General features: G+C 36.1%; 1 protein-coding gene across 1 annotated transcript; it reads left to right on the top strand.

The window, feature by feature from the left end:
- The first annotated feature begins 46,189 nt into the window (after positions 1-46,189).
- LOC131146308 (uncharacterized) lies at positions 46,190-68,184 on the top strand. Its single transcript, XM_058095826.1, has 10 exons — positions 46,190-46,746; positions 47,451-47,637; positions 47,772-47,905; positions 47,997-48,109; positions 48,265-48,388; positions 53,731-53,880; positions 54,012-54,167; positions 66,814-66,893; positions 66,982-67,031; positions 67,725-68,184. The coding sequence occupies exons 1-10, from the start codon at positions 46,342-46,344 to the stop codon at positions 67,862-67,864; spliced, it is 1,539 nt and encodes a 512-aa protein (XP_057951809.1). The 5' UTR covers positions 46,190-46,341; the 3' UTR covers positions 67,865-68,184.
- The last annotated feature ends 3,905 nt before the right edge of the window (positions 68,185-72,089 follow it).

The following is a 72,089-nucleotide window of genomic DNA, read 5'->3' as shown; positions in this document are numbered from 1 at the left end:
GCAATTCGTCGATGAACGTTACTTCTCATCGATGAAATTCATAGCTGCAATATATATCCCCTCGGTATCTTCTCGTTGACGAGCCCAAAATGCAACGTCGTCGACAAAGTCTGTTGTCGCCCTCTTTTTACAAATTCCATTTTCCTCTCTATTTTTTATTTAAATACCATTATTCTTTGAGTCATTACATTGGCCCTCAGGTGGGGTGGTCCAATATGACCAGGATCATTGACGTGGCACAATCATGGTCGTCACAAAGAAGCACAAATCAGACAACTAGGGGGAAGTCGCATGGCACTTACATTAAACGCATAGAGGTTATGGTGCCACATGTGTAGTAACCCGGGAAAAAAATTATTATTGATCAATTAATTAATTAAAAATTATTAAATTTAATTAATTAAATTAAGTAATATGATGGTTATATATATGCATATATATATATGTATATATATCTAAAGCTTCTGGAAGAAGCTTTCTTCAATTCCAAATTGAATTTAGAAATTCAGTGAGGACCTGTGCCTCTCTTCAACTCTCACTTCTCGTCTCTCTCCTTTGCCTTCTCTCTCTCTCTCTCCTTGATTTCCTCGGTCAAACGTGCGCTGATTGAAGAACAAAAAATATCCCTAGGTTCCATTCTACGCCACCGACATTTTAGCTTGAGTGGATTCTTCATAGGAGCATCCTAGGCACCACTCCTGCGATAAGGTAAACCCTCTCTCTCTCTCCCTCTCTCTCTCTCTCTCTCTCTCTCTCTCTCTCTCTTCAATTTCTCCCCAATCTTTAGCCAAACTAACGATCAGAAACCACCATGATGATCTTGGAGCGTTTCTCTACAAGTCTAACGGAGTAGATTTTTGAACTAGGCTTTCCAGGCACCACTCCAAGACTAGGGTAAGATTTATAGAATTAAGCAAGTTTGATGTTTTTGGGAGTTTAATCATTTATTTGGAATTTGTGGGCCTAGGGAATGTTAAAAAAGTATTTTACCTGGGATTGAGTTCGTTAAACTAGGATTTATGAATTTAGGGTTTGTGTGAGCGCCGCAGGCGCAGTTTTGGGATCCCTGCAGGCCTAACTTTAGGAAAATAGGTAAGGGGATTAATTTAAGTTAGGTTTTATTAAGTTTGCACTGATTAAACTGCTTTATATATATACTTGATCTTAAGGGTTATTTCGAAAACCGACTGTTCAAAGTGGACTTTATAAATTTAGGATATATGATATGATATTTTGAATAAAACGAAGGGTGGAAAATTGGGATTTATCTTATGAACTTCATACTATGTTTTCTTGGTTATTTAAATGGCTATGCTCAAATATTGAAATTGTGTGGTAGGTGAATAATCGATATGGGTTATGGTGTAACTGAATCTGGGTATGGTTGTGAAAAATACTGAATTGTTTATGAAATATACTAGAATTGCCTTTGTAAAATACTGGGTTTCATTTAACGACTGTAGGCCAAGTTTTACTTGACGGCCTGGGGCCGGGTTATATTTAACGGTTGAGGGCCAGGTTTTATTTAACAGCTATGTGTAGAGATCCGAACCCGTAAACAAGGAAAATAAATAAGAAAAAGGTAAAAAGGGCGTATCATAGTAGGGTTCGTTGACGAAGGTAGTATGTTCGTCGACGAAGTATTTTAGTGCTTCATCGAGGAAATTCAGAGCATCATCGATGAAAGAATACCTAGCGAGCCAAAGAAATATCCGGGTAGGGCTCGTCGATGAGGGTAGGGCTTTGTTGACGAACTGCGTGGCTAGCTCGTTAACGAAGGTGCCGCCTCGTCGACGAGTTTGACTCAATCAAAGGCCCTATAAATATTCTTTTTACTTGCTTAAGGGTTAAGAAAACCCAAAAGCTCTCTCTTTCTCTCTAGAACCAGCTCTCTCTCTCTCTCTCTCTCTCTCTCTCTCTCTCTCTCTCTCTCTCTCTCTCTATGATCCTTTGTTGTTCATCATCTGTTTCTATGATCGAAAGTTCCTGCGTGGATCAAGAGAGGAAACTCTACAGTTATAGTGGATTGGATCGTCATTTTGAAGATTTTTGGGATTTTCCCAAAAATTGAGGTAAGGATCTGATTTCATTTCCGATTAGGTAGTCATATAGTAGTCAAGATTGTAGTGAAGTAATGTTTTGTGGTTTTTAGATTTCGAGGATTCCGGGTTGTTGTTTTGGACTGATCCGTACGAGTTTCTATTTCCGGGTTTAAGATAAGGGGAAGTTGTTTACAACAGTCTTTTTGTAAAACTAAACCGCTAAAAAGATAGTTTATGTTTATATGTATGATTTGACTACTTATTTACTAAATTTCATTGGGTAAAAATGTCGGTTTTGCAATTTTACAGTTTTGGTAAAAATACGGGTTTTGTCTTATGATCTTCTAACTTTTCAAAACTTCCTTATTGGAATTATTATTATTATTATTATTATAGGAGATGCGTGAAACCCTTATTTCTCATTTAAATGATGTTTATTGTATTATATATTATATAGCGGACTTTTGATTAAACTAGTGTGACACATATATTGAAATGGAACGTGAGAATCTTTTATAGTATTTGTATGAACTATGGGAATTGGAATTCTATTTTTTTTATGCGAAAAATGTGAAAAATAGGTTGATTACGCGTCAAAACTGCGTAATTGGACGCTTAACCCGGACTTTACCGTTTATATTTTTAATTAAATGTCCAAAATTGTCCAGTATTTTAATAAAGTGCCAAAATCATCATTATTAAACTTTATTGCACAATTTATGAAGTTTTGGTAATTTTTTTTGTCGTAGGAAAATTCCCGGGAACCAAAACCGATACCTGTTCGTATTTTGTACATAACTTTTATGTCCGAGCTCCGATCAAGACGATTCAAATTTTTGGAGAAAGAGGAAACAATTATCTACAACTTTTGTGTTTTGAGTTTTGTGAGATACGGGCTCCAGAAGAGCAGAATTTGCAATGAATAGAGAACAAAATAATATAATAATTCGGGTCCTCTAAATGGGTCAAGTTGGTTGGATCCGGGTCCTAGGGCAGCTTCTTTCCTCCATCCTACTTAATTCCCTTTTATCCCCTGTGCAGGGTGTGCCTTCGGTACCCTTATCTCTCCCTCAAACTCTCTTCTTTCTCCCCCTATCTTTTCTCTTTATCCCTTGTGCTTTCTCTTTGGCATCTCTTCCTCTCTTGTTCTCTTCTCTCCCTCTCTTCCCCTGTTTTTCTTTCTCTCTTACAGCTCTCTGTATTTTCTATTTTCCATCTACCCTCTGCAACCTCCCCAAGCCACAGCAGTCCCGAAGCCACAGCAGCTGCAGCAGAGCCACCCATAGCAGCCGTCTGCTGCACAGCACAGCAGCTTCTCTGTAGCCTCTGCAACCTTCTCCGGCAGCAGTAGCTTCTTCCAGCCACCGAGCACTCTGCTGCTGCCATAGCAGCAGCCCCATACCAGTAACACAGCAGCTGTTGAAGCTCCCCTTTGATCCAGCACTGCCATAGCAACAGCCCCATACCAGCAACACTGCAACACCAGCTGAGCCACACATGCTGCCAGCACCCTGCTGCCACGGCCTAAAGCTTTCATGGCTTTTCTTTTTCTCTTTCTCTCATCTTTTCTTTCTTTTCATATAATTTTTGGTTAGTTGAATAAGTGTTAAATGTTATCTTTTGAAGATTATTTAAAGTTTTGAATTTGAATATTGTGTTAGTCGGATAATTGTTAAGTTTTCTTTGGGTTATTTGAAATTTTGAATTGCGAATGTTTTTAATTTTTGGTTTTTTTGAAGCTCAGCTTAATTAGGGTCAGATTTATCAAAGTTTGCATTTTTATTGTGTTTTGATAGCATTTAAATTTAGGTTTTTATTTGTGTTTTTTTATTTTGGTTCGAGTTCTTGATTTTTGTTAAAGTTTCGATTTTTAATGTGTGTGTGTGTGTGTGATTGAGTTTCCATTATGTGCTTTAATTCCATGATTAATGTTACCATTTTTAATTAGTGCGTGTTTCGATGTTTCCTTAGGTAGATTAGAGTTTCCATTATTGCATGTTTTAGTTCCATGTTTTAGGTTTCCAGTTTTTATTAACACGTGTCCCAATGTTTCTTTAAGTAGACGTAGGGTTTTTATTCTTGTTTTCTTTTATTTAGTGCATGTTAATTTTAGGGTTTAAATTGCGTGTCATTTAATTTTTCAAAAGTGAAATTGAATCATCTTGAAAAATCCGAATCTAAGCTGAGTTTAGTACAATTTTGTTTTCGATTGGACGAACGTAAATTTTGAGATTATACGCATTCCCTGAGGAGACGATCTAGCCCTTGGGATAGCTTCCGAGCTGCTCATTTTTCGAGTGAGTCAAGTTTTTGGCGCCGTTGCCAGGGAATGTCGTTCTTAGTCTCAAATTTATATTTTTCCCGTCATTTTTATTAGTTTTAAGAAAAAGGAAAAAAAAGCAGAAAACAAGAAAAACAAAAAAAAAAAAAAAAATTTGAGTTTTGAAAAATGGCTGCACCTACACCGCGCACGATAATGGATTTTTTGTAGCTTGAATATGCCACTGCATCCTCTTCCACTGTTTTGCCTTATGACGAGCTTAATTTCATGATGCAGCGCGGGAGGACATCATTGCTACCCGAGTTTTACGGGTTGGAATCTGAGTGCCCTTATCTGCACCTAGCAGAGTTTGAATTAACCTGCAACATGTTTTTCTCTCGTGCTAAAAATGATGAATCTATTCGACTGAATTTATTTCTTACTACTTTGCAGGATAGGGCACTAATCTAGTTTCATTCCTTGAGACCTCACTCTATCACTAATTGGACTGATATGGAGCGTGAATTCCTGCATGCATTTTGTCCCTCATAGAAAACTCAATTTTTGTAGGAACAGATTCTTAATTTTGTGCAGCAGGATGACGAGACATTTAGGGCTTACTGGGAGCGATTCAAGGATCTACTAAGCACTTGTCCACATCACGGGTTCGACTCATGGAGGTTAGTTGATTATTTTTATACTGCTCTTACCCCTGATTGCAAGTGTTTTTTCCAGACTATGTCTAATGGAGAGCCCGTCAGCGAGGATCCAGATCAAGTATTATCATTCTTTGATTACTTAGCTGACAATGTCCCACAGTGCAACACACAATACACTCAGGCACCCATGACTACACATCCTATCAGCACAATTAGTGGTGGTGATGCATATGAACCACCAAACTGCCCAGATATTCCTCCGCCTCAATACCAGCCACCACAGATCCCTCAGAGCTGTGCGCCGTCGGAATTTCTAGAGGATAGCATAACACAGATGGCGAACATGCTCCAGCAGTTCATGCAAACTCAAGTCGATCATAATAATGAATTGCGGGACACTATTAATGCGATAAGCACGCAGTTGAACATCTTAGAAAATGAAGAATTGCCTGTGGAACCTCAGCCTAGTCCTCAAGAGTACCAGCAGCCACACCAACAAATACATGATGTTTCTCTTGAGACAGCAGAGACCACCACTACTTCAAGAAGCGAGAAAGAATTTCCCCAACCTGAGATGCTCATCGCCCGGCAAATAGTTGTCCCAACACCGAAAGTTACGGCTAAAATAGATGAATTCAAAGAAAAATCAGAGGAAACGAGCCCAAAAGTGGAACAGTTAGTTGATGAGGAGACTGATACCCATACAGAGTACCACCCTATGGTACCTCATACTCCGAGCTCAGAAATCATGAAACCGTCACCCCCACCTGAATCAGATGCTAAGGAGCCTAATGAGGAGGCAGACTCTTGCAGTGGTATGATGATATGTACACTCGATAAAGAGGGTGACCAGTCTGGTGAGCATGTAATTTTCAAAGAACCAGTTAAAACCTTTAATGTTAATGCTTCTGAAGAACTGCAGGTAATTATTCCAATCACTTTCTCTCAACCGTTAGTTCATAAAGAAGCACATTTCCTGGACACAATGTTGAATAAAGACCCTTTCTTGTGCACACACGAGGGTCAACCTGCACACGTATTGTTTGGTATTTTGACACACATTTATTCATTTGAGGCTGATTTTCGTGCAGGTATAACGACTGATCGATTGTGGCGGCTCAAATTTGGAGAACCGCCGATGCAATTTATAGACCTGCGGCCACTAGACGAAATTCCTCCAGAGCCTCCGCCAAGACAATTGTGATGTTTTTCTTTTCATTCTTGTCCTTTTATTTTATCTTATTTTATTTTTAATTAGTTTTCAAGTTTATTTTCTCGTAGTTCGATCTTTATTTCCATTATTTCGCCACTCAGGTACGCTTACTTTTCTCATGCACAGTATTTTCTATTTCCCCTATGCTTTCACATTGAGGACAATGTTCCACTTTAGTTGGGGGGGATAAGCATTCGCATGTGACACTGTGCACGTACACGTACTGGGTTTTAAAAACAAAAAACAAAAAAAAAATCAAAAAATAAAAAAAATCAAAAAGAGAGAGAAAGAAAGGAGGAGCACTGAGGAATTACATTGCACTATGTGCTTAACACTTTGTATAACCTTCACATACTTGCGTATAACTTAAGAATGACACACTTGAGTCAATCATGCATAGTTTCTCTTGATATGATTTTATGACTCCATGAAGAATTGATTGGTAGTATATTCGTGTTAATTTGACTATATAATTTCCTGTATTTACACGGCATCTCACGAGGCTGAATAAACACATTCACGTGATTCATTGCACTTAGGGTTCCTTGTGAGCACTGAGAGAGCACCCGTGGAGACTATGACACCTTGTGAGATATCCTTGAGCTATTTATCGTCCTTTTGAGCGTTAACATCAAATCAGAGTTCATGGAACTCAATTCTCTTTTTCTGGATGATTCCTTATACACTAGTCTATGTTTTGATTTGCTAGCCTAGAGGTGACACCTAGTGGGGAGATAGAAACCTAGGTCTTGTAGCCTACTCAAGATGTGAAGGCTGAGCCACCCCTAGAGATAGACTTAATTCATGAACTCCTATTCGAGCTCAATTCCCATTGATGGTATGAAGATTACAAAAGAAGTGTTATGATTGTCCTTATTGCTCAAGAAAAGACAAAAAATAAAGAATGAGCAGGAAAAAAAAGAATAAGCAATACACATGCGCACGAAATGAAATGTCAATGTTGGCCCAAATACATATCACAAAAAGTCAAGGACAACACATATTTTTCCACGTATGAAGATGCCTCAACCGGTTAATGCCTCAGATGTATTCACGATAAGTTTGTGAATAAGTTGATCTAGGGTGGTCTTGGTTGGATATGGCGAGTAGGTGAGAAGATGCTAGGGTGAAGGACCCGACACCTCATAGATAGGCTAGATCCTTTCAAGACTAGTTCACTCCATATACCTAACATTTGTTCCTTTTTAATATGTGGGATGTTTGATCGCGACATTCTTCCTCACATATGATGAGTGAAACCATTCCTTTTGAGTGTTTTTGAGGGTATACCAGTTAGGCCGAGTCAAAGCGACCGTTCTGTAGGTGTCCACTGGTATCCTAGGTGTACTGAGTCACACACATCACACACACCTCGAGAGTTTACCTGTTTATACTCAAACTTATATGATTGCATTAACTCTGAATGTGCCACTAATTAACTTCATGTGAGTATACTGCTCTCAAATCACATATAAACAATGAAACTTGCATGAGTGACGTGCTTTGGAGTTGTGTATACTGAATATGAACGAGCTTGTGTGAAATTCGGTTATGTTTGTATGTGAAGGGGTATAATATTGTCGCATGTGCATTGATTTCATGATTATTGGAGTTTATAGTTGTAGGCACCGCCCTGAAATTCATTCGCGTCATTTGCTAGAGATTAGCAAAATGTTAGTTGGGGGGGGTGTGATTACGCGTCAAAACTGCGTAATTGGACGCTTAACCCGGGCTTTACTGTTTATATTTTTAATTAAATGTCCAAAATTATCCAATATTTTAATAAAGTGCCAAAATCATCATTATTGAACTTTATTGCACAATTTATGAAGTTTTGGTAATTTTTTTTGTTGTAGGAAAATTCCCGGGAACCAAAACCGATACTTGTTCGTATTTTGTGCATAACTTTTCCGTTCAAGCTCTGATCGAGATGATTCAAATTTTTAGAGAAAGAGGAAAGGATTATCTACAAATTTTGTGTTTTGAGTTTTGTGAGATACAGGCTTCAGAAGAGCAGAATTTTCAATGAACAGAGAACAAAAAAATATAATAATTCGGGTCCTCTAAATGGGTCAAGTTGGTTGGATCCGGGTCCTAGGGCAGCTTCTTTCCTCCATCCTATTTAATTCCCTTTTATCCCCTGTGCAGGGTGTGCCTTCGGCACCCTTATCTCTCCCTCAAACTCTCTTCTTTCTCCCCCTATCCCTTCTCTTTATCCCTTGTGCTTTCTCTTTGGCATCTCTTCCTCTCTTGTTCTCTTCTCTCCCTTTCTTCCCCTGTTTTTCTTTCTCTCTTACAGCTCTCTGTATTTTCTATTTTCCATCTACCCTCTGCAACCTCCCCAAGCCACAGCAGTCCCGAAGCCACAGCAGCTGCAGCAGAGCCACCCATAGCAGCCGTCTGCTGCACAGCACAGCAGCTTCTCTATAGCCTCTGCAACCTTCTCCGGCAGCAGTAGCTTCTTCCAGCCACCGAGCACTCTGCTGCTGCCATAGCAGCAGCCCCATACCAGTAACACAGCAGCTGTTGAAGCTCCCCTTTGATCCAGCACTGCCATAGCAACAGCCCCATACCAGCAGCACAGCAACACCAGCCGAGCCACATGCTGCCAGCACCCTGCTGCCACGGCCTAAAGCTTTCATGGCTTTTCTTTTTCTCTTTCTCTCATCTTTTCTTTCTTTTTATATAATTTTTGGTTAGTTGAATAAGTGTTAAATGTTATCTTTTGAAGATTATTTAAAGTTTTGAATTTGAATATTGTGTTAGTCGGATAATTGTTAAGTATTAATTTTCTTTGGGTTATTTGAAATTTTGAATTGCAAATGTTTTTAATTTTTGGTTCTTTTTGAAGCTCAGCTTAATTAGGGTCAGATTTATCAAAGTTTGCATTTTTATTGTGTTTCGATAGCATTTAAATTTAGGTTTTTATTTGTGTTTTTTTATTTTGGTTCGAGTTCTTGATTTTTGTTAAAGTTTCGATTTTTAATGCGTGTGTGTGTGATTGAGTTTCCATTATGTACTTTAATTCCATGATTAATGTTACCATTTTTAATTAGTGCGTGTTTCGATGTTTCCTTAGGTAGATTAGAGTTTCCATTCTTGCATGTTTTAGTTTCATGTTTTAGGTTTCCAGTTTTTATTAACACGTGTCCCAATGTTTCTTTAAGTAGACGTAGGGTTTTTATTCTTGTTTTCTTTTATTTAGTGCATGTTAATTTTAGGGTTTAAATTGCGTGTCATTTAATTTTTCAAAAGTGAAATTGAATCATCTTGAAAAATCCGAATCTGAACTGAGTTCAGTACAATTTTGTTTTCGATTGGACGAACGTAAATTTTGAGATTAAACGCATTCCCTGAGGAAACGATCTAGCCCTTGGGCTTAATATTACACGACGTAACTCCTATACTTGGGATAGCTTCCGAGCTGCTCATTTTTTGAATGAGTCAAGTTTTTGGTGTTGGTGATATATCAAGCTATATACATAAAAAAGGTCAACCAAGAGGGTGTGTGCCGGTTTATACCCGATGTGATTGTATGAGTTTGTGAAAATACTGAAATTGCACAGGTTATTATGTTTATTGTAAATTGTATGTATAATAAATGGAACCACAACTTGCTACTAAAGGAGTTGAAAGATACTTCAATTTAAAGGAGTTGAAAAATACTTCAGTTTAAAGGAGTTGAAAGATATTTTCGTTACTAAAGGCTCGGTTCCGTAGTTAGTAAAGTACAGTGCAACCACACATGTGAATCAGTGTGGGTACAGAGATAGTCGGCTTGTAGGAGTAATGAAACCACTGGCAAAAAAATGGACCAGGTCGGGCAGTCGGAATGTATAATAGATACTTGACAGTGCCTGCACGAACAGGGCATTGTTAGAGTTATCAGTGCAGAACTTGTGTAACGACTAGGAAAATAATTATATTTAAATATTAAGAGAGAGAGAAATGAAAACAAAAACAGAAGGAGGCAGTAGGCTTTGTCGACGACATCACATTTTGGAAATAATAATAATTGGGGATAATAATAATTTCAAGGAATTTTCAGAACTCATCGACGAATAAAGGGCTTTGTCGACGAGTACATAAGGAAATTCGTCGACGAATACAAGGATTCGTCTACGAGAAAACATCGAGAAAGGTTCTGGGGCAACTTGAATTTTGTCAACGAATTTACTGAAGGACTCGTCGACGAAGTGACGTGTCTCGTCAACGAATCTGACAGTATAAATAGTGGAAAACCGGGATATTTTTTCATTTTCAGCTCCCCTCTCTCTCTCCTCTCTCTCTCCTACGACTTTCTCTCTCTCTTTGATTCTGGGCCAATTTTACGCCGGATCAACAAACTGAAGTCACCACGACGCTCGTGGGGAAGTTCTCTCCAAATTTACCGAAGCGGATCATTGGTGAAAGCGAGTTGGAAATCATCCCTGAGTTGAGGTAAAGTTTTTTAAGCCATATTCGGTCTTGCGATAGTTATAGGAATCAATGTACACATGAAAATACTAAAGTTTAATATTGGGAGTTTCGTATTCAAGGTATTGGTCAGGAAATCCTACAGGAGTTAGACTAGAATATTTTGGGGGCTTTCTTAGTGGTCAGGTAAGGGGATAAACTAAGCTAGTTCTTTTTGAAAAAATGTATGTATATATATATATATAGCGTTTGGTTCCTGGAAAATAAATATATTTATATATGATATATGATTTATATTTGGGAAATATTGTTGAATATGATCGTATGTTGAATATGGAAAACTTGTTTAGTGTGGCATGAGTAGAAATGGCTATGAGATACTATTTTCTGGAAATATGATTATGATACAGATTTTTATGATGGAAAACCAGTGTATGGACTGAGATTTTATTTTATGTTTGACGGCGTACGGGCCATGCTATGACATGATTTTCTAGCATACGGGCTGTGCTATGATATATTTGCCGTTGTACGGGTCATGCTATGATGTGATTTGCCAAAGTATGAGCTGTGCTATGATTTGTCGGAGTACAGGCCGAGCTATGATAAAATGTGTAATGCTGGCGTACGGGGCCGATGATTTTCATGATACACATTTATATGCAAAATGATATGATTAATGTGAAAATAAATGATATGAGATATCTATGTATCACAGTTTTAGTATATGTTATATGATATCAGAACATGGTTGGCTTGGTTTAGGCTAGCACTTGCACGGTACCATTGCTATGTGTCCATGGTCTTCGTGATCATGATATTTGTGTTAACACCGCCGTACAGAGTGCTGTGAGATTGGATGGTCGATGTGGTCATTAAGAAGTGTGTGTGATTGCCCCTGGTGTATGGACCAAGTCAGGCAGACCCATCGGACTTACAGACTGTATGTTTGACTTGGCAGTGGTTGGCCAACCATTGTCAGGTCCTGCCTTCAGGCCATGCAACCCAGTCATATGGGGGAAATACATGACAACAGCCAGCTAACCTACCAGGAATATTTTTATGTTATTATTATTATATGAGATGAAATATGCTTATGAAAATGCTATATGTTATGTCATGATTTGATATGTATATTTTTTCCCAAATTTGACAAAACAGTTACTGGATATGTTCTGTATGGGATATGTATAACACAGTTTACTCATGTTGCCACACACTAGTATTAGTTTATTTTCCTTACTGAGAGGTGTCTCACCCCTAAATTTTATAAACTTTTTAGGAGCCCAAGATAGGAGAGTGGGAAAAGCCCCACTGATCTAGAGTTGTACCCGCCCTTTCTGAAGGGTAAGTTTTGTAGGGACAGTTAGGTTTTTGTGGGAAATGTCCCCAGATTTTATTTTTGGGATGTATATACTGGATTACAGTGAAAGTAGTGACTCTGGTATTTGTGTAATGAGATGGATGTTTTGTGTTTATAATACCATGATTATATGTTTCATGCCGCTTAGGCTTTGTGTTCTGATTTATCCCTGGTACCCACGAGTCCAGGTGTATTATGATCTGCTGAGCTGGGAATTATGATATTGATTATATAAAAAAAAATGTGGAAATTAAGCAGGTTGTCACAACCTGGGCCACGAGGTAAATAGGCGTAATATGTCATACCAAGCTGGTGGTCATTCTAAATATTCATATACATGATTTAAAAGCTAGTATGGGGAAAATTTATAGTATTTATGTCAATATATCTCTTGCATTACAGTATTGAAAATTTTCGTTGTGCGTATCAATTTTAAATTGAAATAAATGCATGTGGTCACACACTGATTGTAATATATTCCGCCTTACTGAGAAGTGTCTCACCCCATTATACAACCTTTGTTTTCAGGTCCTTCAAGACGTCGGTCCTAGTTGCTAGAGGGACTGGGAAGGTGGTTTTGAGTTTAGCTTATGTAAGTGTTTTATTGTGTAATAAATGTAGTTGGAGTATTTTTATTTGGAGATTATAGGAGCTGGTTATGTTGTAGATATGAATGTCTGTAATTAAGAATACGGTGAGTAAACTTTGGTATATGTCTAATAGAAATCCCAATGAATGTTTATGTTTTTTCCGCAACATTTGCATTACAGTTATGTATGAGTTACACATTTATGTCCCTGTTTAGGGCGGGTTGTTTATGCATGTTTATCAGATATAGGTATCCTATATATTGAGTAGCAGTCTAGGTTCATAAAAAGGGCGGAGTTGTTACACTATGTGTAACGACCTGAAGAATAATGGTATTAAATAATAAAGAAGAGGGAGGGAAATGGAAATAGTAACAGAAGGAGGCAACCAACTTCGTCGACGAGGGTACAAGAGGGTAGGGTCTCATCGACGAAGACAAGTTTCGTCAACAAGAAGATACCGAGAGAGGATTATTGGAAGTCTAAAATTCGTTGACGACAGTGTAGGTTCATCGACAAACTTTCTATAGGACTCGTCGACGAGGTGGCGTGTCTCGTCAATGAATCCGGCTCTATAAATAGCTGAAACTCGGATTTTTACGCATATAATTCACAGAAACTCTCTCTCTCTCTCTCTCTCTCTCTCTCTCTCTCTCTCTCTCTCCCTCCCTCTCTCTCCCTCTCTCTCTCCTCTCTTTACGGTCTCTCCCTCCTCTCTTTTCGATTTTGGCCCTGTTAGTCGCCAGATCGACGATCTGAGGCCACCACGACGCTCTTGGGGAAGTTCTCTCCAAGTCTGCTGGAGCGAATTGTCGGTGGGATGAAGTTGGATTTCATCCCAGATTCAGGGTAAGACCTTTTAGTTGAAATTTGACTTTCCAGCAGTTGTAGGAAATGCTATAGATGTAGAAATAGTAATATTTTGTTCTGGGATATATGATTTTCAAGGTGTTAAGTGGAGAACCCTGCGGGTATAGGAACCATCATAGTAGGGGATTTATAGCAGGAATCAGGTAAGGAAAATATGGTATGATAGGCAGTTCTAGAATGATTTTCAGTATGAAATGTATATTTTTACCAGGTTATTATTCACAACAGAACTTTATACAGTTTATCAATTATGAATAATATATTTTAAATTACTGTGTAGCTTGAGAATAAAGAGATAGTACAAAAACATGTTTTATAGTATTATTCAGAGTTATGTTTTATAGAATATACAGACAGTGGATATATTTTATAATAATTACAGAATACTATGATTATACAGTTTACAGTACCATGACATACAACTTTACAGTTCATTTCAGAAATACGGATTATACAGATACAATTTATCATAGTGTCATGGTTAATACAATTATTACAGAATCATGGTAAAACATATAGTTGTATATAAAGATGTATTATATAGTATTAGACCCTGATGGACCCTTGTAGATACAGTTTACAAAGCACAGTACCGTTGCTATATACAAAATAAAGTGCAACCACCTATTTAGATAATACGTGGTAAGTAGGTCAATCACATGCCCACATGTGGATAGGCTCCCCATTAGATATGGGTTTAGGAGGGCTGATCAGACTAATGGAGTATAGTGGTTTATCCTAGTCGGCCAGCCAGGGTAGATCGCCTACGGGCCGCACAACCTTGTCATGAGAGTTTAAATCATGACATACAGTTATCCATCCAGTGAAGTTTTAAGTTATTATTATGTATGTACAGTTTCACAGAAACAGGGAATATACATGTATATATATATATATATATATATATATATATATATATATATGTATATATATTAAAAGTATTATGTATAGAAACTTAAAATACAGATATGTTAAGCAATATGGAAAAAGGAGGGGTGATTTATATCACTTGTACTGCATTTATAGATTCAATTGTACATAATTATATAGAAACAAATTTTCATAGTGTTGTAACTCATTTGCCACACAATAGCAATAGCATATTTTGTCTTACTAAGCGTCATCTCATCCCATTAAATTAATAATTTTTAGGTGATCCAGCTAAGCGAGCAGATCAGGCTTGCAAATAGAGGAGGTTACAGTTCAGGCCTGTCAGTAGAGTGAGTATTTTAGGAAGGTTACTCAGTTGGAGATATTTTGGGAAACAATCGTATATGTATATTTTGGGAACATTTTAGCACTCTAGTATTATGTATTTACTTGATTATGTTTATATGAATTTCGCTTCTCGTTGTTTAGGTTGATGGTTTTGTTTAATCTCGTAGGTATCAGAGCATTATAAATTTCATAATATAAAAAAAAAAAAAAAAAAAAAAAAGCAGAATTAGAAAATAAATAGCAAGTTGTTACACTATAAGCCAGGTTTCGTTTGACGGTCGGAGGCCAAGTTTTATTAAAAGGAAGATTGTAAATGAAATGGGATTTATACTATAGTTTTTATTACTTATTGCATGATATGGTTTAAGAACCCTAAGGACGAGTTCCATTGTGAGCATAGTACCGTTGCTAGGGAATTATTGAGACCATGTACGCCCACACTATACTGAGAGGTGTAGGGTGGTCTCTGTCGTTTAGCCTACGTAAGGATGAAGTACCTTTCCTGGGGTCTGGATCAGGAAGTGGTAAGGCTAGCGGACCTGCAACTGAGTTGAGGATGCATGCAGACGTACTTGCAGATGATTACTTTGACTGTGTTTGGGCTGATCCCCCAGGACATAAGTCCAACTTTCGGGCCGCACAACTCGTACCATGGGGAAGTAAATTGTGTTTAGTCCCAATGAGTGTCTTTTACGCATACCTATTAATTTATGTAAATGGTGTTATTATTTATTGAACTGGTTTATACTGAGGACTAGAATGCATATTTTTCAATTGAAAATGTATGAGTATTTGTATATGAATTAAAATGCATGAATGTTTATAACGAAGTAAACTCTCTGCCTGAGGGCTTGCTGAAAAAAGCGAGTACCCTGATAAGTATCAATTGTAGCCATACCAGGTTGCATAATGTATTAGAGCAGAGGGGAGCTACATGTATGGGTGTGTAGTCTCCCCTATCCTCGGAAACTTTTGTTGATAAATAATTATGTGTGTGTGTGTGTGTGCGTGCGTGCGTGTGTGTGTGTGTGTGTAAGAGAGAGAGAGAGAGAGAGAGAGAGAGAGAGGGTATTGTAGCGACCCTTAATAAAATATAATATAATAAATAAATAAAAGTCAACCCAAACCCGTGGGTAGCGAGGACACCTGTCAAGCATAGCGGAAAACCTAGTAGCAGTAAACATAAAATCTCAAACATCCAATCATAAAACATAATACCAGAGCTTTCTATAACATTATAAAACTGTACTTCTATACATCCTCATATACATCAAAATATCTCTAGGGTCAAACACAAAATAACTCTAACCCTATTACAAAATCTTACCCTTTTCATAGGGTAATCTCACTAGCTCAACGGCGGCCCTGACCCGTCAATCTCTCAGGGGCTCCTAAAAAATTAATTAAGTTTGGGGGTGAGACACTTCTCCGCAAGAGAAAATAAAATAAATACAGTTGTGTGGCAACATGAATATTTAATGTAATTATATGTATACAGTACATTTCAGATTTCGTAAACGTTCATCATATCATACTGAATAATCACATGCTTTCATATTTTCTAGTAAGTCATATCATACATAAAACATCTGTTATACCGGTAATACTGAAAACAAACCCAGGATGAATAGCTAGATGGTGTCATGTATTACCCCTCGTGACGGGCTGTGCAGCCCGAAGGCGGAACCTGACAATGCCAGGCCGACCATTGCCGAGTCAAATATGTATGTAAGTACGATGGGTCCGCCACACCCTAGTCCGGACTGCCAGGTGGACGTCCACACTCTACTGAAAGCCACATCGACTATCCATCTCCCATCCCCTCGTGGAATGGTTAGCACTAATCTAAGCGTAGATATCTGATCTACATATAGCTACGGTACCGAGCCTTTGAACTGAACTAAACTAACATCCTGGTTGGGTTAACATATAATACATGATCATATATATAACATCATTACGGCCTCGTGCCAAAAATATAGTAATTATAGGGCTCGTGCCAAAATCATGCATAAATACGGCCTCACACCGATATCATAAATACGACCTCCTCTCAATAACATAAATACGGCCTCGTGCCGATAACATAAATACGGCCTCGTTCCGATAACATAAATACGGTCTCGTACCGATAACATGAATACATGGCCTCGCGCCAAAATCGTTTCAGGTATATATCTATTCTGAAAATAAATCATTTATCATATATTCGTCAAATTCATCACAACATAACTCAACTTTTCATAATAACTGAAATCATGCTTTGTTCGTAAAATCTTTCACATCATAGTACATTTCACATAAAATAATATTCATGCCACACATATGTTGTTAAAAGTCATACTTCATATTCTAAAATTGTGATTTTCCGACATCTCATACATACATATATATTTTAATCATCATAACAGTATTTTCCCAATCGCACCTTTCATTCATAATAAACAATATAGCATATGCTTTTCTAAAAATAAATTTACTCATAATTAATAATAATTTGTATGGAAAATAACTACTTTAGTTTATTCCCTTACCTGGCTACTGAAAAAGCCCCCAAAATATCCTAAGCTAACCCCATATGACTTCCTGATCAATACCCTGAAACTTAAACCTCCCAGTATTAAACATCAGTATTTTCATGCGTACATCATTTCTTATAACTATCATAAAGTCTAATTTGACTTATGTAGACACCCTATTTTTACCCCGGCCCAATATTTTTATTATCATTATTATTATTATTAGTATTTTTAATATTATTAGTATTTTTATTATTTTATTTATTCTTATTATTATTATTAATTTTCATTAGTTGTATTATTATTATTATTTTTTTTTTCATTAGTATTATTATTATTACTTTTATTTTTATTTTTACTTCTATTTTATTTATTATTATTATTATTATTTATTATTTTCATTATTATTAATATTATTTTTAATTTTTATTATTATTAGTATTTTTATCTTTATTACTACTATTATTATTATTATTATTTATTTTTGTTATTATTATTATTATTATTATCTTTATTATTAACATTATTTCTATATTCACTTTATTATTATTATTATTATTATTTTTACCTTATTATTATTATTATTTCCTTATTACCATAATAAGTAGTTATACTCATATATATTGTTTCCAAAAAGAAAAAATATCATAAAATACAAAGAACCAAAAAAGGAAAAGAGATGGGTTAGGGTTGCTAAAAGTTTTTATATAAGGGCCTCTTCTTCTCTTCCATAGGCAGCCGGGGGGCAGAAACAAAATAATAAAAAAAAACCTCTCTTTGTTCTTCAACCTGACTGCTGCACCCAGCAGCTCTCCGACAACCCTAGCCTCTCCCATCTCCTTCTCCCCTCTGCTCTTTGTCTCTCCTACACCACCAGGCCAGCCCCTCCATCCTCTCTTCTCCATCTTCACCTCAATCTTTCAACCATCACCGGCAACTGTGGATCTCCTCAGACCACCTCAGTCCCGCGGCACCACCCAACTCCTGCTGGTCTCGGCTCCACGACGCCAGCTTCTGCAACCGACGGAGGTTCTCCACACCAGCACGGGTAGAACCCTCCAAACCCAGTCCCGAAAGTTCCCTCCGGCGAGCACCACTGGTCCAAGACCCCAACATCATCCACACTCCAGCTCCTCTGCAACTCCGGCGACCACCCGAGCAGCCACCAACCGAGACACCAGCAGCGGTTGAATCTCCTCCATCAAACCCCCCGTGAGCCTTGTGATACCACCGCAGCACCACAGCCAGACCAGCAGTCACCCCGGCGGCCTCCTGCTTCCGCACAGCCAGACGACACACCCGTCTCCGGCCCCCTCTGTAAGCCCTACTGCATGCAAACACTGACACACACAATACACATATATATTTATATATTTATTAGTGTTAATATATATATATATATATATATATATATATATATATATATACACACGTATATATTGGTTTTGGTTTGGGATTTTAATACTTAAAGTTTAAACTTTTCATATATTTGCCTCTATATGTATATACTATATTGACCATATTAGCATTATTATACGTATATTATTGATAGTAATATTATTATTATTTATATATTATGTTATTATGTTGTTTTGTATATCATTATTAATAATGTTGTTAGATTGTTCGTATATTACCATTAATAATATTATTATATGATTTGTATAATATTTCTAATATTGTCCTCACATCATAGGTGTATTGTTATTATTAGTATTATATGATTTATATATCATTATTAGTAATATTATTATATAGTTGGTTTATTAATATTAGCATTGTTATTATATTAATTATATTAGTATTAGTATTACGTAGTTTGTATATTATTATTAATTACATGATTGCGTTATTCTTATGTTACTGGTTTGTATATTACTATTAGTAAAATTACGGTATGGTTTGGATGTTATTATTATATTAATTATCATATTGATTTTATTAGTATTAATATTCTATTGTTTGCATATGGTTGGTATTATTATTATGTAGATTGTTTTATTATTGTTATATGCTATTATTGGGTTTATTATGTAGATTGTTTCATTATTATGTTTAGGTTTATATAGTTGATTTGCATATATTATATATTGGTTACGGTTAGCATGTTGATATATCTAGTAATATTGTGTTTAGTATTTTAGTGTATTTGGCATGTTAGTTTTAAGGTATGTTCAATATTATAATGGATATTACATATTATATATTTATTACTATCATATTCGTAGTATTTTAATGTACACAATATCATTTATCTTGGTAACCTTAGTATTTTGGGATTATGTTATTATATTATATATTAGGGTATATTTAAAATTGCTGCATTACTACTATATATTCTTAACATTGTACATCATGTTTTGATTTATTGTATTCTCATATTTTGATTTATTGTATCTTGATGTACTTTTAGGGTTGAAATTGCTTCCATATAAATTATGTACTTAGGGTTTTTGGTCATTATTGTACTCACTTTGTATTTAATATTTGTATAGTTAGGGTTGTGTATTAATTTTGGCAACCACCTTGTATTTATTATTTTCAGCAATGCCTTGTTTCCATAATTTCGTTATTTCTTTACTTGTGCATAGGTTTACATGTTTTAATTTGAAATTTGGTTTATCTCTTTTATCAATTATTTCCATATGGGTGTAAAGGTATTAGGGGTGTGTACCATTAGGAAGATTATTATTATTACCTTTTATCTATAGTGTATTATTATTATTATCATGTGTGAAATTAGTATGTTACCATTATGATATTTAGAATATGTATTTATTGTTAATATGTGCGTATTAATATTATTTATTATTGTCATTATGGGATTACTACTATTAATATTAATAATATTATTATTATTATTATTATCATTAGTACCATTATTATTATTTTTACTATTGTTATTTATTATTATTATTATTATTATTATTATTATTATTATTGTTATTATTATGTTCATTATTATAATGATTATTATTATTTTATTTTATTATATATATATATATATTTTTTAATATTTTTGATTTTTATAATCCCTATGATTTTATTGCGGGGGTATGAGCCTTCGGGCATCACGTACCCTAAGCTCTGAGGGAATATATATATGTATATATTTATTTATTTATTTATTTTTACATGTATTTATAAATTCATAAAAAGGAGTAATTTAAAGAATTATTAGATTAACTTAGGGATAATTTCAAATTAATTAGGTACCGTTTGTAAGAACGGGCGCGTAGGGGGTGCTCGTACCTTCCCCTCGCGTAACCGAACTCCCGGCCCCAACTCTGGTAATGTAGACCGATTCTACCCCTAACGGGGTAGTAATCATGTGTTCTAACCGCACTAAAGGTTTGTGGCCACTCCGATATCCATGTTTTTCCATGAAAATATTAAATTGATTTTTAATTTCGCCGCTCGGGGCACACGCGCTCCCACGACATCGCGACAACTTAAAAAGTCTTACCTCAACTTAAGGATGATTTCCAACTCGCTTTCCCCAACGATCCGCTCCGGCAAACTCGTAGAGAACTACACCAGGAGCATCGTGGTAGCTTCGGATCGTCAATCCGATGACTGGTGGGGCTGAAATCAAAGAGAGAAGGGAGAGGATTCTCAAAGAGAGAGTGGAGTGCTGAAAATGATTAAAAATCCCAACTTTTAGATATTTATACTACCAGATTCGTCGACGAGACACGTCACCTCGTCAACGAGTCTTTCATTAAATTCGTCGATGACTCCCTGTATTCGTCAACAAAATTCAGGCTACTCCATACCCCCCCCCTCTTGGTATTTTCTCATCGACGAAACCCTATGTTCGTCGACGAAGCCCTATGTTCGTCGACGAAATCCTTAAAGCCTTTGTCGACGAAACCCTGTGTTCGTTGACGAAGCTTGGCAGCCTCCCTTCTGGTCTATTTCCATTTTTATTCGGGTCATTACAAGTATGGTTAGGGAATGATTTTATAACTATGGTTAATTAACAAATGATGATATTTTGTATACATTAAAACTCACGTTGGCCACACACTGATCTTTCGAAAACCAACCATTCAAAGTGGGGTTTTATAAACTAGGATATATGATACAATATTTTAAATAAAATGAACGTTGAAAAGCTTGCTTATTAACTAATTATACTATGAGGCACTGGTTGGTTATTTATGGATTATGTTTAAATATTGAAATCGTGTGGTGGGTGAATAATCGGTATGGTTATTATGTAACCGGATTTGGGTATGGATGTGAAAATACTGAACTGTTTGTGAAACATACTGGAACTGCCTTTACAAAATACTGGGATTTGATATGACGACTGGGGGCCGGGTTTTATTTAACAACTAGGGGCCGGATTTTATTTAATGGCAGATTATATATGAAATGAGTTTGTACTACAGCTTTATTATCGAAATGGCATGATATGGTTTAAGAACCCTAAGGACTAGTTGTACTGTGAGCATGGTACTGTTGCTAGGGAATTATTGCGAGACCATGTGCACCCACACTGTGCTGAGAAGTGTAGGATGGTCTTAGCTAACTAGCCTGCGTAAGGATGAAGTACCTTTCCTAGGGACCTGGGCCAAGAAGTGGTAAGGCTATTGAACCTGCAATTGAGTTGTTGGATGCCTGCAGATGCACTTGCAGATGGATATTTTAACTGTGTATGGGTTGATCCCCCAGGGCAAAAGTCTAGCCTTTGGGCTGCATAACCCGTACCATGGGGCAAGTAAATGGTGTGTTAGTCTCAGGGAGTGTCTTCTATGCATATATATTAATTTATGTAAATAGTATTATTATTTATTGAACTAGTTTATACTGAGAAAGTAAATGCATATTTTTCAACTGTAAAGGTGTGAATATTTGTATATGAATTAAAATGCATGAATGTTTATAGCGAAGTAAACTCTCTGCTCGAGGGCTCGTTGAGAAAGGTGAGTACCTTGATAAGTATCAGTTGTAGCCATACTAGGTTGCATAACGTATTAGAGTAAAAGGGAGTTACATATATGGGCGTTTAATCTCCCCTATCCACGAAAAATTTTGCTTATAAATAATTTTGCGTGTGTGTGTGTGTGGTTTGAGAATGATTTTACAGTTGTGGTTAATTAACAACTAATGATATTTGTGTATACATTAAAACTCACGTTGGACACACTAATATTAACTTAATCTATCTTACTGAGAAGTGTCTCACCCCAATATACAAATCATCTTTTCAGGATAGACCAGGGATCGTGCTTAGTAGGCTAGAGGGGCTAAGTTAGACGTGTAGTGTATGTATATGGTGTGTATAGACTGAATTGGTTTTGTATGATATTATGGGTTGTAATATGGATATTTGGAGACCTTGGTGTATAAAGGTAGTTTAGAACTCTGGTAATGTTTTGGAGAATGTATCATTTGTTTCTGTTGCTTTTATATGATGAATACAGTATCAGGTATACAGACGTCACTAAAGTAGCACCTCAGGCCCCACGTGGCGGGTCAGGGCGTTACATGACCTTTCTTCCATGAACACACTAAGCATATCGAGATTGATTGTCACTTCATCTGTGAGGCGTTTGAAGCTCAAACTATATCTCTTCCTTATGTGTCTATCAATCTTCAAGTGGCAGATATTTTCACCAAGACTCTCACACGCCAACGACATAATTTTCACACAAAAAAAAATGATGCTTATGGATAACCCACATCAATTTGAGTTGGGATGTCAATAGAAGGCCATAGATTATGTCTTGTTTATAAATAGGAGAGGAGATATAGCTTACCATGTATAGCTTCCTAAAATCACTTTACGTAACTTAGCTGGCTTGCCATATATAGCTTCCTAAGATCATTCTGTGTAATTAACATGTATAGATTTAAGTTTCCTTGTATAATTGGTAGTCTTGCCTATATATTGAAAGACCTTCTCAAAAGAGAGGAAAATTCGAACCTTACCGTTAAATATAACACATGAAAACAAACTTAAATGAGACACAAAAGGGATGCTAGCACTACAAACAAAAATCCTATGTTGTATATTTTGACATTGTATTTCAAATTATGACGTACATCCAAAATTAAAATATAAAAGGCAAGATGAAATAATATTAGAAGAAAAAAATATAAAACTAAAGACTAAACTGTCAATCTTAGATCATGCCAAGACCTATGATTCTTAATTCATCAGACACGTCTTGATGTGCATATATATATGCTCATCTGATACTACCGAGAAGTAACAAGTTCAACATAAATACGCAAAAGTATAAAGAAAATGTAATTGACAAAAGATAGTACAATATCAAAAGACAATAACACACACACACACACACACACACACACACACAAGGACGAGGAGGAGGGGGAGGAGGAGGAGGAGACACTCCTTCTTGCAGTGGGTAGAGGCGGTGCCGCAACTGACGATGGTGCAATGGTGGTGGGCTTCGATTATGGAAGGAGGACAAGGAGGAGGGAGGGTTCAATCGTGCAGGGAGGTTTGGTATTTCAGTGTGAAATGGAAATAATGGTTATGGGTAAGGGTTTTAGTGACTATTTCAAACACCGTCATTAATCGTAGACTATTAGTGACGGTTTAAAATAACTGTCACTATATCTAAAAAATTGTTGCTAATATTTTCTAGCAATAATTTGAGTAGGAAATCTCCTTTTAGTGACGAAAGTATTAGTGATGATTTCATTTTCGTCACTAAAAATGCATTATTAGTGACGGTTTTAAAACCCATCACTAATACGTTATGTAGGACGGGGATGGATGACCTAGTCCTACGGGTTTCAACCCTCAATCACATACATGAGAAACACTTTAAAACGAGAATTCTGTTGGAATTGGTGTATTCCCAAAAGGGGGGTGAATTGGGTATTTAAAAATTTCTCCTCCTAGGTTTATCCAAATCAGATTCCACAAGCAGTATTACACAAACCTAGGGTCTTTCTATGTAATCACAAACCCAATCAAATATTTAAACAAAAAACATAAACATACAGGTGTAGAAAGTAAATTACGAAAAATAAAACTAACACCAAATATGTTATTAGGGTTCGGCCAATACTGCCCATGTCCCTCCTCAAGCTAACAAGCAAGAGGATTCCACTAATTTGCTTACTTTTAGATGGAGCGACACCGTTTATAATACCTTACAGGTTGATCCACCTAGTTCTCCTAATTGGGTCTGAACCAATCCAGTGCCCTCCAAACTGGGTCTAAGCAAGTTCGAGACTTTTCATAAGGCAAGTCTCCCTCTTCCGATCACACGTCGGGAGTACAACAGATATAATAATTTGAGCACAATCAACAAGTACAAATACAGTGCTTCTATGCCAAGCAGATATGTACCAATGCGCTCAAACAATAACTAATGCACTCACAGATAATAGTATTTATGCTCGGGTGAGATTGGTCAAGTGAAGCTACTCTCAAGATAATGTCAATATGCAATAAACGTGTGAGAATGTGTCTAGCAAGCTTTCTTTGAAACAATATATATAAATATATCAACCACAAATATAGTTCCAATGATTTTGAAATCACAAATAAATATCTCAAAAATTAATTTTCAAAGCTCAAGCACACGAGATTTTTACAAACCAAGCTTGTCAAAAATATTTTATACGAAGTACAAGACAAGCTCTAGAGTCTTGCAATACAAATGTAAAGACGCACAAGCTAAAAAGTTTCCCCCAACCAAAAGATTTATTAATTAAATTGGGGAAAATTTTTTGACTAAAACTCTCAATCAAAATCAATCAAACAATCAAAGACAATGTGAGTTATAGCTTTAGTAAGCAATGTAGGATGATTTTGAATACTCTCACTCAAATAGATTTTGCAAAGAAATGATAAAAGGATGAGTATTTAGCTTTGGGTATGAAGAGAAACTCTCAAAAAATTCATAGAAAATATTTGCTAATTAAATCACAAATCTTATTTTAATCTTGCAAATGAGCTCATATTAATAGACATACCCAAAAAAAATAATCGTTGGGAACATAAGAGTAATTATTAAAATTATTTTAAATGTGTTTAATAAAATTAACCATGTTTTACCTCAATTAACATCGATAAAAATTAGGCCAACTCGAGAGTTTCGGTCGATCGAGCCCTAGGTTCGGTCGCCCGAACAAACACATGAGAAAAAGTGAATCTTCCATGTTCACGTGCCCAAGGACTGGTTCAAGTTGCTGAATTAGGCGATTTTCAAAATATCCGAGGTTCGGTCGCCTGAACCTAAGTTTGGTCGCTTGTAGATATTTTGAAAGTGAAGTTCATGCGCCTGGGGAAGGTGAAAAGTGAACACTCTAAGGTTCAGTCGACCTAGGACACTAAGTTCATTTCAGTTCGGTCGCTTGAAGTCAGGTCAACATTTTGACTTTCCTATGTTCGGTCAACTAAGGCGTTTTCAACGCCAAGGTTCGGTCACCCGAAGCCTTAGTATTTTAACATCAAACCTTTTTTTTTTAAAAACGATTTCCCTTGAAAGCATATATGAAAATGGGGACTTTCCTAAGTGCTAGTGTAAGGACCTAGGGTCTTTTCTAAGGCCTTTTCAAGTATGCCTAAAAAACCTTGCGTTGGTCGATTCGGTCGACCAAAGGGTGCCCTAAGGTCATTTGGTTCCCTATGGTCAATCTAAAGTATCCTGAGCATAAATTCCTATTATGCATGATATGCAGATTATTACAGACCATAAATTAGTGCAAACCCGAATTAAAATAAATATATAAAAATACAACTTAAAACAAAGATCGGTCTTCATGCGCTGCTCCATTGTAAATCCATGGAAAACATTGGGGTATGCTCGTCTAAGTGCTTCTCGACTTCCATTTCTCATCTATCATCCGTGCTTAGAAAAATAAACCTATTCAAATACTCAAAGCATATAGATGAGATACTATGATTTGTCATAATCAAAACAGGAGACGGACCCAAAAAGTCAACAAATTCAATCAACCAAAACATAAAGAAAATGAATCATGCTTTGTCATGCAGTCCAAGGATTTTAAAAAGGTATATAATCATATTCAAATTCAGTCCTAGGTGGTTCTTTCACAAGATAGTTAAGTTACATGCCATGAAAATACCATTCAATCATTCAAGAAAATAAATCAATATTATCACAATCATATCCCACAGTTGACTAGCAAGTATGTGTATAAATAGTGAGAAATTTCAAGTTTTGGAGGTATTCAGTCGACTGGCGGCGAAGGAATTGAATAAAAATGTGATTTTTAGGGGTTTTTGCGAAACGGGGGCTTATGAGATCTTAAACAAAGATGGTAACAAAGTTATGGATGGGTTAGGTTGAGTATTACCATGTGGCTCCTCTGGATAACTTACCAATGATCAACAAATGTGAATCAAACTAAGAAATCTGTTGAGATTGCGGTGAATTGGTGTAAAGGTTGCTACTTGTTGTTTGTCGTGTGCGAAGGCGTGGGATGATCGGAGATGAAACGATGTGATGGATTCATGTGATGGGTAGATGTTGGATAGCTTGATGGATAAATTGTTGGTCTCACACCAACTAATCTTTAGGGAGAACGTCGTAGCCTCTCGCCACTCAACCGCAAGGATCGGAACAAAACTCTAAGCTTTCAAAGGAAGAACCTTTATTCAATTAATAATAATACTTGGCTTCTTTCTAGCGTTTACAATAGCAATATATATAGGGAAATAGAAAGACCTAGTGATAAATGACCTAAACGTCCCATATAGTCATGGGAGTTAACTTACTTAAGGAACTCACACAAGTTAAATGCTTAACACAAATTAAATACCTAACATAACTCAATGCAATTAATTAAATGAAAAAAAGTCAAAAGAGAGGCCTAAGTTGTGGGAGGCCTAGAGTAGCCGTGTGGGACACAGTAGATTCGGGAGGGGCCCACAAGGATTTTGAGTCTCGAAATTGTAAAGTCACAACTCGGAGCTTCTTGATTCTGAAAAGTCTTCAAGTATTTCCATAAGATCTTCAAGTATCTCCATAAGATCTTCAAGTGGTTATCAAGCATTGTAAACATCCGAGGGTCGTCCACGTGTCATCATGTCAGCGAACGAAAGGGAAAGGAGGAGTGGTTGTCGATCCCCATCAATACATTGACTATTAGTGATGAATTTAATTTTCGTCACTAATGACTTATTATTAGTGATAATTTTAGATCAGACACTAAACACTCTTTTTTTTTAATAGTGTAAGATAGTATATGGCTTAGAGCAATTGGATGCACATCAAAGCATATCTTTAACTTTTATCGCTCTAAATGCTAACACAACATTTTTTAAATTTGTTTTTATATTTTTATTCCTTGTGAGTTTTGTTCTAATATTGATGCCAGTGTCCCGATACGTGTGTGTGCAAGTCCATTTTGTAAAACTTGTGAGGGACTTGCTCCCACGTGTCCGTGTGGGTTGAGAATCAAAATCCATTAAAATTGTATCTACGATCAAGCATCCCATTTGGATTCACATTTATTTAGGGAAATGAAAGAAGAGAGAATTTTTACAAATATATATTTATTCATTGTATTTTCTCTAAACATTAGGTGTTATTAAAAAATAAAAAATTTATTTTATTATGATTAAAATTTAACAAAGTTTAACTATTATTGATGTGTAAAATAAAATACTTATTCGTTGACTTGGTATATTTTTAATTTTTTTTATAAAGTAGATTGTTTTATATATATATTATTTTTCATAAAATTTTTCAAATTCTAAACAAAGTCTAAGTGAGAAATTGGTAAACTAGAGTGGGCTTAATCTTGAGAAGTAGACTATAAGAATTGGAATATTTGTCACAGTCACCTTGATCTCTCTATTTTATTTCATTTTTTGATTATTTGCACTTAACATTAATCTTTGTAAAATTGCTTTCTTCTTTTTGTGAAGTTATTAATCTTTTATTACGTCGATTCACCCTTGTCTTCAATGTCATTCTCCAATAAATTTTGCTAACCACTAATCTACAGATATTTGTGAGCAATATGCAAACCAGACCTTCGATCCCGTGGTTCATCTCCCCATTCTCCTTCGTAGAAATGGGGGTTCAAGTTCTCATAAGAGCACTTTGGATTGGTTGAGTCTAGGCTTCGTCCTAACCCCTTAAGGGCCATGTACAAGCACACATTTAAAAAAAAAAAAAAAAAGTGAGCCAATATGGAAAAAAAATTTCAAAAAATGATTTTAATATGTATATACGCATCGGTTCATGTGTTTAAATCCTGCCATCTATTACTTAGAATATTTTTTAAAAAACATGTGCCAAAACAAATTTAAATAGTTTATTTTTCACCTTTAGACTTGAGACTAAAAATGTTGTAATAATCAAATTATAGGATGACATATTTATTTCTTAAATAATTTCGATAACATGACACATTAAAAAAGGTAATATTTTTCTCAGTGACTTTTGAGGCTATCGTAAGTCGTATGCTACAAAATATTCAGAGATAGGAAACCGCCACTCCTCTAATATAGACTAAAGTATTCCAAAATCCTGAAAAATGTATCCAAATTCCTACCGTAAAATAAGTTTGACTACTTTTCTTAGTAGCACTTATAGAAAACTTAGTCAATGATTTAATTTGTGTGCTTAATACTAAAGAATTTATAATGAAAAGTTGCACAACTTTGCTCCTTCATTCAGTGGGGTGTTGAGCCATTATGTGTATGAAAATATGAAATGGACATGGGCGGCACGCAACGGTCAAAAAGGACAAGCTGCCCACGTGAGAATGGACCCCAATACAATCTAGCATCCCACTAATTAATCATCCACGCTTACAAAGGCTAATATATACACACACATGTCATTTCAATCTTACCACAATAATACGGTTCTACATCCCACCACACCATCCAAAAGACTTGCATAGTCAACCACTAATTCAAAAAATTATAGAAAGGGCGGATACATTAGAATAAAATAAATTTAAATAAATTTTAATATAATTTTATATTACATCTTATTCAAACTCAATACGAGTTTAAATCTAACATCTCTCCAAACATAAGATAAGAGTGAAAATGAATATAAAATAATAAAGACTAATTTTATTATGCGTGGCTAATCAGTCTTATAATATTTTATTTTGTTCCACTTATCCTGAGTGGCATCATTTATCAATTCAATCGAGTAATTATGATTAATTCACATGTCTTTTTTGAGTACAACAGTTATATTCAATTTGAAAAAATTTGGGTATAAATGTTTTACTACACTCGTATGACGTGATGCCTACACAATACTCAATTATTTTTTATTATATGTGTGCTCATTTAGTCTCATTTTTATTTTTATTTTTTAAGAATTAAATTAAGTAGAAAAAAAATTAAAACCCTTTATACACTTTTTTTTTTAAAAACGAAATCATAATTTTATTGATAACCCTCGCTTATGCCGAAGGAATACTGAGGCTATAAGAACGACAAATGGGATTTACAAATAAACTATAAAAATGATCTCATGCATCAAAACCAATGATAAAAAGATTAGTACTATAATCCAATTAAAACAATCTAAGCATGACTATATGGAATAAAAAAACAAACATAAATAAATTACCTGCAAAATTATGTCAATTACCTGCAAACATAAACTAGACGAAAACCAAATGATGTCAATTAAAATGACTATTTGGAATACTCGCGTTATCTGTATGAACGAGACTTTTCATTTTATTTGGCAGCATATCACCTACAAAATATTTTCTCATGTTGCCTCCTTCGCTTTTACGAGTCAAGAAATCCGCCACCTGATTACCTTCTCTAAATTAGGTACATATTTACAGAAAGAAATCGTTCTAATTTATAATTTCAGCCATTGACACCCTTGTGGTTTGATGAGTAAACTATATTTATTTTTTTTCAATTTTTGTAAAACTTGCGAAAAACAACTTTTTTAATTAAATAAAAAAATGAGTGATGATCACATGATTATACACACGACAATTGCTCGTACTATGTATATTCTTACCGCATAATTTTTATTTTTTATTTTTTTATAACTCGAGAACTCTAAGCACCATTGCACCACTTTCGACACTATGGTGCGGTACTAAACCCGGAGAGTGAAAGTCACTCGTTTATTGACGCACCCCTGGTAATTTTAACGGAGTAAACTCTCAAGAAAGAATCGAACACGTGACATTAGGGTCATCAAAGTCACAAGTTGTCTTTACCACTTGAGCCAACTTGACTGGACTTTACCGTACAAATTTTTTACTGGGCAATGTAAGAATGTTCTACTAACCCCCCCGCCCCCTTTTTTTTTTTTTTTTTTGGCAAAATAGTGTAGCCAAAAGAAAAAGTCAATAGCATTATCAAAAGGATCAGAATAATTCTTTGAATAATTGTCATTTGTTTGTTTTTGGTTAAAATTGAAACGGGACAATTCCACAAAAGGGGGGCGGCCAAGGGATCGAGCTTCTTTACCTGATAATTGCAGTTGATCTGGATGTGGGCACCAAATCAGAATCCAAATTTTCTTTTTTAACTTTTTGGGTGTCCAAGTTGAGGAATAATCACAGCCCACGCATGATGATTGACGCTGAAGAAAAGAAAAAGAAGAATTGAGAAATGCAATCTCTACTCTCACACAAAGCCAAAGGCAAGCACCACTAGATGCGATGCATGCAAGCAATAACACATCATCTACTATGCGTGGGGCCTTCCCCTGTTCTTCCTTTTGTTGGCTCTCCGTAATCAGAATTATAGGCATGCTTGCTCAGTCAAACCACAATCATGCCCTGCTTTTCTGCTATGTAACAAAGACTAAAAACCACTTAAGGCATGTTTGTGTGACCCCACACATGCCCATGTCCGTTATACACCATTACACTGTATGAACCATACATGAAGCAAAACTTTTTGAGCCCAAGTTTGGCTCTTGTTATCAGCTGTGCAGTTACAGGTCTAACTCGGTTAAGTGTACTCGTAAACTATTCGAGTTTGACTTGCTTTGCAACCCAAATGGATCGAGTTCTACTGCAATTTGAGTTAAACTCGATCAACTTACAAGTCAAATTCGAGTCAGCCGGGGCTACTCAAGTAGCTTACGGGTCGAGTTTGAATTTTTCTATACTACTGGGGAGCTTAATTCAATTTAATTGAGCTTTTAAGTTTATTATTTTTTACATCACATAATCATACGATATTATATATACCGATAGCACCGGAAGAGTCCATGAGTTGACTTGATGCATATGAGTGAGCACCAACTTGACCCAAAAATTTAAGTCTATTGAGTCTTAAATTCAACCATATATAAGCACTCATTATCTACTCAATTTTTTTCAATGCCGGACAAACCCACAAGTGAAATTTTCAAAATATACATTATAGTATTTTATATGTTTTTGTGTTAATTTATAGTAAAGTTGAACTCAAGTTTTAAGAACTTGTAGTTAAGTCAAGTTTTGATCTTACAACAATAATAACAACAAAACTAAGTCTTAGTCTCGCTAAGTGAGGTCGGTTATATAAATCATTTTCCGTCAATTTATGCGATCCTGGACCATTTGTTTTTGATAGGTCTGTTTAGATTTGTTTCTTATTTAGTTTTACTTGGATTTGTAGTCCTATTTTATTTGGTTGTTGGTGTTGTTTTTTGGAAACCTTTAATTTTTTTTATCTATAATTTTTCAATACTTGTCTTGTAATTACAGTATTTTTCCGTCAAAAGTTAAGGTGTATCAATAATTAATTAGAAAGTGTCGCTCTCCTTTAATTAAAAGAAAAAAAAATACTTAATCGAGTTTGAATTAAGTTCCGAACTCAATACTTTTAAGTCGATTCAAATTTGGCTATTCTATGGTCAATTTGTCTAAAATACACCGATGAGATGACAGAATTTGGCTTGTGGGGGAAAGGCAGAAACTGCCACCCCACAAGGTGCTGTACAATATCCACAAGCAACAGACCATATATCGCCCCCTGTACCCTGTACTTGATAATGTAGTATTTGACTATTTGGTGATGACTTAATTTTCTTTTTTAGGTCAATTGGAAGCCCAATGGGCCTCAGCCATGCAAAGACGACACATAGCTTGATTTTCTTAATAGTCTCTGGCCCTCTGGGCTTTATAACTATGGCTTCTGGATTGTTTGCAGCCTCAAAACTCTATATTAATTTACAACCTTCTGTCTTCATCTCCTTTAGTTTTTGGTTGCTTCGTCTCAGCTTATTTAATATTTCAATTCCAGCTGTTGGTTAATATTTCTTAACTCTATGTTCGGAGTATAGAATTAGGACTTAGGATTTAGACATGCTTGAATTTGGATAAAGCATAATACAAAATTATATTTAGTATTTCTTTCAAATTCACACAAAATCTTTCTCCTCCCAAACACTATCAAAAGAATGTTCAATGGTTTGAGGTTTCTACATTATGTACTAGAGCTCTTAAGTTTGAGCTTTGAAAAAATAGTTTGAAAATTTTTTTATTCAAGCATATAAATGTTGTCCAAATTACATAAAATTTATAGGTCCGCCTCTATATATAGCCCCATATAAAAATCCCAAAATACCCTCATATTATAATATAACTACATTGCATACTAACTCAAAGATACTGTATTGTACCATGGGAGAATGGCCCCCAACATACCCTGCTTGAGGTTTTGTGCATGGAAGGTCCTCCCATTTGTTACAAACTTTTAAGTAGACAGCTCTTCTGAATATAAGTCATAATTCAATAGAAATGAGCTTAAGCACTTAATAGCTAGTCTAGTATGTAACAAATCCATCAAAACCATCGTAACGCCTTTGCAAGTTTATACCAATAATTTATGGTTTTTCACTTTCCAACCATACAAGAAATGAATGTGGAGATCATGATTCTATTTATGAGACCATTATTTGTGATAAAGAAATAGACATGAAATTAGGCTATATATCAAATTTTGACAACAAATTGTAAATCCCAATAACAATGCATAGTAATCCTTGTCTAATAAAGCTTTGTTTGGAACTTAGAAAGTCTTTGAGAAAGTAAAGGAAAATATGAAGGAATCCACTTTTTTATGTTTGGTTATCAAGGAAAGTAAGAAAAACAAAATACAAAAATTTACTAAATTAATGAATAAAAATATGATTTCATGAATCATTTATATTTGATTTTTCTTAATCTTTAACTATTTTAAAATAAATTTTTATTTTTAGTAGTATTTGATGTAGAGGAAAAATATAGTGGAAAATGAGCTTCCTTCTTATTTTCTTTTTCCTTTTTTTTTCCCCCTTTTCCTAACTAAAATCTTTGATCCAAACAAGTTCTAAGAATACTCATATAGCATGCTAACTTAACAATCGAGTTAATCTCTTTGGAGGAATTTGCTACCTAATTGGTCTTACAAGAATTCCTTTGTTTTAGAGGAAAAGAGCACCATTATTATCACACTCAATCAGAAGCGACAAAATAATATTTATGCTAAAGATTTTTTGGCTTTTGTACACAAACTTAAACAATATGTCATTGAATATAGTGAGTGAGTTAATGGACATAAATTAGTTGAGTAGCACCCAATGATCCCAACTTATTGCACACTTTTCATTTGACTACTTAAATAGTATTTGATTTATATTTAAGCTAGTTTGGAACTTAGAAAATATGAGAGAAAGAAAAGGAAAACAAAAAGAAATTCAATTTCTTATATTTGATTCTCAAAAAAGTAAAAAAGTAAAATAAGAGAATGGTCAAAAATTTTAGTTTTGTATATTTTTCACATTTATTTGTTCTTAATTTTTAATTATATTATAACAAAATTTTATCTATAATAGCATTGATATAGAGAGAAAAAAAGTAATCAAAAATTTAGTTTTGTATATTTTTCACATTTATTTTTTCTTAATTTTTAATTATGTTATAACAAAATTTTATTTATAATAGCATCTGATATAGAGAAAAAAAATAATGAAAAATAAGTTTCCTTCTCATTTTCCTTTTCTTTCCTTTCGTTTTCATACCAAAATCCTTGATCCAAACACACCCTTAAAGATAGTAATTTTCAAAATTATATTCCCAAATTACTTTTTCATAGGAAAATAAATATGTTTCTGATAAAAGTATTTATCTAAATAAGTACGTATAATAAATAATATCATATTACTTTTAGATAAGTACTAGTTCCATACAATCATTCCTAACTATAAAGAATTATATAACACTACCTAAAGGACTAGCAAGAGTGTGCGCTACCTAATAATAGCTTCTTGGTGTTCGAAGAAGGTTGTTTTCGCCACGCCACATACATTAATGGAATCCTTAAGGCTTATTAGGGAATGAAACAATAAGGAATAACGTCAAAATAAAGAACTTTCACCTAGCATGTGCTACTTTCTATGTCATGAGAATAATGGAAACTTAGCTTTGTTTTCACTCTCTTTTTCTTTTTCTTCCCTCTAATGTCTTACTTCTAGTCTTGGATCCAAGAGTAAAAATATGTAGCCCTAAGTTAATTAATTAAAACATATCAATGATAAAGATTTCTCCCCTTCAACGCATGAATCAACATAAGTATTGACCACAATCCTCTTGTTAGCACCGGAGGAGCCCATGTGTGAGCTTGATACACATGAGTGAACACCAACTTGACCCAAAAACTTAACCCTATTAGGTCTTCGGCCCAATCATGTGTATAAGTACCCATCATCTACTCAATTTTTTCAATATGGGATAAACTCATAAGTAGATTCTCAACAATCTCCCTCTCACTTGTGAATTCCAATTGTTCTTCCTTAAACATAATTCATCTCCCTTTATGGGAGTAAGCTCAATTTCCCAACAGTTGCTCAAGTGGGCCTTACCACTGGCACCTTACGTGCCTCGGAGTGCATTACACGTGCCTCCGAACCAATCCTACTATAGAGACCCGAAAAATAAAATAATAAAATCAATTGGAAAAAAGAGGTTTTTGGTTGGGAGAGGAGAAAATTGGTGACAGTTTTCTAGAGTGAAAAGAAAATCGTTGACGGTTATGGGATTTTACCATGGGTCGGTAACAGGTAAATAGTAAATCTGAGCTGGTTAATAGAAAACCGGTGACAATTTTTTGAGAGCTAGAGAAAATTGTCGATGGTTTTCTCTGCAGTGGGCGTTATAAGGGAACCCGTGAGCTTCATTTTACTTAACAAAACAAAATTCCTCTCTCTCTCTCTCTCTCTCTCTCTCTCTCTCTCTCTCTCTCTCTCTTTTCTAAAACCCTACGAACCCCTCTTCATTCTCTCTTCAATTCCGGCTCCATTAAAGCCCGGATTGACGATCAGGAACCACACGTGGTTCCTAGGAAGATTCTCTGCAACTTAGGCGAAACAAATTTTTAGTTTGGGGTTCCGGGACACCATCCCAAAACTAGGGTAAGTGAGGTATTTTTAGAGTTTTAAAGTTAATTTGGAGTATATAGAGCTTAAGGAATATTAAATGTCAATATTGTGGAGGTTGCGTTGAATAATTTGGGGGAAAATGAATTTTAGGCTTTTGAGCTACGAACGCTAAGGAGCGTATGATTTAGGGTGTTAATGGACCTCTTAGTAAGTCAGGTAAGAAGAATAAGTTATAGTAGTTTTTTCTAAATATTTCTGGTTGGGAAATATGAGAATTTGAATTAAGATATTTTACCTAAAATTATTATGATATGAATATCAGATGAAAATTGTATGGCAAATGATTTATACTGAAATGTATTTGAAATTGGGTTAAATGATTTACATTAAGAATAATGAGGTTATGAAATGTGAATTGAAATATAAGATTTGAAATATGGAAAATGATGAAAAGTGATTTGTACTGAAAAGTATCTCCTGAGAAATGATGAAACATAAAATATGGAAATGCTTTATTGGGGAATATTGAATAACGTAAAATGAGATATGCATACATTATTATGAAATGAAATGTGTATTGAATTGATGAAAATATCATTGAAATGATGAAATGAGTTGTGAATACTAAAAATGAAAATATTGCAATGTTAATGTTACAATAAGAATGATGAAATGTGAACACTGCAATGAGAATATGAGAATGTAAATATTACAATGTGAATACAGCAATATGGATATTGAAATGTGAATATGAGATATGAAAGTGAAATGAGAATACCGGAAATGTGAAAAATTACATTGTGAAATACTGCAATTGTGAAATATTGAAATGTGAAAATAGGAACCCTAATGGATGGATGTATTGTTGTAATGAGCATTGTACCGTTGCTAGTGGTGATTAAGTGCAACCACACATACTCATGGAGCGTGTGGCGTGACAGTTTGAATGAGCCCATGAGAAGGGTAGTTTTGTCCCCTAGGTTCGGACCAAGGTATATGGTAGGTCATTCATACTACAGACAAGTATATGGTATGTTTATTTTTATCTAACCGGGTAGGCCAACCGCGGTTAGGTTCAGCCTTCGAGCCGCACAACCCTAACCATGGGGGAAGCATGGCGTGGAGTATGGAGAGTGATCTCAACCATAGGGTGAAGCATGGCACGGAAAATATCCTCAAGGCAGCCATAAGTTACAGACACGGATGTATCGTTACCGAGGACACTCATGAGCTAGATGTGAAATGGAAATGAAATGGAATTAAAATGGAAATAAAATGGAAATGAGAAATGAAATAGTGTGAGTTAATAATATAAAATAATTAAAGTTAATTAAAACACTCCGCCTGAGGGCTTACTGAGTAAGGTGAGTGTCCTAATAATTATTAGTTGTAGCCGAACCCAAGTTAATCGTGTAGGAATACAAACGATATCAAAGCAGAAGGGGAGCTACATGTATAGGCGTGTAACCTCCCCTATTATTGGGAACTTCACTAGTAAACTTGGGTTGCTTGTGAATGGATTTGGAAATGGAATTAAAAGCTTATGAAAGCTTGTGTTTTATATCTATATGATTATGAATGTGGAATTGGTGTATTTTTCTCAGAGGATATTATCACTGAAATGAATATATGTTATGATATAACGATAGTCATAGTGCTACACGCTGTAGATAATTTATTCCGTCTTACTGAGATGTGTCTCACCCAATCATTTGAAGATTTCAGGAAACCGAGATAGACCAGGTGAAAGAGCTCCAAGATAGAGGGGAGTTGATACCCTAAGTAGATAGAGTGAGTGTTCTGAGTTAGGGATGGAGGATTCCCCTAGAGTATTTTGTATTTTTTTTTTGGGAAATGTGTTAAACATGTATATATGGATGAATTAGTACTCTGGTATGTGTATTCGTTGTGGTATGTAAATATATTGATTTCCGCTGTTAGGATTCATAAGAAAAGAGGCTAAAGTAGGCTTATTACACTTAAAAGAATCTTCATCGTGACTTTTCGATCCAGTAAGCCTAAAGCAATCAACACCAAGATTAAACCATCGAAAATCTTAAGAACCTTGGCTAAGATATTTAAAGATGAAAAATGCATAAAATGATTAAGTGCATAACTCAGGGGGAGCATATAAAATTAAAATGCTCTCATATTTTTTATTTTATGCCTAAATGTCCATATAAGTACTGCATTAAATTCCTAACTATCCATGGTCATTTATTGTTCATGTTATCTTGTTGGATGATTTACATTTTATATAGACTGTTGATTGTACTACTAAATTGCATGCTTAATCTAGAATGTCTCCTGTATGGCGGATGTAGTGATAAGAATTGCATGCTGGTAGATAATTTAGGTTGTTGCATGCTTTATATGAATTATCTGCTAAGAACAACCAGCTATCAGGTACAGGTTTTATGGGAAAATATCCGATTTACAAACGACATACTGTCGAAATTTCGACAGGAATTCTCCCAAATTAAAACTATGTACAAAGATGATTATGTTGAAATAAATGTTAAAATATTTTTGAAATGGTGAGTGAAAACTAATTGAATATTAAACTTCATCCATACATAATCATCATATATTTAAGGGAGTTGAGCTCCATCCCTATAGAAATGGCATAAAAGACTCACATGCATCATCCTGTTTTTTGAATATTGAGGCTCTTCTGAGAGACCTTTAACATCATATCCAGTTCTTAAATATGTATAAATAAATATGGATTGTTCTTAGTTATGAACATTATAGCTATGCTTTAATATATATTTCTGATGCATTTGTGACCTATAGGGACGACTATACTAATCAGGGATAAATATAGTTAATAAATATTCAGTATAGTTGATTTAAAAGATTTAGATTGATTGCTTATACTACTAAGCATAGTGAAGTTAGTCTTTAACTAGTATAAATAGTTTATTCCATCTAAGCTTGGATTCAAATCGATAGGGGGAGCGTCCAAAATCAAATTTTAATCTTATTATGCTCACCAACTTGTTCGGCTTAGATTTGTTTTGGATTCACTGTGGCTCATGTGCTTAATTATGATGTTTTTATTGAATATCTTAAATGAAATTAAATTGCTTAGCCCCAGGTTCTTTTGTCTTGTCATATGATCCCTGTTTTCAACCTTATGTTATATTTGGGATTTATATGGTTGTTTATTCTATGTATATTTTGAATTGTGCTTAAATGTTTAACCAGAATAATGTTACTTGCTCGCTTTAAATTAAAGTTTCTTTTTCAGTAAGCACATCCCTAGTACTTTTTGATAACATCATTAAGGGAAATTTTTTTTATGGCAAGAAATACTTTCAAAACTAAAATCTTTTATCTCTTGCCTTATTATTTACATATTTGTTCTTTTTATTATTATTATCATTTCTTTTCATAGCTGGTTCATTTATTCAAACATAAAAATGCATACTAACCAGTTAGACCGAATTCATACTCAAACCTACATTTACTTTCATATGTCGTGTGCTTTGAACTAAAATCTTTCATGGGTCTTATGAAACATTTAAATTGCAATAGCTTGAGGATATTTTTGGTCTGACCTAGTTTATCATGTGTTTTAATCTTTTAATGACCAATTATATTGCTTTGTGAGCTTAATTGATATATTTTTCAAATTGCTTTAAATTATATGCCCAAGTGTTTTAATGACAAAATGGGGAGAGTTTTGTTAAGAAAGGGGGGGTTATCTTGCTAAGGATCTCTTTATACTCAAAATATTTAAACTTAGCCTAACCCTTTTACTGATGCCAAAAGGGGGAGAATTTGTATGAGCAAAATGATGGGGGAAACATCTGAGCTACTGCATGCATGTCTGTGCCTTAATGACTGAACTAAACTTATTTTCTTTTGTGAATATGCTTAATCTATATTGCTTATTTTTCACTTATGCATATTCTTAGGGGGGAACCTTTTTAGACTAAATCCCATTTTGCTCTTGTGCGTTTGTCATCATAAAAAAGGGGGATATTGTTGACTTTTTGAGTTTGATCCCTAGTTTTGATAATGACAAACCGCGAGTTACTTATGTGTGTTTTTAGTGCTTGAGTATGCTAAATATTTTAGCGCACACATAAGGAAGTGATGGAAGCCAGGAGGAACATAAAGACCATATCATCCAGTATACTCCATGAAAAATCAGAGGAGCAAAAGAAGAAGGAGAAGACATTTGTTGTAACGCCTCGACCTGGGTCTGCCAGGGAGCACTGCGTCTCACCTCCTCCACCTAAACCAGACAATAGGGGGGACGTGACGAATCACCCTATCGTCCTCAATCATTTTTTTCTGACCTCTGACCCACAGTATCGCTGTCTCCCCTCCATGACCCCTGTTAGACATTTACATGGGGGCTGGGAGACATGGGTCTCTTCCTCCGTTTTGATGCCTCTGCACCTCTTTGCCGATTCGACTCTACAATAGTGGCTTTATCCACCAGTTATGTGAAGTCCTGTATCTGCAAACATGTCATATGCTCATGAATCCTCTGATTTAGTCCCCTTTCAAACTATCTCGCCTTTTGATATTCATTTGGGACCATGAAAGGTGCAAAACGGGAAAGTTTGAGGAACCTAGCAGCATACTGCTGAACAATGAGGCGCCCCTAAGTCAAGTTGAAAAATTCATCCGCCTTCACATTCCTGGGGGTGGCGAGGAAATATCAGTCGTATAAGACCTGCTTGAAACGACCCCAGGTCATCGCTACAGTTATTGCTCGCTACACTTCCAATAGCTTCACTACTTGCCACCATCGTTCAGCTTCTCTAGTCAGCTTGAAGGTGGCAAAAAGAACCTTCTGCTCCTCAGTGCAATTCAACATTGCCAATACCTTCTCCATCTCTTGTATCCAAGTTGCGGCCATGATTGGGTTAGTGTCACCTGCAAAAGCAGAGAGTTTCAAGTGGGTGAATTGATCAATCGAACAACCCCAGTTCACAAGTGGGTAGCTCGATCCCTTGAGGTCTCATCTCATCTATTCCCTGACCTGCCGAGCTATTCCTCGCAACAGTCAGGAGGTTTCAATCTCATCCCCACTGACAGCACCTGACTCATTCTCCTCTCTAGCATCCACGCCTTTACCTCTAGAATCCATCCTGAAGATAGGACCGAGAGGCCATATTTCTGTTCTGAATTTCATCGACGAGGAGTAAACATTTATCGACAAACTTCCTTCTTGACCTTGTCGATGAAGTGATGTGTCTTGTCGATGAAGACCAGTGTATAAATAGCCTAAACTTGATTTTTCAGCCAAATTCTCACTCACAAACCCTCCTCTCTCTCTCTCTCTCTCTCTCTCTCTCTCTCTCTCTCTCTCTCTCATGTTCGTCCCTTCCTCATTCTCTCTAAGTTTTCAGGGCGAATTCTTGTCGGTTCAACGATCCGAGGCCACCACAACATTCTTAGGAAAGTTCTCTTCAAGTCTGCTGGAGTGGATCGTTGGTGGGGTTGCCTTGGATTTCATCCCAAGTTTAAGGTAAGACTTTTTATTCAATATTTAGCTTTTCCATAGTTATAAGAAATGTAGTACACAAAGAAATACTAAAATTTTGTTTTGGGAGATGTTGTTTTCAGGGTGTTGAATGGGGAACCCTGCAGGTGTAGGACCAGTCATACTAGGGGCTTCCTAGTAGTCAAGTAAGGGAAATATGCTAAGCTAGTTAAAATAGAGATTTTTACCAGTAGAATATAGTATATGTTTATGGGTTTTCAGAATAGGATAATTATACAATTTTATAAGTTATATTTAATGAGTTTTAATTATTGTGTGACATGAGAATATTGATATAGTACAGAATTTTACACAGCTTTTTACAAAATTACGATTATATAGTTTCTACAAAATCTTGATATACAGATTTTACAATTTTATTACAAAGCTATGGCTACATAGTACTTACAGAATCATGATTTACAGTATATATACAGAAAGATGTTTTACAGTGTTTTCAAGATCATGTTTTACAGTATATACAGACACGAAGATGTTTTTATAGTTTTCATAGTACCATAATTATACAGTTTTACAAAATCATGATATACGGATCATAGAACCATGACATACAAAAAATATAGTTTATTACAACGTCATGGTTAAGACAGTTGATACAAAGTCATGGTAAAACAGATAGATTTTATATAGAAACGTATTATATAGTATCATATCCTAATGGACCATTACAGATCAGTTTACAGAGCACGTTACCGTAGTTATTTACAGTTCAGAGTGCAACCACATGACTCAGATAGTATATGGATTTACAGTAGTCGATTGTGCCTATGCAGTGGACAGGCTCCCCGTCAGTTAGGGTTGAGGAGGCCGATCTGACTTTTAGAGTATAGTGACTTATCCTGGTAGGCCAACCACTGATAGGTCCCGCCTACGAGCCGCATAACCCTGTCATGAGGGGTTAAATCATGACATACAACTATTTATTTAGGGAAATTTTCTCAGTTATTTTATGTATATTCAGATTTACTGAAACAATAGATGTATCTATGATTATTAGAAGTATTATGAATAGAAAATTTATAAGAACAGTTATGTTAAGTAACATAGGTATGAGCTATATCGTACAATATTTATGCATGTTTTCACAGATTCAATTATCTATGGTATTTCTAAATCATATTTTATAGATATGTAACTCATTTGCCACACACTAGTAATAACATATTTCATCTTATTGAGCGTTGTCTCATCCTAGTGATTTAATATTTTTCAAGTGATCCAACTAGGCGAGCAGATTAGGCTCGCAAATAGAGGGGGCTGCAGTACTGCCCTATCTGTAGGGTGAGTATTTTGAGAGGTTATTTTTGTATAGCCCTAGTTTTAGTTAAGGGTATTTTTGGGAATAGTTGTGTATGTATATTTTGGGAAATATTCTGACACTCTGATATTGTATATATCTGGTTATGGTTTTATGAATTCAACTTCTCACTGCTTAGGTTGTTTGTTGTGTCTCAGATTCCATGGGTTCTATCTAGACCGTGATGAAGGTTTAATTTATATTTAAAGGTATCAGAGTAGTGAAATTTAAAAAAAAAATTCAGGTCGTTACACATATGACGTATATTGAAAATGTGAAATATAATGATGGGTAATTTTTAAGAAAATAATGAAATGAGAATTATTGATATGTTAGTGAAAAATAATGAAATGAGGTATTTATATGTGAATAGAAACGATTTCTATGAAAATGAGAATTTGTGAATTACTGATATGGGTATTTTGAGAAATATTAAAACACGTGAATCATGATATATACTATTATGAGATGTTGAAATGTGTGAGATGATATATATATATATATATTAGTATGAGATGAAATGTGAACATTAAAAATGGGAATATTGCAATATAAATTCTGCAATATTAATATTGAAATGTAGAAATTGAAATGTGAACATTGCAAAGTGTGAAAACTACAATGGGATCATTACATATTGGGAAATGTGAACATTGCAAAGTGCAAAAGCTACAATGTGATCATTCAAATATGATTTATGAAATGTCAATACCGCATAATGATTTCGCGTATGAGGTAATGATAACCTTGATGGATGGATATGGAAACCCTAATGATGAGTTGTGATATTAAGCACGGTGTCGTTGCTAGTGAGGTTTTAATGCAACCACATGGTTTTGTGGAGAGTGTGGTGTGGGCAGTCGACTGAGTCGTTTAGTAGAGTTGTTGTGCCCCTTGAGTCCAGATCAGGGCTATAGGTCGGTTAGTCGTACTACAGACGCATGGATGGATTTCCAGCCTTCAGGCCGCACAACTCTGACCATGGGGGGAAGCATGGTGTGGAAAAGAGATCCTCATGGCAGTCATGAGTTACATACGTGATGTTGGTACTAAATACCAAGGATACTTATGTCTTTAATAGTGAAATGGAGATGGAAATAGAAAAAGGAAATAATGATGAAAAGTGAAATGAAAGAGTGTGAGTTTAATAACCTAAATAATTCAGCGAAGTAAAACTCTCCACTTGAGGGCTTACTGAGTAAGGTGAGTGCCCTGATAAGTATCAGCTGTGGTCACACCCGAACTATTCGGGTAAGGTTACAAATGATATTAGGGTAGAGGGAAGCTACTTGTATGAGTGAGTAACCTTCCCTATTCTCGGGAACTTCGCTGGTAAACATGAGTTGCATGCGAATGAGTAGAAAATGAGATTTAAAGTTTATAAAAACTTGTGTTTTATATCTATATGATTATGAGCATATATATCTGTGTATTTTCTCACATGAATTGATGATTTAAAAAATAAAATGTGTTATAACAGAACTCATATGTCACACACTACAAATAATTTATTCCGTCTTACTGAGATTTGTCTCACCCACATTATCTAAACTTTTCGAAAAATCGAGATAGACTAGGAGAAAGAACTCCGAGATAGTGGGAAGCAGATACCCTGATATACAGGGTGAGTTATGAGTTAGGAATGTGTATTTTCCCTAGAGTTCTATGGTTTTTGGGAATGTGGTAAAAATGTATGTATATGGATATTGATGCTCTGGATATTGTATTCCAGATGGTTTGTACATTATGTCTTCTATTGTTAGGTTAATATAAATAAAATGTCTGTTTACCTGGTACCCAATGCAGGTCGGGTCATGTGAGTAGTATCCAAGTTGTTGATGTGGCCGATGTGATGTTTGATGTGTATGATTTAATCATTGTGGATGAATATTTGCTATTTATTTATTTTTAAAAAATTAGTACGAAAAATTAGGGCATCACATTGATTGTTGATTTTAAAGAGAGTTAAGCCCAAAACCTTTTCCCCGTTCATTTAATCCATAAATTTATTTTGTAAGGAAACTTTTATAAGCTTGTGAGTCTCTGCACTTTTATTACAAGACTCTTAAACTTGTCTTGTGTGTTAAAGAAAATATTTTTGATAAGCTTGTTTTGCAAATATCTCTTGTGCTTTGAACTTCAGAAATTAATTTTTGAGATATTTGATTATACTCTTGAAATCTTTGAAACATTATTTGTGGTTGATATATATATATATATATATATATATATATATATATATATATATATATATATATATATATATTATTTTAAAGAAACCTTGCTAACACACTTTCACATGTAAATTGTTATAGTTGCATACAACTAAGAGTTGAGATATAGATTTCACTGAGCTTATACATTCATATCATACTGAAGTGTAATTTGTTGTTTTGTTCGTATTAGTACATATCTGTTTATTGGAAAAGCACGTATACTGTACACGAAAATTACACTGATTATCTGTTGTATTCTAGGTGTGGTCTGAAGGGGTGATAATTTAGCCTGTAAGAATTGATTGTAAAGGTTGATGTCAGTGCTGAGAATTTGACCTGGTATTATATTCGGTGTTGCTCCACCCGTGAAGTGAACCTTAGTGGAATTCTCGAACTTGCGAGCTAGAGGCGGGGACGTAGACAAGATTGGCCAAACCCCGATAACATATCTTGTGTCTCTTCTTAAATTCCTACACTTTAATTTCCTATACATGTATATTTATATTTAATTAATTATGAATGTGTGTATGATTTAAATATTGTAAATGATTGGGATAAACAGAGCTTGCTATATTTGCTTTGATTATTTGCTCGGTTAATTTATTATTGAGTGATTGATATTTGCTTAGACAGACCCTAAATTATAAAATACTATTGTTAGATTAGTTGAACTTAGGAAAAAAATATTTTAAATTTCCAATTCACCATCTCTTGGAAATATACTAATTCTAACATAAGCTCATCTAAGAGAAAATACAACTGACAAAAATGAAAACTAAATTTCGTTATAGGTAATTGTTATCATTAGAAATGAAATTCAAAAAATTTAAAAGGAAGCATTTTTTTTTTCTAAAATATGCATAAAAATTTCAAGTATATTGTTATAATGATAACAACGTGATTTATTACCAACTCTTCAATATAAACACATGTGATCTTTTGCACCCTTGCTAAGAAAAAAAAATCCTCAACAGGCTTATCATACATCATAAAGGAATCTATATCCAATCTAATTGCATAATTAATTTTCAGTAACATACTTTGAATGGCTAATTTTTTTTTTAAATTTAATATTTATCCTTTTGAGCCAATATTGGAATCTTAATTGTAATATGTAAATCTTAATCTTTGATACACTATAAAATATCGATAAATGAAGTAAGAATGTCCTCTTCCGTTATTCTTAGAAAAATATTAAATATTATAATTACAAAATTAATTTTTCAACATATTAGTCCTTTGTGCAAATAAAATAACAACTATGTCCTATAATTTGAGATATTTTTTATTTTAGTATTGGGAAAAGGTCAAGCCTAATATAGATGTATTAGGTTGGACTTTGATATCTATTTAGTGACATTTATTTTTTTTTAAAATTATCATTTTCTATAAAATGAATGATATGCAAAATAAAATTTGAAGATTTTACTTAGGGCTCTGATTTTAGAGAATTTAATAATATCATGAAATTTGCTAAAATTTTCAAACTAACATTTATTTATTTAAAAATTATTATTCTGTAATGTTTGAAAAAACAAAATTGCCAATGAAAAGAAATTAATTTATTAGAAAGAAATTAATTTTTGGATCTTAAAATTTTCAATTTCTTATTTTTTTTAAAAAAATTGAAAATATTATTACCAAAAGGTTAATATCATCCTTGAATCTTGATAGGTCGGGCCACCTAACTTTGGTGGTCCTACATGCACTGGATTTCACTCCACTCTTCCTCTTCCTTATCCTCGGGAGAGTACCTCTGCTACTATGAATTCCACTGAGTCACACTTACTTAAGTCGCCGGCCGTAGCTTCACTTCTCTGAGAAATCATCGGAAATGCTCAAACCGGCGATTCCTTCTGTCATCCTCTGCCTCCTCTTCCTCATCCTCTTCTCCGCCCAGTCTCCGCCGTCGATCACCTCAGAAGCGTCCGATTTCCGCTCCTTCAGATGGCCCCCTCGCTTCGTCGGTCGGTTCGCGGCGGAGCCGAAACGCAAGGCCGAGCCGTACCGGTACGAGACTCGATATTTCGGGCAGCGTCTGGATCACTTCAGCTTTTCTGACCTTCCTAAATTTGAGCAACGGTACCTGATCAACACAGAGCACTGGGTTGGACCGGAGCGTTTGGGCCCCATCTTCTTCTACTGCGGCAACGAAGGCGACATCGATTGGTTCGCCAACAACACTGGCTTTGTTTGGGACATCGCTCCTCGCTTTGGTGCTATGGTGATCTTTCCCGAAGTAAGCCTTCTGTTGTTCTTCTGGAAGTGCTTTTCTTGCTTTTGAAAACAAAATTGACATTTAGTTTTGCTATCAGAAGCAACAAAAGTATTTTTTTTAATTGGTGACCAAAATTTTTATTAATTGATTCGCACTTGAATACAGCATTTGGGAACTCAATATAGGAATATTAGGAATGTTATGATTGATCAAATTTATTCGGAGATTGAGCCTTGGGATTGGAAATGGAAATGGAAATGGAGGCTTTTGATTTTGTCCTACTGAAATTTTGGAAGGATTAGGATTTAGAATGCGTGACCAAAACAATTCTACACAACTTGATACTTTCTAGTGAATATTAATCTTTGGAAAACATTTTTGCACCTTCTCTTATTTAATTGTGTATCCCTATAGCTTGTAGTGATTTATGGTTCAATGAATGACTGAGAAATGATCTACTGGTATTAATCTAATTATAGCGTTTGTTACTTTTTGTATGAGTATTCAAAATTGTACATGTTCTTTATATTCCTATTTCTACCTATTCAAGGGATTCATCCTATAATTCCAGTAAATAGCATAATCATGGATAGGGAACTATAATAGTGACCTGTCCAATTTATTTAGAAATTTTAGTCTTCTCTGATTGGCATTTTGGACTTGAATGAGTTATTTTACAAGTATTTAATTTGCTTGTGACATTAGCTAAAATTTTTTATTGGTAGCATCGGTACTATGGTAAATCTTTGCCATATGGTAGTAGAGACGAGGCATATAAGAATTCAACTACTTTAGCCCATCTTACTGCAGAGCAAGCACTTGCAGATTTTGCAGTATTGCTCACTGACCTTAAAAGGAACTTGTCTGCTGAGGCTTGTCCGGTTGTATTGTTTGGAGGATCCTATGGCGGAAGTAAGACACCTTTTTTTCCCTCAATTTCTTCAGTATTGCATCTACTATTCAGTTAACAAGACCTTCCTATATGTTCTGTTTCTGGGCATCGACACATGTGTAAGTTGTCAGGATTTGTTTTGGAATTGAAACAGTGTTGGCATCATGGATGCGGCTCAAGTATCCTCACATTGCCATTGGCGCTCTTGCATCTTCAGCACCCATTCTTCAGTTTGAAGATATTGTGCCCCCAGAAACATTTTATGACATTGTCTCTTACAATTTTAGAGTATGGTTACCATTATCTCTATTTTCATCCATTATGTTGCAAACCATTTATGATTATCTATTGCAATGCTGCCACTCTCATTTCTTTGCAGCGTGAGAGCACGAGCTGTGTCGACACTATAAAGAAGTCCTGGGATGTCATAATATCAGAGGGTCAGAAAAATGATGGCCTTCTGCAATTGACTAGAACTTTCCACTTATGTCAGTAAGGATTAGATATACTTGCAGCTTACCTAAGTTTATGTCCTCACTGTGTCGTGTAAACTCTTGATAAAGCTAAAAGATTCTTTTTTGTGGTTTTTTTTTTCTAATTTCTTCAGTTGACTTATCATGTCTAAGCTAATCAAACACAAATGGCAGGGATTTGAAAAGTACTGAAGATCTTTCCGACTGGTTGTCCTCTGCTTATAGCTTTTTGGCTATGGTGAACTATCCATACCCATCAGAATTTCTAATGCCTTTGCCTGGAAACCCAATAAAAGAGGTTAGTTGATATGTGTAATACTATTTAAAGGTGTGTTGTTGCTTATTTTGCTTTGATGCTGCCAATTTTTTATAATTTTTTGAGATTACACAGTTTTGCCCCTGAACAATCCACCATGTTACAAATGCCCCCACCCTGCCCCTAAACTGTTAAAATTAACACCTCTAAAATACCGGCAATTCAACTTGAAGTGTTGGTGTCCAACATGACATGGCTTGGCACGAGTTAGTCACTTTTGGGGTGTGTTGGGCTTATTTTTATTTCTAGACACATGTTGGACATGGAAAATATGAAGGGCTCGAAACTTGCATAACATAACAGGTACTAGTGTAAAAAAAGAACAAAGAAAAAAAAAAGATGTCTTAGTGATCATGTTAATATTATCTATTTTGAGAGATATCATTTTAACATATACATATATATATATATATATATATATATATTCTAAATTAAGCGAACTCATAACTTGCATCATCACATCATCAAAAAAATTTGCATCAATCAATAGAGTCCAAAAACCGAACCATATTGTCAACATCATATGCAAATTCAATAATGTTTGAATATTATTTTCTTAAAGAATTATATTTGGATATTAAAAAGATGATACTAAATATTAACTGCTATAAAAAAAATATGGTATTAAATATTAACATAATCATGTATAAAATATATATGATTTTTTTATCTCCATGTCTTTGCGATGTCGACATATCATTTCTTGAATTTTTAATTCTTAATATTTGATGTGTATATGTGTCCAACACATATTGTGTCAAACAATTTTATCCTTGTTTGTACTTTATAGGGTGGTATTAAAATCCCAAAAACTATCTTTTTAGTTACAAAAGACCTTTTTCTATTATAGAAAATTGTTAAATCTAACAAATTGGCAGCATGTGCATGGCACATGAAGTAACTATTTTTCGAAAAATTCTATTATAAGCCTAAGAATATTGTGATGAATAAATTGTATTATATGAGCATAATTTAGAAGTTCATTTGTGACATATCTTGCACTTGTTTTCTTCTCTCACCTTTCAATGGAACAATTGCTCGTCCATCGAAGAAACAAAAGCAATAAAATTACTCATCAGTTTATCATACAAAAATTTTAATACAAAAAAGAAAAAAAAACGAACAAATGAACAATTGAAGAATTGCTAACCCCCAAGATTATCAGCATAGAATTTAAGTAGAGTTTTCAGAAAAAGGTTCCAATAGTTATATATACATAAAATAAATGAAATTAATGTCAAAAGTGTAATATGGCATCCATCAAGTAACAGCTAATTATCACAAACTCTCAAAATTTTTTCCATCAACTCTATTATTGAAAAAATCAAAACTGTATCAAAATGTATAAAAAGTCTAAAGCTAAAACTAAACGTCCCCAAATTCCAAGAAAAGTCTCCATATCCTGCAGCTCCTTTTAAATCCATTAATTTGTAGGATGTTTGTGTGTTCCTCAGGCTTATAATGGCAATTTTGTCCAAAAACTATTAATTCTTCACGTGCCATATGCATATGATGCACTTATAAGGCAATTTTGTCCAAAAGTATTATTTTTTCTTGTGTCAGATGCATATGATGCTAATCCATTAGATTTAATGGCGTTTTGTTAATAGACGTGTCTTCTGTAACTAAAATATAGTCCAGCAGTTATTGTCATCTTTAAATATTTAGGGGGACATATCTAAAATGTTATATGTTAGATTTTTCAAGGGATGTAAGTGTATTTATTCCTATTTTTAATCATTTTTCAAGGGATGTAAGTACTATGTTCTAAGAGGCTGGGTCCGTCCTAAAGAGTTCTGTTTAAGCAAAACTTTATTTATGGGGATCATCTTTATCAAACCATCTTTGATCCAGCTGTTTCCCAAATGAAAATTTCCTCCCCTTTTAATCTTCTATGAAAAGTAAGACCTGCTTTGAATTGAAATAATATGGATTTGGGTTCTTAGAGTTATGTTACAATTTTATATTATTGGTGTCGAGACGTCCCCGCGAGCGAGGGTGCCCCGGGGTGGGCGAAATAAATGCGTTTTAATATTTTCGTGAAAAATGGTGTGATGGAGTTACCACTAGCCTTTTGGAGTGCGGTTAAAACACGTGATTACTACCCAATTAAGGATAGAATCGGTCTGCGTATACCAAAGTAGGGATCGGGAGTTCGGTTACATGAGGGGAAGGTACTAGCACCCCCTACATGCCCGTTCTACGAACGGTACATAATTAATCGAAAATTATCTTTCAAATCAAATTTAATAGCCTTTTAAATTACCCCCTTTGAAAAACTGCAAGAATGCACATACACATACAAAATACTAAACCACACAAGTATTTACATAATATACATATTCCCTCATAATTAAAACATACAATACTCCAAAGAGCCCATGTCCCCTTTTGAAATCATAGGGAAAGAAAATTGAGAAAATATGTTACAAAAATAAACTCTCAGATTTTTTTGAAATCTTATGATATTTGCTAAGTGTTAAAGGATATATATTTTTTTGAAAATCCTGGGAGGTTTTTGAACTCGTTTAGAATGAAAAGTTTACAAAAAGCAATTTTTCGACCTCAAAAACATTTTTTCTGATTTTGCTTTGATTTTTCTGAATTTTTTTGGTGATTTTTCCACATTTTCCCAAATTTTTAAACAAATAATAGTATACAAAAATAAATAAATAAAGAAAATATGAAAACCAGTTTGAAATCGATTTAGTGGGTTAGCTGTGAAAGTGTTTGCGGCTATGTGTTAACAGTGTGTAAACGTGTGTGTTAACAGTGTGTGTAAATAGTGTGTCAATAGGGTGTGTGTGTATGTGTTAGTGGCTGTGTTGCCATGTGCAAAGTGTGTGTAAATAGTGCGTGTGTAGTGTGTGTAAACAGTGTGTGTGAGAGAGTGTGTTAAGGTGTGTGCGAGAGAGTGTGTTAAGGTGTGTGCGTGAGGTGCGTGATTTAGTGTGTGTTAAGGTGTGTGCATGAGGTGCGTGAGTTAGTAAGCGTTTTAGTGTGTGTAAAAGCGTGTGTGTGGGTGTATGTGAGTGTGCGTTAGTTTGTGTGTGTGAATGTGTGCAGGTGTGTGTGAGTGTGCATACAAGTGTGTGAGTTAGTATATGAGTTAATGTATGAGTCAGTATATGAGTGAGTTAGCATATGAGTTAATGCATAAGTTAGTATACGAGTTAGGGAATGAGTTAGTATGTGAGTTAGTATATGAGTTAGTATATGAGTTAGTGAGTGAGTTAGTATGTGTGCGGGTGTGTGAGTTAGTGTGCTTGTCTACATGAGATGGGAGTCGTGAGAGGGGTTGGCCAGGGTGAATACCTACTATGTGACCGGAGTTGGAGGGGGCGTCGTGAGGTTGACAGGAGAGCCGTGAGGGAGTGAATGGTCAAGGATGGTGATCGCTGCTGTGAGGAGGGAGGTTGGAGCTGTGCAGGAGAAAAGGCTATGACGGTTGCAAGAGTCGGCGGTGGTCGTGACAGGTTGAAATGGTGGTAGCTGTGACAGGCGGCAGTGGCGGCTAGCGGGCAGAGGACGGACCCGACCAGATTGATTGGCAGAGCAACTAGTTGGAGATGATCCTCATAGAGGATCACGTCATGCACAGAGGAGTAGGGAGCAAACGGCCGGACTTAAATTGTTCTAAAAAAAGCCAAACGCTGAAATCCTACCGCTGCCAGGCCACTGTTAGTGTCGTACGCCTTTATCCTTCGCTTTCGAAACTCCTACGAATGACGAATAGAGCACCCACGTCTGGCAATCTCAGTTCCTTACTCATAGAGCCCAAAATTCTGTGAACCTTAGAGAGAGCAAGACAAAATGGTGAGGAAGAGAGAGCAGTGAGGCCAAGAGTCGTTGAAAATGGCTAGAACTTGGTTGCGAGATGTTAGGCGGCCGGCAAATGTGCGTGAACCGTTGGCGCCGAGTATGATGAAATGGTGAGGAAGATAGAGCAGTGGGGCCAAGAGTCGTTGAAAATGGCTAGAACTTGGTTGCCAGATGTTAGGCGGCCGGCAAATGTGCGTGAACCATTGGCGCCGATGACGGAGACTGTGTTAGCACAAAACTGAAGAACAGTGTGTGGAGGAGGGAGAGTGAGAGTTTAATCCTTGAATTTTTTGGCAAGGCGAATTTGCTGAAGCAATCAAAGCTGAAGTTGAAGCAAAAGACTCTTCGGCGAAGATTCAATATTCCGGTGACACGACGGGAGCATTAGACTTCTGTCGGAATTTCTCAAAAATGCACAACCAAATCGGCGAGGAAAAAATGGGGGCTCGGTTGGATCTCAGGACTCGAAGTGCTGGAGAATATGTCGGATGAGTTCGCCATCGGCCATGGCGCTGGAATCTGGAGAATGAGAGAGCTACTAGGTTCAGAGAAAAAGAAATAGAGAAGGAGGGAGATTGGGAGAGGGAGAACCGTGAAGATGGTGTGGTGCTCTGAGAGAGAAAGAAAGGAGAGAGCGATGGCCCGATCTGAGAGAGCGAAGGAGAGATGAAGTAGGCTGGATGGAGAGTGGAGAGAATGGAGAGATTGAGCGAGAGAGTGAGGAACAGTGTCCCTTTCCGCGGCGTGAAGGCTCCCCCCTCTGCATTCTGCTGTGGTGATTCTTTTATAGGCTGCCTGCCCAAAAATTACAAACCCTAAACCCCCCAAGCTTGTATTTGCGTGGGCCGCACAAGTCCATACATCTGCCCAATTTATTCCTTCAAGAAAATAAGAGGAAGGCCCGAAAAAGAGACTTAATTTTCAAAAACCAAGAGGACCCAAACTCAAATAATAAAACAAAAAAATTGACTCAAATTTTTAAATAACCACAACTCAACAAGAAAAAAAAAAAAAAAAAACGAGACTTGAAAAATAAAATACCGGGACTAAAGATAAAATGGGACTCGATTTTTAAAATAACTGGGACTCCAAATAAAAATACCGAGACTCAAGTTTGAAATATAAAGACTCAATTTTGAAAATAACTAGGACTCAAATCACCGAGACCCAAACTTTGAAATAAAAGGACTCAATTTTGAAATAACTAGGACTCCAAAACGGGACTCCAATTTAAAAATAGCCGGGACTCAATTTAAAAAACTTGGACTCAGTTTAAAGATATCCAACGCTTAGTTTAAAAGAACACAATTTCAAAGACTTAGGACTCAATCGAGTTTTTCAAGAAGGATCCTCCAATTCCCAGGATTCAAAGTCACCTTTTATTACGCCAGATCTCCTCAGAAAGGCCTGGTTAAAATTGGGGTGTCTACAATAGGAATTAATTGTTTTTGTATTTGTATAACATAATTAACATTTTTCCCATGTTTTAACCTTTTTTCTAGGTGTGCAGAAAGATTGACAGTTGCCCTAATCCTAGTAATGTTTTGGAGTGCATATTTGAAGGAGTAAGCATCTATTACAATTATACTGGTTCAAAGAATTGCTTCAAGCTGGATGATGATCCTCATGGGATGGATGGTTGGAATTGGCAGGTTTAGAAGTGCTATTACTCTGACTCTTTTCTTTCTTAAATTGTTGAAAATAATTTATATTGTTGAAGAAAATGCTCATGGCAAAATTCCCCCCATAGTACTATTTGTAATCTTAACTCTGTCCATCATAGGCATGCACCGAGATGGTAATGCCAATATCTAGTAGCCGAGACAAAAGCATGTTCCCAGCATATGATTACAATTATTCTGCTTTTCAAGAGGAGTGCTGGGCGAATTTCAATGTGGAAACAAGGCCAACGTGGATAACAACTGAATTTGGTGGACACGTAAGAGAAATATGCACTGTACATTTTCAATGCCGAACATTTCTTTAACACTTTTATATCAATATTATATCTTTTGATTCCTTAATCCTTTTCCTTGGTCAAATGGGTGAGCCATCATGTTTTGGAGTGCTGGTTCTGTGCTCGGAAAAGTCATTGATTCACTCATATCCTAGTTTGATTTGTTTAATATTTTCTCCTTTGCGAGAGGGACGTGCATAATGAATATATTTTATGAATTATTTGAATAACTCATATGTTCAAATGGGATTTAAGTGAAAGAATAAGCCATAGTAAACAAGCAGAATTACCACCATTCCAGTGTCCCTCATAAGAATAAACTAAACAGGATTAAATAAAACATAACAAAGGTGAGATCCTTCTGTTGTAACTCCTATAAACATTCAGCCTGCTCCTTAACCAAATATTATAATATTTCTGCAGTATTGGTCTTAAAGCAAACTCCTGGGTATAGTTTGGCAATGAACTAGTTGGAATTTGTACAAGCTTTAAAAAATCATGTGATACTTATGGAGCTTAAGCATGAAAGCTTATTTATAGATAGCCTTGTTTATGAGTGCCCCTAGGGCCTAGGGTGATTGTTAATTTTACTATTTAAGGAAATATTGTTCACTGTCTCAAGAAGCATTCGTCATTCTATAATTTGGGAATAATTTCATTCAAGGCTAACCAATGCATTAGAAGTATTTCCATTCCTGAAGTTTCACCTTAACTTATGCACCCCAGGGCACTTGCTACCAGAACCCATTGATGGATTCATATGTTATCTTATTCATGCATTCATAGAATCCAAAGGAAAAAGGCTTATATGCAATAAAGGCCATTACCGAGTTATGGCCACTCTGAGCAGTACCTAGCTTGTTGCATGAAGTGGCTATCCTTAATTGCTCAAACTTGTAGACTTGCACTTGATAGACCAAGGCTTTTACTTTTCACTGGGCAACGCGCTATTAGTAAATCTTTAATATTTTAAATTTATATTTCTCAATTTTCTGCTCCTTTTTACAACATTTTTTATTAGAAATAGCAACTTACACACCTTTATAAAATAGTTCTTGTGCTCATTCTTTTTATAAGGTTAAGTAATCACATGGTGTTTGGCAACAAGTGTATTTGTATTGTTCCCATTCTTATTTTTGACTTTTTAAAAACCAAACCATATAAAAAATGTTTGGAAAAATGTGTTTTAATTCTCAAAGTGTGAAAATTTACTTTCAAGAAACTTCATAATCATGTTGTAGCTTTTCTTGGTAACAAAATAAAACCATACATAACATAAACTAAAATATGGAAACATAAAGGATACAAACCAAAACATTTCAAGAATTCCACCCTAAGAGGGCATTTAGCATGGGGCACTGACCCAATGGTGATTGGGTCAAGGTTAATCTTAGTGAAGGTGATCAGATTGTTGCATTTCATTTCGCCTTAGTAATCATCTGCAGCAATGACCCAAATCGCCCCGATGATCATGTCCAACCTTGTCATCCTTATCGTCCTATCAAAGAGAGTAATTTGAGACTGTTGAATAATTGGGTAAAATGGAAGATCTAAACTCAATGATAGGTCTCTCCCTCTATTTATAATATATCTCAAGTACAATAGGAATGACCATTGTACCCTTACTAACTTACACTTATTACAAACCAAACTCTAACAATTAATAATAATGCTAAATGACTAAATAACCATTAACACTCCCCCTCAAGTTGGATCATATGATCCCTCAAGCTGGAGCATATATATCATATGCTCCTAGCTTGTTACAAATGAATTTGACATGAGCACCTCCCAAGGCTTTAGTGAACAAATTAGCAAGCTGAAACTCGGACTTCACATGAGTGGTTGTAATGAGCTTCTATATAAGTTTCTCTCGAATAAAATGACAATCAACTTCAATGTGCTTTGTCAACTCATGGAAGATAGGTTGGAGGTAATATGAATAGAAAGCTCGAATATCACACATCAACTCCATAGTCTGATAATGTGGAAAATCTAGTTCTTTCAACATGTTCTTCAGCCAAACAAGTTCACATGTAATATGCGCCATAGCCCTGTATTCTGACTCAGCACTCAGCCTGGCTACCATAGCTTGTTTCTTACTTTTCTAAGACACCAAATTACCATTGACAAAGAAACAATACCCGGTTGTGAATCTTCAATCGGAAGGTGACCTAGCCCAATTTGTATCTGTATATCCCTGACTATGCGTGTGACCTCGAACCTGATATAAAAGACCTCTCACTGGTGCACCTTTGAGATATCTCAAAATGAGAATTATTGCATCTTAGTGACTTGTTCTCGGGGAATCGGAGAAATTGACGCACAACATTGGTTGCGAAGGATATATCTAGTCGGATGAATGTGAGATAATTCAACTTTCCAACAAGTTTCCTATACCGACCTGGGTTAGGCAACAAATCCCCCATACCTAACACTAATTTACTATTGGGATCATGGGTGTATCAACAGGTTTGGATCCCAACAACCCTATCTCATCTAAAAGATCAAGAATGTACTTTCTTCATGACAATACAATTTTTGTACGAGATCTCGGCACTTCTATACCCAAGAAGTACTTCAATGGTCCCAAGTCCTTAGTCTGAAACTTACTTCGTAAGAAAAGTTTTAGGTTTCGGATGCCTCGATCATCATCACTAGTGATCACAATGTCATCCACATACACAATAAGTAAAATCTTACTAGATGGAGTATGGCGGTAAACATTAGAGTGATCTACTGCACACCGATGAAGGCCAAACTCAAGTACTACAACACTAAAATGGCCAAACCGTGCCCTTGGTGATTGTTTTAATCCGTACAATGATTTCTTAAGTGGACATACTGAGTCGAACTGCTCCTAAGCAACAAACCTAGGTGGTTGCTCTATATATACCTCCTCATGAAGATAACCATGTAGGAAAGCATTCTTCACATCTAACTGATGTAGAGGTCAATGACAAGTGGTGGTTAAAGAAATGAGCAAACGTATTGAGGCAAGTTTAGCAATCAGAGAGAATGTGTCTAAATAATCCAAACCATACACCTGAGTATACCCCTTAGCAATGAGGTAGGCCTTCAAACAAGCCAGAGAACCATCAAGATTGACTTTCACAGTGTACACCTAGTGACAACCAACCACAGACTTATCAGGAGGAGGAGTTACCAAATCCCAAGTATCATTATCATGTAGTGCATGTATCTCTTCAACCATTGCTGACCACCCAAAATGGGATCGGGCTTTAGAAATAGATTTTGGAAGAGCAACAGAAGACAAAGTACGAACAAAATAGTAATAAGAGGGTGACAAGAAATCATAACAAACAAAATTAGAGATCGGATGTTGGGTACAAGTGTGTTTACCTTTTCGAATAGTTATAGGAGGATCAACATCCTGGGAAATAAGATCATTCGATGAGGGAACTAGAGGCAAGGTAGTAGAAGCTAAAGGAGGCACTTCCCCATTGAGTCGCCGTGTGTATACGTGCAAATTGGGATGATCCAAGTGACAAGGAGGATTCAAACTAGATGAAGATGTACGAAGATTGGGCATAGATACTAGGTTTGGATCTGGAAGGCACGGCAGAGGAAGAGACTCATTAAAGTCAACAAAACTCAAGGAATCAGAGTAGTATGGTGTAGAATCAAAGAAGTTGACATCAGCAAAGACAAAAAATCGATGTAAAGAAGGACTATAACATCGATATCCTTTTTTGCTATAGGAATTGCCCAAAAAGATACATTTGATAGCAAGAGGATCCAACTTATCCATTCCTAGAGTTAACTGATAGACAAAGGACACACAACTAAATATATGAGGAGGAAGGGAGAACAAAGAAGCCTTAGGGAAGATAACTGAATATGGGATTTGTTGTTTATGGTGTGGCTCTTATACTTTATGGGTTTATAAACAAAAGGAGGAAAAACATATGGATGTGTTCTTGGTGTAGAGCAGTAGCAAGGACTCATCGACGAGTGCCTTGTTCTCGTCGAGGAGTAGATCTCTAGAGCAAGAAAAACTCAGAGTTTCTCAGATACCGAGAGCAGATTTAAAGAATCGTTGACAAGTGACTGAACTCATCGATGAGTGTCCTTCTTGGCCTCATCGACGAATCCTCTGTTCTCGTCAACGAGTGTTTCTGGGATGTGAGCAGTTTTTTGAATTTTGAATTTGAATGTTGGGGTGGTTGGGTAATTGGAGGGAAACCTCTGAGGGACTATTGTATATGTCATTCTGGGCGTGTATTGACAGAGGGAGTGATCATTTGTGAAGTGTATTGTGTACTTTGATATTTCCTTAGTGAAATTCTTGTGCCATTGCTTCCATGAATGTAGGCTTTTCCGAACCACGTAAATCTTGTTGTTGTGCTTGTTATTTCTTGTTTACTAGTTGTGATTGATTTGCTTGTTATGTTTTTATTCCGCTGTGCATTCTTTATCCGATCATTATTCACAACAAATTGGTATCAGAGCAATTGTTGTTATGGCATTGTGATCATCTTCTGCAAGATTTGACATTGTCAAATTCGATGGAACCGAAAATTTTGGTTTATGGCAGAGGAGAGTCAAGGATATTCTTGTGTAACAAGGAATAACTAAGGTTTTATTTTATGTTCAATCGAATGGAATGGATGAGGCAACATGGAGAGATTTGAAAGCAAAGACCGCTTCTACAATACGCATGTGTTTGGCCGACGAAGTGCTCTATGGTTTGATGGAGGAGGATTCTCCAATTGCTACATGGCGAAAGTTGGAAAGCCGGTACATGTCTAAATCACTCAATAATAAACTTTTTTCTTAAGCAGCATCTTTATTGGCATAAGATGGTCGAGGGATTAAAGTTAGATCATCATATCAATGTCTTCAATCAAATCATAAGTGATTTGATGAGAGTTGATGTTAAGTTTGATGAAGATGACAAAACTTTGATGTTGTTGAACTCCTTGCTGTTGTCTCATACCTATGAAAATCTAGTTACCACTCTTACGTGGGGAAAAGAGACTCTTGATCTAGAAGAGGTAACAAGTGCATTGCTGAATTTTCATTAAAGATTGAAAATATGTGATGAAGGAGAAGGACTTGTGGTGAAAGGTCATAATGAGCGTGGCAAAGGAAAGTTCAAAAGTAGATCAAGTCAGAAATCCTAAAATCAATCCAAGAAGAAAAAGGAAATCCGGTGTTATAAATGGGGTAAAAATGGACAGTTAAACCGGAGTGTCCGGATTGGAAGAAGGGAAATTCTGAAAAGCATGAGAGGATTTTGAAATTAGCGAATGTGGTTCAAGAAGGAGGTTCAGTTTACAGTGATGGTGATGCTCTTTCAGTTTCATTGGGATCAGATAACCTTACGGATTCTTGGATACTTGACTCAACTTGTTCTTACCATATGATTCCAAACAAGGAGTGGTTCAGCACTTACAGGTTAGTAAATTCAAGTTTAGTTTTTATGGTAATGATGTTTCTTGTAAGATCATTGACATAGGAAGTGTTAAGATAAAAATGTTTGATGGTGCTGTGAGGACCTTGAACAATATAAGACATATATCGGAGTTGAGGAAGAGTTTGATATCACTTGGCACTTTGGATTGTAATGGTTTCAATTACAAGTATGAAGGTGGAGTTATGAAAGTTTGGAATGGAAATCTGATGGTGATGAAAGGGCAAAAGTTAGATGGGAATATCTACACATTGCAGGGAACTACAGTCGTAGTTGGAGTTGTAGCCGTAGATGCTGAATCTGATGAGACCATCTTGTGGCATATGCGTCTTGGGCATATAGGGGAACATGGTATGAAAGAATTATACAAGAGGAAACTCATAAAGGGTTTGAAATCATGTCAGTTGGATTTTTGCAAAATTTGTGTACTTCGCAAACAAAACAGGGCAAAATTCAAGTCAGCTGTTCACAAGATGAAAGGTATTCTTGATTATGTGTATTTCGATGTTTGGGGCCTAGTTAGAGTTGCATCAAATGGTGGACATGTGTATTATGTGAGTTTTATTGATGATTACTCACAGAAAGTCTGGGTATACGCGACATAAGTCTGATATGTTTGCTAAGTTCAAAATTTGGAAGGCTGAAGTGGAAAACCAGACAGGGAAGAGAATCAAATACTTGAGGTCGGATAATGGGACCGAGTACGCTGATTCTCAGTTTATGAAGTTTTATGAGTAGCAGAGCATTAAGAGACATTTCACCGTTCGCCGGACACCTCAACAAAGCGGTGTGGCTGAAAGGATGAACCAAACTCTGGCTGAAAGAGCTCGGTGTCTCAGGCTTAATGCAGGGCTACCGAAAAACTTCTTAGCTGAGGCAGTTAGTATGACTTGTTTTCTGATAAACCGATCACCAAGGGAATCACTAGAGGATAAACTGAAAAAAGAGGTATGGACTAGAAGTGCAGTAGACTACTCCGAATTGAAAGTATTCGGGTGTCCAGCCAATGTTCACATGTTTAGTGAGGAGAGGTCTAAGTTTGATCCGGAGTCTTATCATTGCATTTTTTTGGGATATTCGAAAGGTGTAAAAGGGTACAAGCTGTGGGACCCAGTGGCAAACAAGGTGGTGATCAGTAGGGATGTAATCTTTGATGAGAAGGTTATGGCGAAGCGTACTTAAGATAATGATGAACAGAATAGAAGCCAGAAAGTTAGGATAGTGATGAACATGTTCTGCAGGTTAAGTTGGAAGCTCAGGGCAACGAAATGATCATGGTCCTATGGTTGCAGGGAGCTCTAGCTCGGGAAACCAGCGAGTTGGCGATCTTCCTGTATGGAGATCTAGACGCACTATCAGGCCTCGGCCAAGGTATGAGTTTGAAGAGTTAGTGTCTTATGCTTTTCTTACCAGTTGCAACGATCCAACTACATTTCAAAAGGCAGTGCACGGCTAGGAGAAAGGTAAGTGGATGGGAGCAATGATTGAGGAGATGAAATCACTACATAAAAATCAAACATGGGATTTGGTGGAGCATCCAAATGGGAAGAGACCCATAGGTTGCAAATGAGTATATAGGAAGGAGGCAATTTCAAAAAAGGAATGAGAGAAATTTAAGGCACGGTTGGTTGCAAAAGGATACTCACAAAAGAAGGGGATAGACTATGATGAGATTTTTTCACTTGTGGTCCGACATACTTCTATCAGGATAGTGTTGGGGTTGGTGGCCCATTATGATCTTCATTTGGAATAAATGGATGTGAAGACGGCGTTTCTTCACGGTGAATTGGAGGAACAAATTTATATGGTACAGATGGAGGGATTCAATGAATCAGGGAAAGAAAATTTACTTTGTAAATTGAAGAAATCTCTCTACGGGTTGAAACAGTCTCCAAGGCAATGATGTAAAAGATTTGATTTCTACATGATCAAGATTGACTACAAAAAGTGTGAGTATGACTGCTGCGTATATGTAAATAATCTTGATGATGATTCTCTTATTTTCTTGTTATTGTACGTCAATGACATGTTGATAGTTACAAAAGATTTAACTAAAGTGAATTAGTTAAAGGAACTATTGCATAAGGAATTTGACATGAAGGATCTTGGTTTAGCCAAGAAAATACTTGGGATGGAGATTCGCTGGGACAGAACTACAGGGAGGTTATGGCTATCTTAGGGCGGTTATGTGCATAACGTGTTGGAGAGGTTTAGCATGATTGATGCAAAACCGGTGTGTACACCTCTAGCAAGTCATTTTAAATTGTCTACTACAGATTGCCCAAGTTTGGATGAGGAAATCTGGGACATGTCAAAGGTCCCCTATGCTAGTGCAGTGAGGAGTTTAATGTATGCCATGGTGTGTATGAGGCCAAATTTGGCACATGCGGTGAGCATGGTGAGTAAGTTTCTCTCTAATCCAAGAAGACAACATTGGGAAGCCGTCAAATGGATTTTCAGATACTTACGAGGTGCATCGGGATATGGCATTATGTTCAGCAAGCAACAGGGTTGTCCTTCAGTTATGAGGTTTGTTGATGCTAACTATGCAAAAGATATGGATGATAGAAGGTCTACAACTGGTTATGTCTTTACCTTTGTAGGAGGACCTATATGTTGGAGATCCATGGTTCAATCTCTGGTAGCATTGTCCACAACTGAGGCGGAATATATTGCAGTTGCCGAAGCTGCAAAGGAAGCCTTATGGCTTACCGGTTTGGTCAAAGATCTGGGATTACAGTAAGATGGAGTGGTGCTGCATTGTGATAGTCAGAGTGTCATTTACTTGGCAAAGAATCAGGTATACCATGCTAGAACTAAACATATTGATGTGAGGTTTTACAAGGTTCGAGAATTGATTACTTCAGGTGAACTTGTATTGGAGAAGATTTGTACTTTTGAAAATGCAGTAGATATGTTGACGAAATCGGTTACTTTTGAGAAGTTCAAGTATTGCTTGGACTTACTCCATGTCTCCAAGTGATAGAAGGGAGACATACCCAACCGAGCGTTCCGAGTTCAAGGTGGAGTAGTTAGATATGTTTTTCGGGTTCTCCTAAGGGGCGTTTGATCGCCAAGGTGGATATTGTTGTTTATGGTGTGACTCTTATACTTTATGGGTTTATAAACAAAGGGAGAAAAAACATATGGATGTGTTTTTGGTGTAGAGTAGCAGCAGGGACTCGTCGACAAGTGCTCTATTCTCGTGGACGAGTAGATCTCGAAAGCAAGAAAAACTTAGAGTTTCTGAGATACCGAGAGTAGATTTAAAGAATTGTCGACGAGTGGCTAGACTTGTCGTTGAGTGTCCTTCTTGGCCTCGTCAATGAATCCCTTGTTCTTGTCGACTAGTGTTTTTGGGCTGTGAGCAGTTTTTTGAATTTTGAATTTGAACATTGGGGTGGTTGGGTAATTGGAGGGAAACCTCCAAAGGACTGTTATATATGCCATTTCGAGCGTGTATTGATAGAGAGAGTGTCATTTGTGAAGTGTATTGTGTACTTTGATATTTCCTTAGTGAAATTCTTGTGCCATTGCTTCCGTGGATGTAGGCTTTGCCGAATCACGTAAATCTTGTTATTTTGCTTGTTATTTCTTGTTTACTGGTTGTGATTGATTTTCTTGTTGCATTTTTATTCCGCTGTGCATCCTTTATCCAATCATTATTCACAACAGAATTTTTCTCCTAAGGACAAAGGATGGCATTTTATTGATGAGGGAGCAACTTGTGAGTACAACATCACTCCAAAAAACTTTGGGGACATTCATTTGATACAATAGGGTATGAGTGACTTAATATGTCTGTTTTTCTGCTCTACAACCCCATTTTGTTGTGAAATGTGGGTACAAAATGAGTAATGGATTATACCGGAGCTAGTCATATGACATATTAGTCCTGAATTGGGTACTGAAGTACTCCTTAGCATTATCATTATGTAGTCTCCTGACTAGCATATGAAATTGAGTCCTTATTTGGGAACGGAAGGCACAAAAGATATCAAACAACTCGGGATGATCTTTCACTAAATATAACTAAGTCATCCTAGTAGTCATTAATAAATGTAACAAAGTACCAAAACCCCAACTTTGATGTGACACGACTAGAACCCAAAATATCGGAATGGACTTGCATGAAAGGACTAACCACTTGTATTTCAACCCGGGAAGCTAAGGGAACACGATGATGCTTGCCCAATTGACAAGACTCACTCTCAAGATCAGACACAAAACTCAATTTAGGAACCAACTGTTTTAACTTGTCCAAGGACGGATGACCAAGGCAACAATGGATTTGAAGTGGTGGTGTAGCTGCAACTGTGCAGGCAATGGATGGAGAAGGCACCTCAAAGTAGTAAAGTCCATGAGTCTCATGGCGTGTGCCAATTGTCTTTCTCATCTTCAGATCTTGAATAGCAACAGAATTAGGAAAGAATGTGACAAAACAATTTAGCGACTTTGTAGGCTTACTAACTGACATGAGATTGAAAGGAGATTTAGGAATGTATAAATCAGAAGAAAAAGAGATGGAAGGAGTAGGATTTATTGTTCCATCCCATCAGCAAGGGTAACTTGAGGTAGATTTTTAGGATACTGGAGATCAGAAATTAAGTTGGTTGCACCTGTTATATGGTCAGTGGCAGCAAAAACGATAATCCAAGGACTAGTAGGAAGGATACTAGATGACATACAGACTTTAGGATTACCGTTCTAAGCAAAATACGCAATGTGAGAAGATGCTTGTTGAGACGATTGATACTATAGAGACCTTGAATACTCCTCTGATATAGTCATAGTACGCGGTTCACTAAAACAAGTGATTAACGAAGGAACCATACTTCGGGATTTGCAAACTCCATCCCAACATTTACAAACTCAGATCATTGACGATAAGATTAATTGTTGGAACAATTGGAACAACCACGAACAAGGTGACCAACCATGAACAAGTCACAAATTAATTAGTTCAAGATTGCCACAGCACCAAGAAACTCAAACACAGCCCCAAGAAGGCAACTCACTCTCTGAAACAATTGGAGAAGTGAACCACTGAAACTGCCATGGAGAAATCACCGACTAACTTATATAACACTGACATAGCCTCACAAAAAACAGCTTATGAGTGCTGTCACTGCTCCAAGAAAGTCACCAATGACTGTTACTAACACTGAACAACAACCGACGGATTACCACGAGTGCATGGTTAAACAAAGATTTGATCTTTGAGAAAAACACATGTCCAACAGCTTGATATTTTGATATATGGAAGGAATTAGATCATTGAATCAAAAAACACAGCAAATCCCACTGTTTCAGACCCACTAAACTCAATAACCATTGATAGGCTGCTTCACGAAGCATCAAACAACCATTTCTTGAGTGCCGCACTTGAGCAATTAAAAAAGGTAAGATCCTTGGCAAAACAAATCACGAAAAAACTCCAAAAACATGTTAATAGAGTGATTGGATCTCTGCTGGATCATTTCAGGTCAAAACCATGCCTGAAAGTGGCTTCACGCACCAGCGCGTGGGGTCGGCCCTGGCAGCCTTTGTCCAGCGCGTGAGACACTGCCTGGAGGTGTGATTTAGAGGGGGGCAGATCGGAAATTTCTGTGGACGATGGTGTTGGTTTTGACAAATCTATAGTGGATTTGATGTTCTCGAACTGGCAGTGTCGCCCAGAAAATTCCAGAGACTGGTCTGAATTTCTGCTGCTGCTAGCTGTTTTCTAGGGTTATAGTATCGCTGAAAAATCTTCTAAGATGATAGACATGCAGCGGATTTTAGGTTTCAGGCTTTGGTTTTATGGTGGTGGTAACACTTGGGGTTTAGGTTTCAGAATCATGCTTTGATACCATGTTGGATTACCACTTTAGCTAAAAGCTTAAGCTATAAGGTTGTGGGCCAACAATGTATATCAAACTTTAACACTCCCCTGCGCATGCAGCCCAATGAGATAAAGACACGATAATATCAATGGTAATACAATAATTTTTTAAATACCACCCAATAAACACAGGCAACAAGACTAGAATCAAGGACCTCTTGGTAACCTTCTCTATACCAATACTTAGGTAAAATAAAAGACCTAAACTCAATGATAGGTCTCTCCCTCTATTTATAATATATGTCAAGTACAATTGGAATGACCATAATACCTTTACTAACTTACACTTATTACAAACCAAACTCTTAACAATTAGCAATAATGCTAAATGACTAATTAACCATTAACAGAGACCACCCCAGGGCAATGATCTTTGAGACTTTTTAGGCAAATTGATCCCCTTTCAAAAGCATGTCTAGATGAAAGTACAGTCAGGTTGATTTTAATGAGCTGCATCTGTTTTGGCGTTATAAGCTTTAGACAGGCCAGTTCTACTGAGCTGCTCTCAGCCTCCCAAAGCTCTGGATAATCTTTCTGTTCCTTGGCTTCCTGGGCTTTAGGTGGGTTAATTTTATCAAGATGCTTCACTTTTAGCCGTCTAAGCTGTTGACTAATTGGGTAAAATGGAAGAACTTCAATGATAGGTCTCCCCCTCTATTTATAATGTATGTCAAGTACAATACCAATGAGCATAATACCCTTGCTAACTCACACTAACATAACTCTAACGCATAATAATAATGCTAAATGACTAAATAACCATTAACATAAGCTTTAGGCTGGTTGGTTCTATCGAGCTGCTTTCCCTTGGCCTTCAAGGCTTCTTGCGCTCTTCTTTGGCCTTATGGGTTTTGGACCAGTTGGTCTGACTGGGCCACATCTTTTTTCACGTTCTAGGCTTTAGGTAGGTTGATTTTACCAAGTTTCTTCTCTTTGTGCTTTTCTACTGAGCTGCTTGATGATGACAAACATGCTGACTTTCATAGTCATCTCCATTATTTTTTACATGTGGTGGTAATGTATGTTCATCTTTAAATATGGGAATTAAGGTGTTCGTTCCAGTTGCTGGGTGAACTTGATCTCTTGCCCATAATTACCATTGTTACTGCTATAGTGGGTCATCACTGTGAGCTGGCATTATAATGGAGTTTTTTCTAGTGACAGCTACTATTTACCATCTCTTTTGAGTAGAATACTCTGAATTCTCAGTGTCCTTTATGAACACCTTAACGGTTACATATAAGTATAACATGAAGACTATTTCTTATAATGCAGTAATTTGATTATTTATTGTTGCATTTGTGAAGGATTTTAAGACTGCATTGAGAAATTTTGGAAGTAACATCATTTTCTCGAATGGCATGTTGGATCCCTGGAGTGGTTACAGGTGCAATCTTCATTCAGCTGATATGATGGCTAGTGTTATCATGTGATTATCTGAGTTCTGATGGGTTCATGATAATATTATGTTGCAGTGTTCTGCAGAATGTATCTGAAAGCATCATTGCTCTTGTTACCGAGGAAGGTAATTCTTAAACTCTTATCATCATTTCTTCCCAGCACCTAGGGTGTAGCTGCACAAGTCATATAACTGCTACCTGCCTTCAGTTCACATGCATCTATGAATAGGAGTGGTTTGGCTTGGTGCTTATGAAGCTCTTCATTGTTGTTTTTGGAATGTTATAGGAAATACACAGACCAACAACTTATAAGTTTGCTGAGTCAGTAGATTCAGTTTAGGTATTGGGTTAACGGTCAAGTTATTCAGTTTTTGTTGTTGGTCAACCATATCAAAGCACATAAATTATTACAATATAGTCTAGGCCTGATATTTAACTCAATAAAAACCTATGGCTTGTCTGATGGCTTTGATTAGCTAGAGTGATCAAGTCTATAACCATTCGGTTTAATTGACATGCTTAATCCAGTTTTATACTTTAACAAAGTAAACAGTCATAGCTCAACAGTACGGAGTCTGGTTAGACCTCATTCACAATTTTGCTTTATGTAGTCATTTCTAGTTTTGTAAGGTAGTGTTGTTTGCCATTTTATCGATCAATGTATTGTCCTTGGTCCACTCCCAGTTTCCCATAAATGATTCATTTTTATTTTGTGTCTTGGTAGCTGTTTTAGTCTGCCAAGGGAGGATGACAAAGTATGTTCCAACATTCTACTTAATGCTATTAAAACTAATTTATGCCTTTCATTCCTTTATTAGGCGCCCATCACCTAGACTTGCGAGCTTCAACATCCGAGGATCCGGATTGGTTGGTAGAACAGAGGACAACTGAAATCAAGTTGATTGAGGACTGGATAAGTCAGTATTACCAAGAAAAGAAGGCAGTTTTCACCATGTAGAGGTTAATTGGAGTCTCGTTTTCCTACTCCTTTTTCGCCTTACCAAATGGACAATGATGGACGATATTGGCTCGTTCTGCTTTTCAAGAAGAATGCACAGTTGCTGTGCTTGAAGGATATCAGGATGAAACCATGGCCAAGATGAATAAGAACAGAATTCTGTGTACATGCAGGAGAATAACAGCATTGTGCGTTTAACAATGCCTAGAATTTTCTTTCAAACTTGTATAGGGATCTCATTTCTTTTCTTGTTCCCCAAGCATTTCTCTTTTCAAATGTTCAAGAGATCTTCAGTGTGTCAAATGCCATTGATTCTCCCATATCCTTGTTTGATTTGGTTGATCTCCTCTTTGGTGTGAGGGGCCTGCCTTTAAATGGTGATTGCAAGGATAAATATTTTTTTTATGAGTATTCAAAGGATAAATAAGAATTGTCGCTGATTTTGAAATTTTACAATCTTACAGCAAAAACTTAAACACGAATACCAAATTAAATGAAAAGGCAAATAGAGAAATAGTTTTAAAAAATCTCCGTCCTCTCAATGGAATTGGATGGTTAACATTCGGTATTTTTTTGTGCTTATTACATTTGGTACTCACGTTATTTCATTTTGTAAGTCAAATATGTTATTATTTTCATAGTCCTTATCGGGTTATATGGTCAAGTAGAAGAAGATAAATTAGAATGAAAGTTAAATTTCATCTTAGGTAACTACAATCACTTATGATGAAATTCAAATAAATTAAAAAAGGAGCATTTTTTTCTTTGGAATGCAAAACAAGAGAGGTGTATGATTCAAATAGTGCTATGCTGATGATAAAACATGTCATACAAATATATATATATATAGGGTGATGCTTTGCATCGAGTGTGAATTTAAACTTACTGTAGCCATGTAATCAATGTTTTTCTAACAAGCTGCGATTTTGAAATCATAATATGAATATGTAAATCCTAATCTTGGTGTACTATAAAATATTGAATTAAATCAAGCAAGAATGCCATCGCCCCTATATTTAGAAAAATATTACAAGCTACAAATATACCATTAATTTTTAATCATGTTAACCCTTTTTCATAATTCACTACAAGATTATTTTATCCTTGTCACTTTTCTTGAACAATTGAATCAATTACCAATCATTTATTACGTTCTGTAGCATTAGCATTATACATTCCAACATTTCAATAGAATTCGAATCTCACCTATTCACTTTTTTCCACTGCTAGCTTTCCAACCAAGAAAAATTTTGTTACTCTTAAATCTTCTCCTTAATCCTCGCCATACAAATATTTTTTTTTGAAATATATTCCCTTAATTATCATAAATTTCAAAATATACTCCCTTTTTTTGAAAATTTTTGTTACTCTTGAATCTTCTCCTTAATCCTCACCATACAAATATTTTCCGCACCACTTAGCCACATCCATACAATAATGTAATGTTTATAAATAATAATAATAATAATAATAATAATGATGATGATGATGATGATGATGATGATGATGATAAAAGAGAAACTCTACATGAAACTTATTAACACTATAGGAGACTTTATAGCTAAAGGAGGTAGGGTATATAAGGGTAACTTAGGAAATATACAAGGGTAACTAAGGAAGTATACTAGCATCCCCCCTCAAACTTAAGGTGGTATTGAAGATGTCAACTAGAATTTGCATACTAAAGCACGATGGCGACCAGGTGGATGAGTCTTAGTGAAGATATCAGTCAATTGATCAGTCGAAGGAAGATGATGACGCACGAAATGACAATCGATCTCGATGTGTTTGGTGCGTTCATGAAAAACATGGTTGTGAGTGATCTGGACAACGCTATGATTGTCATAGTAAAGCGGAGTGCGCGAGGGCTGAGGAACACCCATATCGTGGAGAAGCCAACGAAGCCAAAGAAGCTCAGAAGTTGTATCAGCAAAAGCCCGATACTTAGCCTCAGTACTAGAGCGAGCAACAATAGTCTGCTTTTTGCTTCGCCAAGAGATAAGAGAGTCACCAAGTAGAAAAAGAAAACCAGTGGTAGACCGACGATCAGTAGGGTCCCTTGCCCAATCAGCATCTAAATAAACCTGCAATGTCAAGGATGAGTGAGAGGAAAAGAAAAGCCCATAAAATAGAGTTCCCTTCACATCTCGTAAGATGCGAAGAACAGCTGCATAGTGAATGGAACGAGGAGCCAACATAAATTGGCTAACAAGGTGCACTGTGTAGGCAATGTCTGGTCTAGTGACAGTGAGATAAATCAAGCTTCCAACAAGTTGTCGGTAATGAGTGGCATCAGGAAGAAGCTCCCCATCAGTAGGACGGAGTTTGATGTTGGGCTCCAACAGACTATCAGTGATCTTACAATCTATGATACCGACACGTGTCAGAAGATCAGAAGCACATTTAGCCTGAGTCAAAGAGTAGCCATTAGAGGTAGGAGACACTTCTAGGCCGAGGAAGTAACGAAAAGAACCGAGGTCTTTCATCTCAAACTGCTGACATAGAAAATGCTTAAGTTCATGAATACCAAAAGTATCATCACTAGTAATGAACATATCATCAACACAAAGTAGTAGAATAGTGATACCAGTAGCTATGTGACGAGTAAAAAGGGCTGAATCATAAAGGCTAGAGGCAAACCCAAGTTGTGCAATAGTAGAGCTAAACTTGGCAAACCAAGCACGAGGAGCTTGCTTAAGCCCATATAAAGCACGGCGGAGACAACAAACCTTACCAGAAGGATGAGGATATCCCGGAGGGGGCTGCATATATACCTCCTCAGCCAAATCACCATGTAAGAAGGCATTCTTAACATCCATCTGAAATAAAGGCCATTGGCGAGCATAGGCAATAGCCAAAAGTGAGCGAACGGAGGTAATACGAGCAACAAGGGCAAATGTCTCCTCATAATCAATGCCATCTTCCTAACTCAAGCCTTTTGCCACTAAATGAGCTTTATGTCTTACTTCAGATCCGTCGGAGTTCGTTTTCCGTTTATACACCCATTTGTTCCCAACTACAGTCTTTTTAGGAGGCAGGTCAACCAGGTCCCAAGTATGAGTTTTGTAAAGGGCGTCAAGTTCTTCAGATATAGCTTGCTGCCAAACAGGAACATAACAAGCTTCACGATAATCGCGAGGCTCCTAAAGGGAGTCAAGAGTAGAAAAACATTGATAATCACTAAGATAGGTAGGTGGTGCCCTTACCCGACTAGAACAACGGACATCCAAATCAAAAGACTCAGGCAGAGTGGATGCGATGGCATGATCATTAGACGGGCCAGGTTTGGGAGAGGCAGACACGGAGTGATCACCTGATGAGCTATCATGATCTGCACTAGAGGAAAAATCGGGAGAGAGATCGATGGCAGGGTCAGTGAAAATGGGAGAGTATGAGGGACAATCAGAAGAAAAAGGAGAGATACCAGTGAACATTTTGTGTTCCCAAAACTGAACATGTCGAGAGATTCGAAGATGCTTGGCTATGGGGTCGTAGCACCGATAACCCTTGTGTTCAACGCCATAACCAAGAAGCAACAGAGACGAGAACAAGGTTCAAGTTTTGTATGTTTATGAGGTGAGAGTAAAACAAAGCAAGCACAACCAAATACTTTAAGAAGAGAATAATTAGGTACCTTTCCATAGAGAGCCTTATATGGGGATTTATTAGAAAGAGTAGGGGTTGGAACTCGATTAATAGTGTAAACAGCGGTAAAAGCAACTTCTCCCCAAAAGGATTCTGGAGGGAGGCAGAGAAGAGTTGAGAGCGAATAGTGTCAAGGATGTGGCGATGCTTATGTTCAGCACGACCATTCTGTTGGGAGGTGAATGGACAGGATCGATGGGATAAGGTGCCAGCCTTGTGAAGTTCTACAATGAAAGGAGTAGAAGTATATTCTAGGGCATTGTCGGACCGAAAGACTTTAATGGTGCGATTAAACTGAGTTTTAATCATTTGCTTAAAGTCACGAAAAATAGTAAGTAACCCAGTGCGATCATGCAAAAGATAAATCCATGTATACCAAGAGTAATCATCGATAAAAATAACAAAGTAACAAGACCCGCCCTTAGTAGGGACAGGAGCAGGTCCCCAAATATCAGAATGAACCAAATCGAAAGGTGAAGAAGACAAAGAATTACTTTCATTAAAAGGTAAAACTTTCTGTTTCCTAAGTTGACAAGGCATACAATCAAAAGGTTTAAACTTAACATTTCCCAAGCAACCA

This window comes from Malania oleifera, chromosome 1, assembly GCF_029873635.1.
Source record: "Malania oleifera isolate guangnan ecotype guangnan chromosome 1, ASM2987363v1, whole genome shotgun sequence".
In the NCBI taxonomy this organism is placed as follows: Eukaryota; Viridiplantae; Streptophyta; class Magnoliopsida; order Santalales; family Ximeniaceae; genus Malania; species Malania oleifera.
Note: the sequence above shows the minus strand (reverse complement) of the source record. Positions and strands in the feature narration are given on the sequence as shown.

Bases quoted from the DNA above. Each gene is read 5' to 3' on its own strand.
- LOC131146308 (XM_058095826.1), top strand. From the start codon at position 46,342: ATGCTCAAACCGGCGATTCCTTCTGTCATCCTCTGCCTCCTCTTCCTC. The intron at 47,638-47,771 runs GTAAGACACCTT...GAATTGAAACAG, and splicing joins TGGAGGATCCTATGGCGGAA to TGTTGGCATCATGGATGCGG. The intron at 47,906-47,996 runs GTATGGTTACCA...ATTTCTTTGCAG, and splicing joins TTGTCTCTTACAATTTTAGA to CGTGAGAGCACGAGCTGTGT.